The 60948-nt window shown below is 43.8% G+C and overlaps 3 protein-coding genes across 3 annotated transcripts; all 3 read left to right on the top strand.

The window, feature by feature from the left end:
• Positions 1-3590: 3590 nt before the first annotated feature.
• LOC127296890 (uncharacterized) lies at positions 3591-5971 on the top strand. The gene is made up of 2 exons (XM_051327118.1): positions 3591-4818; positions 5619-5971. Exons 1-2 carry the CDS (start codon positions 3591-3593, stop codon positions 5681-5683), a joined length of 1293 nt encoding a protein of 430 aa, XP_051183078.1. The 3' UTR covers positions 5684-5971.
• A 28669-nt stretch (positions 5972-34640) lies between these two features.
• LOC139829975 (uncharacterized) lies at positions 34641-37327 on the top strand. Its single transcript, XM_071819441.1, has 2 exons — positions 34641-35834; positions 36949-37327. The coding sequence occupies exons 1-2, from the start codon at positions 34697-34699 to the stop codon at positions 36975-36977; spliced, it is 1167 nt and encodes a 388-aa protein (XP_071675542.1). The 5' UTR covers positions 34641-34696; the 3' UTR covers positions 36978-37327.
• Positions 37328-40337: 3010 nt separating this feature from the next.
• LOC127349197 (uncharacterized) lies at positions 40338-43358 on the top strand. Its single transcript, XM_051374972.2, has 2 exons — positions 40338-41479; positions 42875-43358. Exons 1-2 carry the CDS (start codon positions 40342-40344, stop codon positions 42901-42903), a joined length of 1167 nt encoding a protein of 388 aa, XP_051230932.2. The 5' UTR covers positions 40338-40341; the 3' UTR covers positions 42904-43358.
• The last annotated feature ends 17590 nt before the right edge of the window (positions 43359-60948 follow it).

The following is a 60948-nucleotide window of genomic DNA, read 5'->3' as shown; positions in this document are numbered from 1 at the left end:
TCGTGGATGCGAGTCATCAATGCCTCTGTCGCCGCCTTTTCTTCCTCGGTAGCCTCTGCATCCCAGGAGCGGCGGCGGTAGATTTTCTCGGCACCGTCAAAAGGGGGAATATTGTCTTCAGCACATCCATGGTTCTCTTCACGGATGTATAGCCACTTCTTGCGCCATCCTTGAACTGAGTCAGGGAATTTGACGTCGAAATACTCGACATCGGGGCGAACGCAGATACCAACACCGCCTACATTATAGGCGATATTGGGAGAGCCATTGCGGCGACAAAAGAAAATGCGCTTCCGTAGCGCCCAGTTAGGCTGGACGCCAAGGAAGGCCTCGCAGAGGGTGATGAAAATGGAAATGTGGAGGATAGAATTGGGCGTGAGGTGGTGAAGTTGCAGACCATAAACGAAAAGCAATCCTCGAAGGAAAGGATGAATGGGGGAAGAAAGGTCGCGGATGAGATGGTCGATAAAACTTACCCGATACCCCATTGGAGGGGTTGGGTAGCTTTCTTCACTAGGGAAGCACAGCGCCTTGGGCTTCTTGTTGATCCCCAGTTATTTCAAGAGGTTGATGTCCTGGGTGGAGATCTTGGACCTCTCCCACTCCGCGCTTCCCAGATCTACGGCAGCCATCGACGATTCCGGCGTGCTGTGTTTGGTCAACCTACGCGGTGGCATTAACAATGGCGCAGGAATGCAGCTTGGAGAAGATGAGCTCAGGGAGTTGTGGGGCGCAGTAGGAAGTTTTGCAGAGGAGAGCAGGAGAACGGCGCGAGCGAAAGTGCTCGAGGAAGAAGAAGGGGATCTTATATAGAGGTGCGGCGAAGCGGCAGACCGTTGGATGGAAAAAGTGTGCGGCAGATGATAACCACGTGGAATAGGGGTAAAAAAGTATTTTAACCTTGGAGAAGTTACAGTACATGCGCCAGGAAAAGCGGAGGACGTGTGTCCCCCACTTGCACGACGTGTCAAGATAATGGATAATTTGGGCCCGCAAGGCAGCGGGAGAAGACTTCTCGCGATTTTCGGACTTGCAATCATGGCTATCGTCGGCAATAACGTCACTTTAGCGGGAGAAAAATTCGACTCAACAGCTTCATAAAAAGGCGACATGGAAAAATATTGGAGAGCCTTTGATCAAATACAAGTTTTTGATCAAATGCTCGGGGGCTACTTTGAAAAAATGAAAAGATCAAGAAAGACAAAATAGAAATGGCGTGAGCCTATGATCAAATACAAATATTTGCTCATAGCCTCGGGGGCTACTCCCATCGGGAGCGCTGTTCGCGCACCCGAGAAATTTGAAAACTTCGGGAGAGAAAGAAAATATAGCAGCATAAGGCGTGGAGCCTACACCCAAGCACAAGTCCTTGGCCGTAGCCTCGGGGGCAACTCCCATCGGGAACGCTGTCCGCGTGCCCGATGAAATTATAAAAAAGAAAGAAAGGAAAAAAAGAAGAAAGATAGAAGAGCAAAAGAGTATATTTCGAGTTATAGCTAACTCTACATATACTCCCATCGGGAGAGCAATATAAAGTCATCCATTGACTCAATAAAATGTGCCATTCCAACAGCCGAATAAGCACTCGACAATATATTCTCAGAACGCCAAAGTTGCGATCAATTTCTGAATGCCGCAAATTTGCGAAGGTAAGACCCCAGATCCGTTCTGTGCGGCGTGGCGCCGTCTCTGACGTTGGTTTGCTACTTTTATCCGTATCAACAGATACGAAGAAAAATCCTAACGGACGCGTTAGGTACCCGATAAATATGACTGGGACTCGACAGAATGGTAAGACCTTAAGCGGCACCTGTCGAAGTTTACACCAGTATCCCGAGATCATGTCCAGGGACGTGATCTTGAAGTAGGTTTTTGCGGATTGCCACTAGAGCAGTTAACTAGTACCTGATCCTTCAGATGAACTAACCCCAATTACCATTATCCCTGTACAATATAGAGATTCATAAGAAAAAATATAGAGAAGTTTTCAGTTGTCGAGTAAAAATAAACAGTGGAGATTTTCCCTGACTCTACGATTCAAGTAAAATCTCGGGGGCTACTGACATAGGCATCCCCATTGGGCCTGCCTAAGATAGTACCCTGGGTTTACTGAAGGCCCACGACCCGAAGAATATGAAGATTCGGAAGCCCAAGTTGATATTAAGGAAAGTTAGAATTGTAATAGAGGTGGTGTTTGTAATCTTGCGGGATGAGTTGTAAACCTTCCCGGACTCTGTAACTTGTACAACACGAATCCCTCGGCTCCACCTCCTATATAAGGGGGAGTCGAGGGACAAAGAAAGCATCGAATCATTGTCTCTCAAACCCTAATTTTCATAATCGTCGAGTACTTTTCGGCTGAAACCTTCGAGATCTACTTGCCCTCTACTTCCAACTAAACCCTAGTCTACAATCCGTAGGCATTGACAAGTTAATCCCTTGTCAGCAAGGCAAAGGAGACTGGCAGCACCAGCTCTGATGTTTTCTGCATCAGAAGGATTATGCAGACCTGCTCACTAATTCATAAAGACAACAGCAAAACTGATTAGTTCATTAGGAGATTTAATGAGTTTGTTCTCAAAACAAGCTCTATTTCTCAGTTTCCAAATGGCCCAGCATATAGCAGCTAGCCCAGCAATCTGCAAATTTCTACTGGCTGAAACTAGACGAGCAAACCACCAAAAAATTAGGTAAAACGCCCAGGTTGTCAGATGCCCCATTTGCCATGGCAATTGTGCTGCACAGTCAAAGAAAAGATGTGATATGGTTTCATCTTTGTGACAACACTGACAAGAAGCACTTCCAGCCCAGTTTCTCTTTAGCAAATTGTCTTTTGTTCCAATTGCATTGTGTCATATAAGCCACAACCATATGTTTATTTTCAGAGATATATTGCTTTTCCACAGGTGTCTGAAAGATTTGTCAGTCCCATTCCTGCAAAGATGGTTGTACATGGATTTAACAGAGAAAATATCATTCTTTGTCCATGAAAGGTCTGCATTTTTCTTGTGACATCAAAGTTTGCCTTCACTATACCCAACAGCCCATGCACTTGAACAATCAAATCAGGTGATAAGTACCTTCTAAAGGAGAAATTTCAGCCAAAAACAGTAGCACCAGCTACACTAACATTTTGCTCATTGCAGATATCAAAAATATCAGGGAAAGTATCTTTTAAAGGGTTAAGACCACACCAATCATCATACCAGAAACTTGTCAATTTTCCATCCCCTACCTGCATCCTCCTGCCACTTAGATAAAGATTTTTAACCTTCTGTATATATCTTCATAAGGGAGACCAGGTTTCTTCCTTAAATAAAAAAAATGTCAGTATCTTTCAAATATTTTGTATTCATGAAATGCTGCCAAGGGCCTATAGCAGATTCAATTTTCTATTTAGCACAATCATTTTTACAGTCGTATTTTTCTACTCCCTAGCATCAAATTATCCTCGATCTCATATGCAAGAGGCAATAGCCCAGCCCAGTCCATTCTCCCATCAAATTCTCGCAGCGTCTCTCTTCCTAAAAAAAAAAGGGGGAAACACATCTCACCCTAAAAAAAGGGAAAAGCATCGAGAAAAAGGGTAAATGAAAATAAAAACTCCACAAGCGGCGGCGCCCTGCTCGACTTCCACCGCCGAATGCGCCCAAATCCCTCCACCAAAATCCCCAAAATCCCCCATGGCGATGAGGCCTCCTCCGCCGCTGGTCGACGACCTCATGCGCGAGATCTTCCAGCGCTTGCCGCCGCACGACCCCAGGGACCTCGTCCGCGCCGCCGCCGTCTGCAGGAGCTGGCGCGGCATCATCTCCGACGCCGACTTCGCCCGCGAGTACCGCGAGCTCCATGGGGCGCCGCCCATGCTGGGCTTCCTCTACGAGGAACTCCACTACCGGAGAAGACCGTACTGGGTCTCCCACTTCGTCTCCACCGCGACCTTCCGCCCGCCGGCGTGTCAGGATCGCCCCTACTGGCACGTACTCGACTCCCGGCACGGCCTCGTCCTCTTCTACACACCTCGAATGAAAGCGGACTTCGTTGTCTGCGACCTCGTCACCGGCAACCAGTGGGAAATTCACGCCAGCCCCAAGTGCGGCGACATCATGTGGTGGGAGTGGGATGAAGAGGACACGAAACTAGAGCGCATACGCTGTAATGCCGCGGTGTTCTGCGCCAAGGATCGATGCGATCACCTCGACTGCCATGGCGGCCCTTTCCGCATCGCCTTGGTGGGCTCCGTCATAGATGGGAATACAGCCCGCGCCGCCGTCTACTCATCAGAGACTCGCGAGTGGAGCGACATGATCGAGGTTCAGACCCTGTATTTCATCGTAGGCCCCTGGTCGGGGCACAGTGCTCTTGTGGGAAATAAGGTCTATGTCCCCTGTGTGGAGAGTGACAGTATCGTCGAATACAACATGGATGAGCAAAAACTATCTGTGATTGATGCCCCGGACACAAACCATGGTGAATACATTCACCTCATGGGAGTGGAGAACAACATGCTGCTATTTGCGTCTGTGGTGACGCCTAGACTCTACCTATCGTCAATGGAGATTGGTCCCAGTGGAGCTGTGGGATGGGCGCGACAGAGGACCATCGAGCTCGAACCGTTGCTCCCTCGTGATGTCCTCTCGGACAACTACATGTCGGTAGTTGGTTTTGCTGAAGGTATTAATGTCATCTTCCTGAGTACAGCAAGACATGGGTTGTACACAATTGATCTCAATTCAGGCGAACACAAGAAGGTGCACGAGAGGATTTATGATTATCATTTGGAAAAGGTCATGCCCTACATGAGCTTCTACACTGGAGGTACAAATTTGCCCCGTATTGTTTTTCAAACATGTAATGGAATCATGAACACTGAACACGCCATTGAGTACTATTAAAGCTCCCAATATGTCGATGAGTAGATATTTGTATGCATGTCTGCTTGTTTTTTTGGTTTTCTGTTTGATCGTAGAGATGTAGGAACCCATCCCTTTTACTGTTCTATTATTCGGATATTGAGTTTTGCCGCAGTTCGGGTTGACTGTAGGGAACTATGAGTAGTCCATGATTTTTTCCTGCCATGTTTCCTTAGGTGGATTATGTAATGATTTTTTCCGTGTGGAAACCGTTCTTAGGCAGATTAAGTAGGCAGCTGATCAAAGAACTTCATGGTAAATGTTGGTGCTGTGTCTTTATTTGGCTGCTCTAGTATATATCCTGCACTGATTAGGCCATACAGGTTGGTTAACCTAGTCAAAGCTTTGCTGATTAGGCCCTCACATTACCTAGTGCAGTTTGCAAAACAATTAAATGATCAGAGCTTTGATCTGAGCCAAGCGGGTATAGAGCACCAAAACCTTCTTGTGGTGTTTTGGATAGGATAACCTAGTCCCAGTCATGCACTAGATACTTGCCTCCAAACTTGCCCAAATGAAAGAGATGATTTCAGTGTTGTGTACTTCCAGCATTCTAGTTCCAGATTGAATCATGTTCTGTTGTGGATACTTCCTTTTATTGTTTGGTTCATTCAGACAGCTAGAAACGAATGATTTTGAGGGGAAGAGTATGCTACTCTCCTGCCCATCCTATCATCTTACGAAGTTTTTTATCTTATGGTGCAGCATGGGGGCGGTTGCCGACCTCACACCAAGCTTCGCGCGCAGTTGTTGGTGCTACTACGATATAATCAAATGGCGTCAAGACGATGGATCTGTTTACTTCTGCTGCCCAGGAAGAATTTGAAGCGAACTGTGGTGTCTTCTGTTGCTGCTTGTGGTGAACAGACTGGCTAAGGTGTATGAGCTTTGTTCTACCTGTGCTTGTGCAAGAACTTGAGTTTGTTCGTCTAGGTTGGGTGCAACTCAAACTTTCTTTTGGCGGAAATTCTGAAGATTGATGTTTTTGTGGCACGAATTGGTGCACATTGCTTATTCTATATCCTTTTGCTGATATAGTGGTTGCTCTTGTCTTGAAACTGCACTCTTCTGGAGTTTATAATGTACAATGTTCCTAGTCACAATAGGGTTCTCACTAGGGGCAATGTTGCAAGGCACATAGCACAATTTTGGTGCTGAACCCGAGTCTGTTGTTCTCTGAATGCCCTGCGGCCAAGATGTGGTGGCCTGAACTATCTGAATTAATTCATATAGATTTGGCAACGGATTATAAACATCATTGTTTTTTTTTTGAAATAATAATACTTATATTAAGCAAGCAAGCCGCCTCATTAAAAACCTTCCAGTCCCCTTCGGTACCCTGGTAAGGAAAAGAGTGCGTCTGAAACTTGCTGCTTTGAGTTCAAATATTCGGTACAATTTCTAGAATAGTTACATCACGAATAACATCAGCTCTAATAAAATCAGGAGGCCTATCTTCCCACAATAAACTAGTACTAGTTTCATATCCATGTTTTGCTAGATTATGAGCCACCATATTTGCTTCCCGATGACAATGTTGAAATATCACCAGATCCATCCTACTAGCAATTTGAAAGCAATCAGCTAGCACTGCCGTATAAGGACTGAACAGATCAGTATCTCCATTGCATGCTTGAATTAACTCCAAAGAATCCGATTCAACATACGCCGAGTCACACCCAATCCGCTCAAGAAATTGTAGACCTCTTAACAGCGCCATAGCTTCAGCCGAGGCTGAACACATCAGATTATTCAATAAACAGATTTCTCCAGCTATAGCCTCACCCTTATCATTCCGCAAGACAATGCCAGCAGATCCAGATCCATCAACATGATAAGAAGCATCCACATTTAATTTCCGATGGCCCCTTGGCGGTTTTGACCATTTCACCTCTTTTTCCACTGTATTGTGTTTAACTGAACTAAAATTTGATGTCAAGGCGTTAATAGCAAAAGCTGAACTTTTCGGAGGGCTCACATTCTCACCTTTCACAATTTCCCTGCGTTGCCACCAGATGTACCAACACCCTACAGCCACCAGTTCATTAATTTTAACATTCTCCATCAGAGGTACCGCAGAATTTGGAGAGCAAAGAATATATTCCAAGACAACTGAGCCCGATCTATCAATCACTATTGCATTCTCAATCTTAGGCAGTAACCCAAGTTCTTGCCAAACCTGCCGAGCTCTAGTACATCCGAACAAAAGATGTCTAATATCCTCCGGTCCTAGCAAACAAACTGGACATTGTGGTTGCACTTTGATATGCCTTGACGCCAAAATCGCCATTCCTGGTACTACTCCATGTAAGGCTTTCCAAATAAATATTTTCACCTTGCTCGGAACCTCCAAGGACCAAAGTTTTTCCCAAACTGGGTTCTCCTGAGAAGAACCTTGACCATCTCTTCTCCTCACACTTGATCCAAATTGGTACTCCCACTCAATATAATAAGTTGATTTGACTGAGAATATATAACTCTTTGTATGATGCCATGAAGGAGATATGCCCTAGAGGCAATAATAAAGTGGTTATTATTTATATCTTTATGTTTATGATAAATGTTTATATATCATGCTATAATTGTATTAACCGAAACATTAGTACATGTGTGATATGTAGACAACAAGAAGTCCCTAGTATGCCTCTTAAACTAGCTTGTTGATTAATGGATGATTAGTTTCATAATCATGAACATTGGATGTTATTAATAACAAGGTTATATCATTATATGAATGATGTAATGGACACACCCAATTAAGCGTAGCATAAGATCTCGTCATTAAGTTATTTGCTATAAGCTTTCGATACATAGTTACCTAGTCCTTATGACCATGAGATCATATAAATCACTTATACCGGAAAGGTACTTTGATCACACCAAACGCCACTGCGTAAATGGGTGGTTATAAATGTGGGATTAAGTATCCGGAAAGTATGAGTTGAGGCATATGGATCAACAGTGGGATTTGTCCATCCCGATGACGGATAGATATACTCTGGGCCCTCTCGGTGGAATGTCGTCTAATGTCTTGCAAGCATATGAATGAGTTCATAAGAGACCACATACCACGGTACGAGTAAAGAGTACTTGTCAGGAAACGAGATTGAACAAGGTATAGAGTGATACCGAAGATCAAACCTCGGACAAGTAAAATATCGCGAGACAAAGGGAATTGGTATAGTATGTGAATGGTTCATTCGATCACTAAAGTCATCGTTGAATATGTGGGAGTCATTATGGATCTCCAGATCCCGCTATTGGTTATTGGTCAGAGTGAGTACTCAACCATGTCCGCATAGTTCACGAACCGTAGGGTGACACACTTAAAGTTGGATGTTGAAATGGTAGTACTTGAATATGGAATGGAGTTCGAATATTTGTTCGGAGTCCCGGATGAGATCCCGGACATCACGAGGAGTTCCGGAATGGTCCGGAGAATAAGATTCATATATGGGAAGTCATTTTATGTGAATTAAAATGATCCGGAAGGTTCTACGGAAGGTTCTAGAAGGTTCTAGAAAAGTCCGGAAGAAATACTCCACCCACCTTGGCCGGCCAATCTAAGGGAGGAGGAGTCCCAAGTGGACTCCCCACCATGGTGGCTGGCCACCCCACCAAGGAAAGGGGGGAGTCCCACTCCCCCTAGGTTTGGACACTTGGAAGGTTTTGGTTGGGGTCTTATTCGGACTCTTTGACCTAAGCCTTGGGGCTTCCACCTATATAAAGAGGGGGAGAGAGGGGCTGGCCGGCCACTCAAGCCACCACCATGGCCGCACCCCTCAAGGGTGCCCTAGCCGGCGCCCCTCTCCCCAAACCCTAGCGGTCTCTCTCTCCTCCACCATATCCCGCACGCTTAAGCGAAGCTCCGCCGGATTTCTCCACCACCACCGACACCACGCCGTCGTGCTGTCGGATTCAAGAGGAGCTACTACTTCCGCTGCCCGCTGGAACGGGGAGGTGGACGTCGTCTTCATCAACAACCGAACGTGTGACCGAGTACGGAGGTGCTGCCCGTTCGTGGCGCCGGAAGCGATCGTGATCAAGATCTTCTACGCGCTTTTGCAAGCGGCAAGTGAACGTCTACCGCAGCAACAAGAGCCTCATCTTGTAGGCTTTGGAATCTCTTCAAGGGTGAGACTCGATACCCCCTCGTTGCTACCGTCTTCTAGATTGCATCTTGGCTTGGATTGCGTGTTCGCGGTAGGAAAATTTTTGTTTTCTATGCAACGTTATCCTACAAAGGGTATCGTAGCCGTGTCTATGCATAGATGGTTGCACGAGTAGAACACAATGGTTTTGTGGGCGTTGATGCTCTTGTTATCTTTAGTTTGAGTACTTTGCATCTTTGTGGCATAGTGGGATGAAGCGGCTCGGACTAACTTTACATGACCGCGTTCATGAGACTTGTTCCTCGTTTGACATGCAACTTGTATTGCATAAGAGGCTTTGCGGGTGTCTGTCTCTCCTACTATAGTGAAGATTCAATTTACTCTTCTATTGACAACATTAGTATCACCGTTGTGGTTCATGTTCGTAGGTAGATTAGATCTCTCTCGAAAACCCTAAACCACGTAAAATATGCAAACCAAATTAGAGACGTCTAACTTGTTTTTGCAGGGTTTGGTGATGTGATATGGCCATAATGTGATGATGAATATGTATGAGATGATCATTATTGTATTGTGGCAACCGGCAGAGCATTATGGTTGTCTTTAATTTTCATGTTGAGTAGTATTTCAAAGTAGTTGTAATAGTTGCTACATGAGGTGAACAACCATGAAGCCGGCGCCATGAACCTTGACGCTACGCCGACGATGATGGAGATCATGCCCGTTGATGATGGAGATCATGTCCGTGCTTTAGAGATGAAGATCGAAGGCGCAAAGACAAAAGGGCCATATCATATCACATATGAACTGCATGTGATGTTAATCCTTTTATGCATCTTATTTTGCTTAGAACGCGACGGTAGCATTATAAGATGATCCCTCACATTAATATCAAGATAATAAAGTGTTCTCCCCTCGTATGCACCGTTGTAACGGTCGTCGTTTCAAGCATCTCGTGATGATCGGATGTGATAGATTCAACGATTCACATACAACGGGTGTAAGCCATGTTGCACACGCGGAATACTTGGGTTTGCTTGACGAGCCTAGCATGTACAGACATGGCCTCGGGACAACGGAAACCGAAAGGTTGAACACGAGTCATATGGATGATATGATCAACATGTTGATGTTCACCATTGAAGCTACATCATCTCACGTGATGATCGGTTTTTGGTGTAGTGAATTTGGATCGTGTACCACTTAACAACTATGAGGGATGTTGTATTAAGTGGGAGTTCATTAGTAATTAGATTAAAACATGAACTAATTATCATAAACATAGTCTGAGTAGTATTTTGAATTATTTTTGTAGTATTGGCATCCGTTTTCTACCATGCGCTAGTCTTGTAATTGAGATAGAAATACTGTTAAAATCTGACAAGAAACTTTACGGATTGGTACCGTATTGTTAAAGAATCAAGAATTGATTAAGTCCTATTGTAAACTTTTAGTAAACCTCACATTGTTGATTCAAAGAGCTATGGTTTCAATTAGTACCTAAAGTTATCTTGTCTCCGTGAAACTTGAAGTTCAAATCTGTTTGAAAAGTAAGGAGCTGAAAATTTAGTTTTCAGAAATAATCAAGGTATGAGATATATGTGATATCTAAGACCTTATTGCAAGATGATAGAATAAAGTTTGGTGAGACTACATAAACTCATAAGTTTTATGGGAATGTACGAAGGTTGAAGACGCAAGGCGTCACAATCCTCCAACTATTGGGGCACTAACGATATTCGCATATCCATGAAGTGACCATCCTTAAATATGCACCGTTACTAAGACTCGTCGTTTGAAGCATCACGTGATGATCGGGTGTGATAGATTCTACGTGTGCATAAAACGGGTGCAAGCTAGATTTGCACATGCAAATACCAAGGTTAAAACTTTACGAGCCTAGCATGTACGTACATGGTCTCGGAAAGTCGTCATGATATGATGGATAAAATTATGAGTGAAATTGTTCATCATATTACAAAGTTACTAATAATGAAATCTGGAACACTTGTCATATGATGATCAACTTCAAAGTAAGAACCTCAAGGTTATTGGTATTTGACCAACAAACCTAGAAGTTAATGATGTTGAAGTGTTTTTCTGAATAATGAGGAAAGCTAAAAGAGAAACTACAAAAGATATTTTGGCAAAAAGAAAAGAGAAGACTAGAAAGTCTAGCTCATGTGTAAATAAATGATATACATGTTATGGTTGTATTCCTAGTTAACTCACACTATGAAATTCTTGGTATTAGTACTATATTGGTTGGTATGAAGTGTCATACAAAACAACGCAATACAAGAATACAATGGCCTAAGTGATCGACAAGGAATATGATAGGAATGCACGTCAGAACAAAAATAAAGTGTTATTATGTTCGTCATTGGCATTCTATCTAGCCCTTAGAATTTATAATAAAGAGCTTAATAAATTGTTATTTTGCTCTGGTCAAATAAAAACAATGAGTTGTTTAAATTATGACATTACTCCATGTACGATGGATAAGTTATTATAAATCTTAATGGTGAAACACACATACATAACACTGACGCTAAAATGCCATAAGGCAAATGATTTGAATTCCACTTATTTGTGGAACCGCCATTTAGGTCATGTTAGAAAGGAACGCATGAAGGAACTCCATGCAAATGGATTTTGGAGTCATTTGATTTTTGAATCATTTGGCGCTTGCAAATCTTTTCTAAAGAGAATGATTAAAATACCGTTCATAGGCCAAAAGTTGAACGGGCAACTAACTTAGTGAAAAATACATGATGATGTATGTGGTTCACTGGGCATAGTTGTGTGCGGGAGATTCTTCTACTTCATGAAAACTTTCAAACAATGAATTGAGTATATATGTGGATATATTCAATAAGGAAAAGTTTGAAACATTTTGAATGGATTCAAATAAATTTCAGCATGAAGTGGAAATCATCGTAATAGAAAAGTCAAGTATCTATGATTGGATCATGGTGGAAATATTTGAATTACGAGTTTTAGCGAACATCTAAGAGAGTTATGAAATTGTTCTACAACTCACGTTTCTTGGAGTATCATAGTGATGATGAAGTATCCGAGAGATGTATCCAAACCTTGTTGGATTAATGATGAGATAAAATATTATGACGCCATTATATTTTTGTGGATTATGCTTTAGTGACTACCGCTTTTACACTTAATAGAGCATCATCATGATCCGTTGAAATGACACCATACGAGTTATGGTATGGGTATGAATCCTAATAGTCTTTTCTTAAAATTTTGGTATGCATAGCATAAGTAAATAAGTTTACAACCAAAATCGGATGAATGTCTTTGTTGGTGATCCCATAGAATTGATTGGGAATTCTTCCCACTATGTAGACAAAGACAAAAGTGTTTGTCAATGTTTCTTATTTCCAAGAAATTGTTTCTAGTGAAGTTTTTGAGTGGGAGGACAATATAATTTGATAAGGTTTATGAACCTGAGCATAATGATCAGAGTAGCGCAGCATCGGAATTTGTTTCTAAGCGGCCACGACGATCATGGCTCCCATGACTACAAAGTGTTTTAGCCATGGAAATCGAAGTACATATTGAACCTTGTAGGTATGGTTTACTTTGTGATCAAATAAATGATTTGTGGACAAAGGATTGATTATGAACAATGATAAACCAACTACAAACAAAGAAGCTATGATGGGCCCCGACTCGTTAAAATGGCTATACGCCATGAAATCCAAGATAGATGAATACTTTATGAAAGTAAATGGATCTATGAAATTGATAGACTTGGATGAAATATCCTTGAAGAAAGCTTGACTTGTCGAAAAATTGTTTACGACAAAGTTCAAAGAGTTGAATACGATAAGATTAGATCTTCCGTAGCAATGCTTATAGTCTATGTGGATTATTCTAGTAATCACTACATATTTCTTTTATGAGATATGCTAGTAGGATGGCAAAATACACTACTTAACGAGTATGTATACAAGATACAACCAAGAGTTTTGCTGGTCCGTGGAATACTTTGGATAGCTATACAAGCTTCAATTGGATGAAGTAAGTATCACGGAGTTGGAATCTTCACCAGATGAAATAGTCAAAGAGTTTTTGATTTCATCATAGATGATGAAGAGGCTTGCTTTTGCAAGAAATTAAGTGGGAGCGCTAAGACACATTTATAATACTTTATGTAGGTGACATATAGTTGGTTATAAATGATGTAATTATATACTTGATTAAAAGGTTTCATTGAGAATTAACTTCAATGAAAGGATATGGATCGAAACAAATTTAGTGTCAAGATCTATGAAGATAGATTGAAACACATAAATAAGTTTAAGTCAAAGTACATATGATGGATATTGAAGTAGTTCAATATAGAAATATTAAGAAAATGTTCTTGCCATGTGAAGGTTTAACAAGACTTGAGTGTATCTGACACTCAATGAGTAAAAACACATGAGTGATTATAGATCACGAATAATATGTACACAATCAGATATCATGTGCTATAAAGTGTTATGAGCATATACCAGAATGATTCATATGATGATCATTGGACGACAAGAAGAATATCCTTGAGTACTTTAGAAGAACTAAGGATATATATATATATTTTTATATGAAGAAATGACAAACAAATCGCTGTAAGGTGTTACACCGATATTGGTTTTGTCACATATAAAATATAATCTCAAATTAGACGAAGTGTTGTTTAAAAGGTAGCACAATGAGCTAGAAGTTGTCTATGCTAGATTTAGAAGAGTTCTAAATATTGTGACGGATTCTACAAAAGAAGGCAGAGTATGTCATTGTTTTGACAATGACAAAGGATGTTAAGTCAAGAGGTTCTTTGAGAACTTGGTGTAGTTTCGACAGTCGAACTTTGAAGCTATATTGTGTGTGACAATATAAGTGACATATTTCAGACAATGGAATTAAGGTTCCACCAGAAGATCAAACATATATAATGCCAACTCATTTGGAAATGAGTGATGCGTTGAGACGCAAATGAATTACAAAATACATACGTTTCGAGCGTGTCGATCCGATGACTAAAAACCTCTCCCGTGAGCAATACATGATAAAGCACCGAGAAGGCCAAGGTGTTATATCTTTACAAATGTAAACTAGATTATTGACTCTAGTGCAAGTGGGAGACTGAAGGAGATATGCCCTAGAGGCAATAATAAAGTGGTTATTATTTATATCTTTATGTTTATGATAAATGTTTATATATCATGCTATAATTGTATTAACCGAAACATTAGTACATGTGTGATATGTAGACAACAAGAAGTCCCTAGTATGCCTCTTAAACTAGCTTGTTGATTAATGGATGATTAGTTTCATAATCATGAACATTGGATGTTATTAATAACAAGGTTATATCATTATATGAATGATGTAATGGACACACCCAATTAAGCGTAGCATAAGATCTCGTCATTAAGTTATTTGCTATAAGCTTTCGATACATAGTTACCTAGTCCTTATGACCATGAGATCATATAAATCACTTATACCGGAAAGGTACTTTGATCACACCAAACGCCATCGCGTAAATGGGTGGTTATAAAGGTGGGATTAAGTATCCTAAAGTATGAGTTGAGGCATATGGATCAACAAAGGATTTGTCCATCCCGATGACGGATAGATATACTCCTGGGCCCTCTCGGTGGAATGTCGTCTAATGTCTTGCAAGCATATGAATGAGTTCATAAGAGACCACATACCACGGTACGAGTAAAGAGTACTTGTCATGAAACGAGGTTGAACAAGGTATAGAGTGATACCGAAGATCAAACCTCGGACAAGTAAAATATCGCGAGACAAAGGGAATTGGTATAGTATGTGAATGGTTCATTCGATCACTAAAGTCATCGTTGAATATGTGGGAGTCATTATGGATCTCCGCATCCCGCTATTGGTTATTGGTCGAGTGAGTACTCAACCATGTCCGCATAGTTCACGAACCGTAGGGTGACACACTTAAAGTTGGATGTTGAAATGGTAGTACTTGAATATGGAATGGAGTTCGAATATTTGTTCGGAGTCCCGGATGAGATCCCGGACATCACGAGGAGTTCCGGAATGGTCCGGAGAATAAGATTCATATATGGGAAGTCATTTTATGTGAATTAAAATGATCCGGAAGGTTCTACGGAAGGTTCTAGAAGGTTCTAGAAAAGTCCGGAAGAAATAAGGATGGAAGGTGGAGTCCCAAAGGGACTCCACCCACCTTGGCCGGCCAATCTAAGGGAGGAGGAGTCCCAAGTGGACTCCCCACCATGGTGGCCGGCCACCCCACCAAGGAAAGGGGGGAGTCCCACTCCCCCTAGGTTTGGACACTTGGAAGGTTTTGGTTGGGGTCTTATTCGGACTCTTTGACCTAAGCCTTGGGGCTTCCACCTATATAAAGAGGGGGAGAGAGGGGCTGGCCGGCCACTCAAGCCACCACCATGGCCACACCCCTCAAGGGTGCCCTAGCCGGCGCCCCTCTCCCCAAACCCTAGCGGTCTCTCTCTCCTCCACCATATCCCGCACGCTTAAGCGAAGCTCCGCCGGATTTCTCCACCACCACCGACACCACGCCGTCGTGCTGTCGGATTCAAGAGGAGCTACTACTTCCGCTGCCCGCTGGAACGGGAAGGTGGACGTCGTCTTCATCAACAACCGAACGTGTGACCGAGTACGGAGGTGCTGCCCGTTCGTGGCGCCGGAAGCGATCGTGATCAAGATCTTCTACGCGCTTTTGCAAGCGGCAAGTGAACGTCTACCGCAGCAACAAGAGCCTCATCTTGTAGGCTTTGGAATCTCTTCAAGGGTGAGACTCGATACCCCCTCGTTGCTACCGTCTTCTAGATTGCATCTTGGCTTGGATTGCGTGTTCGCGGTAGGAAAATTTTTGTTTTCTATGCAACGTTATCCTACATGCCAGGCAACAAAATCCTCCTCAAGCTGAGTACTCAAGGGTATCCTCAGAATACGTTCGGCATCCACTTGTAGAAAGAGCATACGAATCAGATCTTCATCCCAAAAGTTTGTGTTTGGATCAATGAGCTGATCCACTGTTTTATACAAAATTTGGCCTCTTCTAGTGATCACCTTCCTTGTCGGGCTTGTTGGGATCCAATGATCCTCCCAAATGTTAACTTTCTCACCAGAACCGATTCTCCACACATGTCCTCTTTTGAAAGTTTTCAAACCTGCCAAAATACTTTGCCAGGTATATGAAGAACCTTTCTTTGGCCCGGCATTAAGTACAGAACAATGAGGGTAATATTTTGCCTTCAAAATTTTCGCACATAGAGTTTCTGGTTTTGAAATTAGACGCCAACTCTGTTTTGCTAACATGGCCATATTAAAAGTGTGAAGATCTCGGAATCCCATACCTCCCTTTTTCTTTGGTATGCACATTCTCCACCATGCAAACCAGTGCATCCTCCGTTGATCATCTGTATCTCCCCACCAGAAACTAGCCATTGCATCATTCATCTCCTTACATAGCTGTTTTGGTATTTTGAATACAGCCATAGCAAACACTGGAATAGCTTGAATTATTGCTTTAATAAGAATCTCATTTCCCCCCATAGATAGGAACCTCTCTTTCCAGCCTTGTAATCTTGCTATTATCCTTTCCAACAGATAACCAAAACTATCAGTACGGTCTAGACCCACCATAGCCGGCAAGCCTAAATATTTATCTGATACAACTTCAGTCATTATATTAAGCTCCTCACAAACCTGGGCTTTTACCTCAACTTCAACATTAGAGCTGAAGAAAATACTACATTTAGCCTCGCTCACCAATTGTCCGAACTTGCACAGTATTGATCCAAAACTCGTCTCAATGAGGTTGCATTCTCCAAATTAGCCTTCATCAGTATTAGGGAATCATCAGCAAATAGTAAATGGGAAACTGACGGTGCATTTCTGCACACCCGAACACCTTCAATGTCACGAACCTCCTCTTCATGAGCCAGAGCAGTAGATAATCCTTCTGCACAGATAAGGAATAAATAAGGTGAAAGAGGATCCCCCTGACGGAGTTCCCTAGTAGGTATAAACCCCTCTGTTTCTTGGTCATTATATCTGACTTTATATTTTACTGATTGTACGCATGTCATCAGCAGCTCAACAAAGTCCCTTTCAAAACCCAATTTCATCAACATACGTTACAGGAAAACCCATTCAACACGGTCATATGCCTTATGCATGTCTAACTTCACCGCACACAAACCTTCCTTTCCTTTCTTCTTATTCTTTATCTTATGCAAGCATTCATAAGCTAACAAAATATTATCAATAATCAAACGGCCAGGAACAAAGGCACTTTGAACTTCAGAAATAATCTCATCCAGGATGAATTTTAAACGGAAAGCCAGCATCTTAGAAATTACCTTATACAATACATTGCATAAACTTATAGGTCTGAATTGGGTAATGTTGTCAGGGGCTTCGATCTTTGGGATTAACACAATGATAGTGTCATTCCATCCTTCTGGTATATTCTTGTTATTTATAGCATTCAAAACCTCCTCTGTCAGACTAGTTCCGATTATATGCCAGCATTTTTTAAAAAATAGTGCATGGAGACCATCAGCCCCTGGAGCTTTCATGTCTCCAATCGAGAACAAGGCTTTCTTCACTTCATCTCCAGTAAATGGCTTCATCAGGTCTGTATTCATCGCCGTTGAGACCCTAGGTGTTACTTTTTCCAAAAGGTCCGGGTCTGGTTCATCCACCTCAGTTGTAAACAACCCTGCAAAGTAGTCTGATATTAAAGGATTCAGCTGTTCCGTCCCTTCCAAGATATTTCCATGATTATCTCTCAGCTTTTTTATTCTGTTTCTGTTCCTTCTAGTAGTAGCAAAATTATGAAAGAAATTTGTGTTTTTATCACCAAATTGTAGCCAGTTTACTCTACTTCTTTGGGCCCAGTGAATCTCCTCTTGCTCAAGCAATTTTTCTATTTCCCTTGCAAGATCCTTTTCTTTCTGTATATTTTCTTCAGTTAACTCACTACGGGTCTGTTCTTCTAAATCCTTCTGTAGGGCTTTGATCTTCCTTATTGGTTTCTTCAGAATAGTTCTATCCCATTGATGGAGACTATTATGCACCATTGATAGTCTGCTTGCCAAATCATGATGATTTTGTTGTTCCGAATTATCCCAAGCATCTTGGACTATTGCATGGAAATTTTTCTCCTTGAGCCAACGTGCTTCAAAACGCAGTACCGCCGGCATCCTGACATCACGAATTGGATTATCCCCAAACTTAAGTAAGACTGGTCGGTGATCCGATCTACTGTAGTCAAGGTTTTCAACAGTAACATCTGAATTTTTTTCTCTCCAAGCATCACATGCGATTGCTCGATCAAGACGTTCTCTAATCCCACCCCTGTGCCAAGTAAATTTGTCCCCACTGTACCCCAAATCAGTCAAACCACAATCAGCCAGAGCCTCTTGAAATGCAAGTAAAAACTGATTGGGTCTCGGTCTTCCTCCCTCCTTTTCGAAAGAGTAAAGCACTTCATTCAAATCTCCCATAACTAGCCAAGGCATAGTAGTAACCTGCTTTAATTCTCTGAGACGGAGCCAGGACAAATGCTTATCCTCCCATCTCGGTTCTCCGTAGAAGCCAGTAAACCTCCATATGTTCTCCTGTCCTACACCAATAAACACATCAATGTAATTTTCCATTTTGTGCCTTAAAGAAATAACAATCTCCTTCTTCCACAGTAACAAGAGACCCCCTTTGCGCCCATCACTTCTCACCACCTCCTTGTGTTTCATGTCTAGCCTCCTTCTTAAGCATTCAGCCGGCCATTCATCCAAATGTGTTTCCATTAAAAAAATAACATCAGCCTCGTGGCGCTTCTGGATATTCACAAGCGCCGTCACAGCCGTGACCTTCTGCAGGCCACGACTGTTAAAACTTAATAGTTTCATTGCTCCCGGACAGCTCCCTCACTGGAAGCCGCCGATAAATTGTGTGTTTCATTATCCGTGTCCTTTTTTGTTCTTTTGGGATGCTGAAATTTTCCAGGCGTACCCATTGTTGCCTCCTTCCCATTGGGCCCCGGCTCCATCTGGTTTACTATCCCAGCCACTCTTGATGCATTCCCATCTCCTGTACCAGCATTTGTATGATCCCCAAACGTCAGTCTTTTTCGTGCATTGATTCTTGCTCTAAGTTCCTCATCCTCCTCCATATCATCAGTCATCAACGGGTCTTGAAACTTTACATCATTATAGGCAGATCTTCCCCTACCTCTACCCATGGTGGAGCACGACCAGAGAAAGATCCACGGCCACCACCCCAACCTCTTCCTCTCCCTCTCCCTGCATCAGCCAAGATAAAATCTCCCCACTCTAATTTTGATTCCTCATGTTCACCTGTACCACATTCTTGATGCCAATGGCCCAACAAACCACAAGCACCACAGCACACAGGCAATTTTTCATATTTCAGTTGGTACCAATCTCTTTTCTTGTCCTTTGTAATTGAGACAAATCGGACCAGCTTATTATCCACCTTTATTTTGGCTCTAACTCGCGCAAACTCACCAATAAACCCCGCTGGGAGCTTCACTTGTACCTCTGTGATTTCACCAATAGGCCTACACATACCCCTAATAATCGGATCCTTCAGATAGTTGTCTGGCAACTGCATCACCCTAACCCAAACTGCGACTTTATCCAGGACAATTGATCTAGGGTTTTGGAACCCATCATATTCCTCCATGATCAAAGCATAATTATTTCGGAATAGCCAGGGCCCCATATTCATCGCTTTGTCCCAATCACCCAAACAACTGAATTGGACGGTAAAAAGGTTTTCATCTATCTTTCTCCATGCTACATCCTTAGCCGGGTTCCATGCTGATCGCATGTCAGCATATAGAGCGCTAGGGCTAAACCCTCGTGACGTGTGTACCTTAGCAATCGCCAGCCACTTCGCCTTGGCTCCAAGATCAGGCGCTTCCTCCTCCCAGACAAATCCATCTGCTTCCTCTTCATGCAGATTTAATCTGCCAAGTAATTCCTCAACTTTCTCTTTTCCTCCCTCCTTTGAGTTACTCGACTCCCCCTTCTCTTCCATCAGAGACGGCGATTAGGTTAAGCCGGTGGAACTATGTAGAGGGGGACGTAGACTCGGAGACACACTCGCGGCGGGGGAGCCTGATACGTCCAATTTGCATCACTATTTTATATCATAATTTGCTGTTATTCATTGATATATTTCATATTGGGACACAATACTTATGTTATTTCATCTATTTTGCATGTTTCATCATTATTGGAGGATCAAGCACCGGAGCCAGGATTCTGCTGGAAAAAGCACCGTCAGAACGCAATATTTCGAAAGATCAACTGTGGAAGGAAATTATACCAAAAATCCTATTTTTCAAGATGACGAAGGAAGCCAGAAGGAGGAGCCAGGAGGACCCAGGGTGGGCCCACACCCTAGGGCGGCGCGGCCCATGGCCTGGCCGCGCCGCCATGTGGTGTGGGGGGCCCACAGCCCCTTTCGCCTCCTTTTCTTCGCGAAATCCTTCGTCCCGAAAACCTAAGCCACAGGGGGTACCTCGCGAAGAGTTACAGCCGCCTCTGCGGGGCGGAGAACACCAGAGAGAAAAGAGCTCTCCGGCGGGCAGGAATCCGCCGGGGAAATTCCCTCCGGGAGGGGGAAATCGACGCCATCGTCACCGTCATCGAGCTGGACATCATCTCCATCACCATCATCATCATCTCCACCATCATCACCGCCGTCTCCACCGCTGGACATCGTCACCGCCGTAGCAATTTGGGTTTGATCTTGATTGTTTGATAGGGGAAACTCCCCCGGTATCGATCTCTACTTGTTGTTGATGCTATTGAGTGAAACCATTGAACCAAGTTTATGTTCAGATTGTTATTCATCATCATATCACCTCTGATCATGTTCCATATGATGTCTCGTGAGTAGTTCGTTTAGTTCTTGAGGACATGGGTGGAGTCTAAATGTTAGTAGTGAACTATGGTTGAGTAATATTCAATGGTATGATATTTAAGTTGTGGTGTTATTCTTCTAGTGGTGTCATGTGAACGTCGACTACATGACACTTCATCATTTATGGGCCTAGGGGAATGCATCTTGTATTCGTTTGCTAATTGCGGGGTTGCCGGAGTGACAGAAACCTAAACCCCCGTTGGTATATCGATGCAGGAGGGATCGCAGGATCTCAGAGTTTAAGGCTGTGGTTAGATTTATTCTTAATTACTTTCTTGTAGTTGCGGATGCTTGCAAGGGGTATAATCACAAGTATGTATTAGTCCTAGGAAGGGCGGTGCATTAGCATAGGTTCACCCACACAACACTTATCATAACAATGAAGATTATTTAGCCGTATGTAGCGAAAGCACTAGACTAAATCCCGTGTGTCCTCGAGAACGTTTGGTCATTATAAGTAAACAAACCGGCTTGTCCTTTGTGCTAAAAAGGATTGGGCCACTCGCTGCAATTGTTACTCTCGCACTTTACTTACTCGTATTTTATTCAACTGTTACATCAAAACCCCCTGAATACTTGTCTGTGAGCATTTACAGTGAATCCTTCATCGAAACTGCTTGTCAACACCTTCTGCTCCTCATTGGGATCGACATTCTTACTTATCGAAGATACTACGATACACCCCCTATACTTGTGGGTCATCAAGACTATTTTTAAGGCGCCCGTTCTTGTGGAGTGAAGCGCTATTGGTAAGTGGAATTGGTAAGGAAAACCTTTACTGTTGTGCTGATTTTATTTCTACCTGCTGCTATAAGTCATTATGGAGAGATCTTCTCTTCAATTTTTATTTGGGAAATCTACTACTACTGCAACAGTAGTGGATGAGGCGCCAGGTGAGGAAGTGATACCATATAAAATACCTATGAAAATTATTGAACGTGTTATGGATAACCGCTATGAAGGGGATGGAACTGTCCATCCTGGTGATCATTTACTGTTTTTGCATGAATTATGCGGGTTATTCAAATGTGCAGGTATTGCTATGGATGAAGTGAGGAAGAAACTATTCTCTTTATCGCTGTCTGGTAAAGCGGCGCATTGGTATAAATTACTGGATAATGGGGATTCTCTTGAATGGAATGATATTGTGCCCCGGTTTTATTCTAAGTTCTATCCTCCAAGTGAAATTCACAAGGATCAGAATCGTATATATAATTTTTGGCCTCATGATGGAGAGAGTATTGCCCAAGCTTGGGGGAGATTGAAGTCTTTAATGCTCAAATGCCCCATTCATGAGCTTCCTGGTAATGTTATTATTGATAATTTCTATGCAAGACTTTCTTTTCAAGACAAGACCTTGCTGGATACTTCTTGTTCTGGATCATTTACGCGCAACAAAGAAGAGTTTAAAAGGGACCTTCTTGATCGGATCCAAGAAAATACTGAAGGTTGGGAGAACGACAAGGATAGAGAATCAGGTATAATTTATGATTATAAATGCATTGAAGCTTTTATGGATACTGATAAATTTCGTAATATGAGTGCTACATATGGTCTTGATTCTCAAGTTGCTGCAAATCTTTATAAAGCTTTTGCCTCTCATTATGAATTGCCAAAGAAGAATTTTGATAAGTATCATGAACCTTATAAAGATAAAATTGATTCATCTATTAATAAATGCGTTGTAGTTGAAACTGCTGATCATGTTATTCCTGAAGCTTATATTGAAAAAACTCCTTTCCCTGCTAAAATGAAGGAGTACTCTGTTATAAATAGTGCGGTTCATAAAAGTGAAAAGAAACCTGTAGAACCTGAAGAACAAATAAAAGTTGAACCTGCTGTTGCAATAATTAAAGATCTTGTGACTGAAAATGTGGAGGATGGTCATATTATTTTCTCGTGAAGATGCTTCTAATATTGTTTCACATCCTAATAAACCCAAACAAGCTAGTGTTCCTATGCTATCTGTTAGAATTGGTGATCATTGCTATTATGGATTATGTGATATTGGTGCAAGTGTTAGTGCTATTCCTTATGAGCTTTACACGGAGATTATGCACGAAATTGATTCTTGTGAACTTGAAGATATTGATGTGGTTATTCAGCTGGCTAATAGAGAAACTATTTCTCCAATTGGTATTGTTCGAGATGTGGAAGTATTATGCGGTAAGATTAAATATCCTGCTGACTTTTTGGTACTTGGTTCTGCTGCTAGTGATTATTGTCCTATTATTTTTGGTAGACCTTTTCTAAATACTTGTGGAGCTATTATAGATTGCAAGAAAGAGAAAATTTTGACTAAATTTGCTGGTGAATCTTATGAGTTTAACTTCTCTAAATTTACTAAAACTCCTTATAAAGCTGATTTGCCTAGTAATGATTTTAAAATGGAGCAATGTGCATCTATTTTTCTTGTTCCTAATAATCCTTTGCAGCAACATTTGGAGGATAGCGAGAGTGAAGTTTTTAGGAAAGAAAGAGATGAGCTTGAGGAAATTTTTCTTCGCCAACCTATTCTCAAGCATGATTTACCGGTGGAAGATTTGGGTACAACACCGCCACCAAAGGAAGATCCTGTTTTTGATTTAAAGCCTTTGCCTGATAATCTTAAATATGCTCATATTGATGATAAGAAAATATATCCTGTTATTATTAGTTCTAAGCTTTCAGAGATTGAGGAAGAAAGGTTATTGGAAATATTGAAGAAGCACCGAGGAGCTATTGGCTACACTCTTGATGATTTGAAAGGGATTTCTCCTTCTATTTGCCAACATGCTATTAATATGGAAGATGATGCAAAGCCTGTTGTTGAACATCAGCGTCGTCTAATTCCGAAGATGAAGGAAGTGGTAAGGAATGAGGTATTAAGACTTCTTGAAGCTGGTATTATATATCCTATTGCTGATAGTAGATGGGTTAGTCCTGTGCATTGCGTTCCCAAGAAAGGAGGAATGACTGTTGTGCCTAATGATAATGATGAGTTCATCCCTCAAAGAGTAGTTGTAGGGTATAGAATGTGCATTGATTTTCGAAAAGTTAATAAAGTTACTAAGAAAGATCATTACCCTTTACCATTTATTGATCAAATGCTAGAAAGATTGTCTAAAAATACTCATTTTTGCTTTCTTGATGGTTATTCTGGGTTTTCACAAATTGCTGTTAAAGCTAAAGATCAAGAGAAAACCACTTTCACTTGTCCCTATGGAACTTATGCTTATAGACGTATGCCTTTTGGTTTATGTAATGCTCCTGCTACTTTTCAAAGATGCATGTCTGCTATTTTTCATGGTTTTTGTGAGAGTATTGTAGAGGTATTCATGGATGATTTCTCCGTCTATGGGAATTCTTTTGATAGTTGCTTGCGAAACCTTGATAAAGTTTTGCAGAGATGTGAAGAAACTAACCTTGTTCTTAATTGGGAGAAATGCCACTTTATGGTTAATGAAGGAATTGTATTGGGACATAAAATTTCTGAGAGAGGTATTGAAGTTGATAGAGCTAAAGTTGAAGCAATTGAGAAGATGCCCTATCCAAGGGATGTTAAAGGTATTCGTAGTGTTCTTGGTCATGCTGGGTTTTATAGGAGATTTATTAAAGATTTCTCCAAGATTTCAAAACCTCTTACTAATCTTCTTCAAAAAGACGTACCTTTTGTTTTTGATGATGATTGTAAGGAAGCTTTTGAAACTCTTAAGAAAGCCTTAACAACTGCTCCTATAGTTGAACCTCCTGATTGGAACTTACCCTTTGAAATTATGTGTGATGCTAGTGATTTTGCTGTAGGCACTATTCTTGGACAGCGAGTAGATAAAAAACTGAATGTTATTCATTATGCTAGTAAAACTCTTGATGCTGCTCAAAGAAATTATGCTACAACTGAAAAAGAATTATTAGCTGTAGTCTTTGCTTGCGATAAATTTAGATCTTATATTGTTGATTCAAAAGTTACTATTCATACTGATCATGCTGCAATTAGATACCTTATGACAAAGAAAGATGCTAAGCCGAGACTTATTAGATGGGTACTTCTGTTGCAAGAATTTGATTTACATATTGTAGATAGGAAAGGTGCTGATAATCCTGTTCTTTGATAATTTGTCTAGGTTGGAAAATATTGCTTATGATCCTGTTCTCGTTAATGATAGTTTTCCAAATGAACAATTGGCTGTAATAAAGGTGAGCTCGCGAGACAGGTCCTTGGTATGCTGATTATGCTAACTTTATTGTTTCCAAGTACTTGCCTCCAACCTTTTCAGCTCAGCAAAGGAGGAAATTCTTTTATGACTTGAGGCATTATTTCTGGGATGACCCACACTTATATAAAGAAGGAGTGGATGGTATTATGCGAAGATGTGTTCCCGAATATGAACAACAAGAGATATTGAGTAAATGTCATGGTAGTGCTTATGGAGGACATCACGCTGGAGAAAGAACCGCGCAAAAGGTTCTACAATCAGGTTTTTATTGGCCAACTCTCTTCAAGGATGCGAGAAAGTTTATTTTATCTTGTGATGAATGCCAAAGGGTTGGTAATATCTCCAGACGTAATGAAATGCCTATGAATTATACTCTTGTTATTGAACCGTTTGATTGTTGGGGATTTGACTTCATGGGACCTTTTCCGTCTTCGGAAGGTAACACTCATATACTTGTTGCTGTTGATTATGTTACTAAATGGGTGGAAGCCATACCTACAAAAAGTGCTGATGGTGAGACCTCTTTGAGAATGCTTTTAGATATTATTTTTCCTAGATTTGGAGTACCTAGATATATTATGACTGATGGAGGTTCTCATTTTATTCATGGAGGTTTTAGAAAAACTCTTGCTAAGTATGGTATTAATCATAGAATTGCTTCCGCTTATCATCCTCAAACTAGTGGTCAAGTAGAATTATCAAATAGAGAGATTAAATCTATTTTGGGAAAGACTGTTAATAAAACTAGAAAGAATTGGGCTAGTAAATTGAAGGATGCACTATGGGCTTATAGAACTGCTTATAAAAATCCCATGGGAATGTCACCTTATAAAATGGTTTATGGGAAAGCTTGTCATTTACCTTTAGAACTAGAGCACAAAGCTTATTGGGCTGTTAGAGAATTAAATAAAGATCCTAAACTTGCCGGTGATAAGAGGTTGTTGCAATTAAGTTCTCTAGATGAATGGAGAAGTGAAGCTTATGAAAAATGCTAAACTCTTTAAAGAGAAAGTTAAAAAATGGCATGATAGAAGGATTATCAAAAGAGAATTTAATATTGGGGATAAAGTCCTATTGTATCGGTCTCGTCTCAGATTCTTTGCAGGGAAATTACTCTCGAAATGGGAAGGACCGTATGTTGTTGAGGAGGTGTATCATTCAGGAGCAATCAAGATTAGCTCTCTCCAAGGCAATGCTACGCAAGTGGTGAATGGACAAAGACTCAAACATTATATCTCGGGTGATTCTTATAATGTTGATGTTGATATTATTCAAGTGGAAACACCGGAGGCTTTCATAAAAGGGCAAATTGACAGTCCGCCAGAACTCGACTTTGAATAGGTAACAAGATCGTAATGAAAAGTACGCAATTTACTTTCCGAACAATATTTTTGCTGTTTTTGGAAAATATGAAAAATTACGAGTTCGAAACGGAGTGGAAAGGACGCACGAGGGGGCGCCACCATAGGCCGGCGCGGCCTGACCTGGGCCCGCGCCGCCCTGTGGTTTGGCCGCCTCGTCGCCCCTTTCCGACTCTAGTTCGATCTGGTACTTTCCTTTTGTCGTGAAAATTTTTGCTATATAATCCCCCGGACCCCTGGAGGTCCGTATATCGTGTTTTCGACGCGTTTTGTTTCGAGTTGTTTCTGACAGGATTTGTTTCGGATCTAAAGCCATCATGTCTTCGTCGGAAACTCCGAAGGACAGCTCCAGCAAGGATGTTGGCAACTTGTACATGGAAGAGCTGAGGATGCACCCCAAGGAGTTGCTGCTCGTTGAAGGAGAACTGCAAGTCAAGGATGTCCAGGGTCCTAAAGGAGAAGGAAGCTTGGGAGACAGGATGGAGAAGCTAGAACAGGAGGTTTTCAAATACAAGAAGATGGCTGAGCGTGAGGTGGATATCTTCCACAGGATTGTGTCCGAACTCATTGCTGAACATGAGAAGGAAACTGGAAAGCTTTGGAGCGACATCCTCTCACTTCACGACACCACCAACAAGCTCCAAGCACAACTCTATGACGTTCAGAATCAGAACTGTGAGTATGAAAACAGGTTTAAATACATAAGCCGTGCTGCTAGTTTCAGGATTCCCGAGACCAAGATGTCGTTTCTTGATGGAGAGCCTCTTCCTTGGAAGTCTGATGACGGGAGTTCATCACCACCATCTCCACAGGAGTAATTCATCATCGGTATTGGCATCCCCTTGGTTTGTTCCAAGCTTGGGGGAGTGCCGCGGTATCACATCATCACTACCTTTTACTTTTTATTGTCAAGTAGTGTCATATCATGAGTAGGGAAGTTATCATATAAGATGGGTTGCAGTTGGAAGTATCTCTCCTTTAGTTGGTTATCTATGTATCCCTTGGTGTGAGTTATCGTTATGGAATATTAATGAGAAGTCTTATCATTTACATATTGCACATCTTATTCTAGTTTGCAATCTCTATCATATGATTTACCTTGTTGTTAGTATTGGTATCACTTTGGGAGCATTGAATAAATCTATTTGGTTTTGGCAAACTTAGCATTGGTCAATAGCAACAACACTTTGAGGTTTAAGTAGAAAAGAGAAATACATGTAGATGTTTCACTGTCTTTCTTTCTTGTTAGCTCATAGCTTATTATTTCTGAAGTTAAAATTGTTTGTGCTTACAAGGAAGATGCATGATTGTTTCTATTACATGTATATTTGTTTGTTTCCCTCGACTCTTATGCTTGCTAATTAACCTTGCTAGCCAAAGACCTGTACTGAGAGGGAATACTTCTCGTGCATCCAAACCTTAATTCAAACCTATGTCATTTGTGTCCACCATACCTACCTACTGCATGGTATTTTCGGCCATTCCAAGTAAATACTTCATGTGCTACCTTTAAACAATTCAAAACTTAGTATCTCTTATTTGTGTCAATGTTTCATAGCTCATGAGGAAGTATGTGGTGTTTTATCTTTCAATCTTGTTGGGCAACTTTCACCAATGGACTAGTGGCTTCATCCGCTTATCCAATAATTTTGCAAAAAGAGCTGGCAATGGGATTCCCAGTCCCAAATTAATTAAACTAAATAGACACTCCTTCATGGTATGAGATTGTTGGCAGGCACCCGAGGATTCGGTTAGCCATGGTTTGTGAAAGAAAGGTTGGAAGGAGTGCCACACAAAATGAAAATAATATGGGAGCCGCTCTTAGGAGGTTGTCTGGCAAGGGGGTTAGAGTACCCGCTACCAGTCGTTGACAACAACAAACACCTCTCAAAATGTTACTTTTATTCTCTTTATATGATTGCAAAACTGAAAAAGCTCTAGCACATGATTTAATCCCTGCTTCCCTCTGCGAAGGGCCTGTCTTTTACTTTATGTTGAGTCAGTAAACCTATTCCCCTCCATCTCAAGCAAGCATTTGAGTAGTTGTGATCAAACCATTATATTGTGATTTGCTTCATCATGTCTTTTATTCTTCCTTGTTTAGTACAAGTTTTATCTGAATGAATATAGCTTTGCAAGTTATCAATGATCATGAAAAGACCATTATGATTGAGTATGCAAGTTGTACCTTATAAACTTTAACATGAGAGCGCTGCTCAATGAGATAAATATAATCTGTTAATTGTTCTCTGACCAAGAACGAAGTTTGCCATCACCAATTATGATTTCTTATGCACCTTTACTTGTGATTACCTTATACTTGTTTCAAGTTGAGTTGTATGAGGAAGTTGTTTACTATAATGTCTTGTGTGAATGAATATGATGCTTCTTGTCCGTATTTTATTTATCGACTCTTCACTCCATAAACATGTGGTCCTGTCTATCGAGTTCAGTTTCGCTTGGGGACAAGCGAAGTCCAAGCTTGGGGGGAGTTGATACGTCCAATTTGCATCACTATTTTATATCATAATTTGTTGTTATTCATTGATATATTTCATATTGGGACACAATACTTATGTTATTTCATCTGTTTTGCATGTTTCATCATTATTGGAGGATCAAGCACCGGAGCCAGGATTCTGCTGGAAAAACCACCGTCAGAACGCAATATTTCGGAAGATCAACTGTGGAAGGAAATTATACCAAAAATCCTATTTTTCAAGATGACGAAGGAAGCCAGAAGGAGGAGCCAGGAGGACCCAGGGTGGGCCCACACCCTAGGGCGGCACGGCCCATGGCCTGGCCGCGCCGCCATGTGGTGTGGGGGGCCCACTGCCCCTTTCGCCTCCTTTTCTTCGCGAAATCCTTCGTCCCGAAAACCTAAGCCACAGGGGGTACCTCGCGAAGAGTTACAGCCGCCTCTGCGGGGCGGAGAACACCAGAGAGAAAAGAGCTCTCCGGCGGGCAGGAATCCGCCGGGGAAATTCCCTCCGGGAGGGGGAAATCGACGCCATCGTCACCGTCATCGAGCTGGACATCATCTCCATCACCATCATCATCATCTCCACCATCATCACCGCCGTCTCCACCGCTGGACACCGTCACCACCGTAGCAATTTGGGTTTGATCTTGATTGTTTGATAGGGGAAACTCCCCCGGTATCGATCTCTACTTGTTGTTGATGCTATTGAGTGAAACCATTGAACCAAGTTTATGTTCAGATTGTTATTCATCATCATATCACCTCTGATCATGTTCCATATGATGTCTCGTGAGTAGTTCGTTTAGTTCTTGAGGACATGGGTGGAGTCTAAATGTTAGTAGTGAACTATGGTTGAGTAATATTCAATGGTATGATATTTAAGTTGTGGTGTTATTCTTCTAGTGGTGTCATGTGAACGTCGACTACATGACACTTCACCATTTATGGGCCTAGGGGAATGCATCTTGTATTCGTTTGCTAATTGCGGGGTTGCCGGAGTGACAGAAACCTAAACCCCCGTTGGTATATCGATGCAGGAGGGATCACAGGATCTCAGAGTTTAAGGCTGTGGTTAGATTTATTCTTAATTACTTTCTTGTAGTTGCGGATGCTTGCAAGGGGTATAATCACAAGTATGTATTAGTCCTAGGAAGGGCGGTGCATTAGCATAGGTTCACCCACACAACACTTATCATAACAATGAAGATTATTTAGCCGTATGTAGCGAAAGCACTAGACTAAATCCCGTGTGTCCTCGAGAACGTTTGGTCATTATAAGTAAACAAACCGGCTTGTCCTTTGTGCTAAAAAGGATTGGGCCACTCGCTGCAATTGTTACTCTCGCACTTTACTTACTCGTATTTTATTCAACTGTTACATCAAAACCCCCTGAATACTTGTCTGTGAGCATTTACAGTGAATCCTTCATCGAAACTGCTTGTCAACACCTTCTGCTCCTCGTTGGGATCGACATTCTTACTTATCGAAGATACTACGATACACCCCCTATACTTGTGGGTCATCAGAGCCCGCAGCAGGGAAGACTCACGACGGGAAATCCCGCGGCAAGAGAAACTCTCGGCAGGATGAGCCGCCGGAGGACAGAAACCCTAGATATTACTAGTCCAGCAACATTACATAGCAACTACTTAGGCCAGGAAGGTGTTTTTATAAACATCATTGTTAATAATATGCTTTGTGCAGCTGTTCCTTGGAATTCGCTGGATATAACGTGCCTTCACTTTACCCACAAAAGAAAAACGTAGCTTCACTTTGGTAAAACTTTGGGTTGCCGCGGGGTCAAAGCATTTTAATTTTGTAATGAAGGGAGAGTAATCCCCTTGGAACCCTTTTTTTTCGTTTTTCTCTTTGTTACTTTTTTTTGGTCTTGTCTTGTCAAGACTCTTCTACTTAATTAATGAATGGAGGCAAATCTTTTGCCTCCCACGTTCAAAAAAGAAAACCTGTATTGGAATGCACGTCTAGTGGCAAGAACTGCATCAGGAGGTGAAGGTCGCTGTGCCAGGGAAAAAAGGATGGCCGCTCTGGACGAACACATCGTGCCGCTGCACCTGAAGATGAAGGAGAAAATGCAACTTTGGTTTCGTAGTCGCTAGATGAACAAGAAAATTGTGCACACCCAGGCTCTGAGGAGTTGACTAAGAAACAACAGTTTGTTGTTTGATTTAGAGCATCTCCAGCCGCGTCCCCAAACGGCGCCGGATCGAGCGTTTGGGACGTGTTTTGTTCGTGCCGCGTTTACCGCCCTCAATTTTTTTTTAACATTAAAATACATTTTTTTTTGTTTTTTTGCATTTTTATTTCAATAGGGAGAAGAAACATTCCATAAACTAATACATAATTGGGAACATGGTTTCCACAAACTAATACATAGTTTGAACCATGGTTGACACAAATTTAAAACATTGCAAAATTACGAAACCTAACTAGTGTTGGCATCGCAGATTTCGTGTGTTCGGTGCCAAGAAAGAACACTCTCAGACACACCTAGTCACCCAAACTGGAAATCCAGATGTTAACGGTACCCCTGTTGGTTCTTTCGAGGAAGAACAACCAGAAACCTCCGTGCCTATTTTCGCTGCGAAGAAACGACACTCAGTCGTCGTCCTCCTCGGCGCTGTCGCCGTGGTAGTGCCGGCGGCAGCGCGTCTCGTCGAACACCTTGACGCTCATATCCCGCTCGCCGATGTGGAGAACGTGAGCACGAAGCTGGCTTCGAGGTGGTGGTAGCGCGCGAACTTCTCCCAGCCGATGTGGAGGTACATCTTGCCGCGCGCGTTGAAGATCACGTCCACAATCCACCTGCAGCAGCCGCAGGCAGCCTCCCGCAGATGCAGCGAGCCCGGCTCGTCGCCGGTGACGAAGTCAGCGAACTTGTCCGGCAACCTCTGGATGCCGAAAGGGTCGCCCTTGAGGACGACGACGAACTCAAACATCACTTGCCGCTCCTCCTAATGCATGTCCGATGATGAAGACGACGACGTCGCAGGCGACGACGAGTGTGCAGCTCTGCCGCGGCCACGACCACGACCGCGACCTCAGCCTCCGCCTCTACCAGACATGGCGTCGACTCTTGATGAGATGGTGGCGGCTAGGGTTGATGGGATTCGTAGCATAGAAAACAAAAAAATTTATACCGCAAGAACGAAAACCAAGCCAAGATGCAATCTAGAAGATGGTAGCAATGAGAGGATCACGAGACTAACCATTGAAGATTTCCAAAGCCTACGAGATTAGATCTCGTTGTTGCAGAAGATGATCACTTGCCGCTTTCAAAAGCGCGTAGAAGATCTTGACGGTGCCACAGTCGGGCAGCACCTCCGTACTCGGTCACACGTTCGGTGTTGATGAAGACGTCCTTCTCCCCGTTCCAGCGGGCAGCGGAAGTAGTAGATCCTCCTCGGAATCCCGGCAGCACGACGGCGTGGTGACGGTGGTGGTGGAGATCTCCGGCAGGGCTTCGCCAAAGTGTATGCGGGAGAGGTGGAGGAGGAGAGGCGGCTAGGGTTTGGGGAGAGGGGGATCTGGGCGCCGGCCAAGGTGTTGGCTTGAAGTGGCCGACCCCCTCCCCTTGCTCCTCATTATATAGGTGGAACCCCCCAAGAGTTTGACTCAAAGTCTTCGAATAAGACCCCAGCTCAAAACTTGCCATAAGGACAAAACCTACCCAAGGTGGGACTCCTACTCAAGGTGGGACTCCCACCCCTTCCTTGTGGGGGGTGGCCGGCCACCTATGGTGGAGTCCACCTGGGACTTCTCCACCCCTTGGTTGGCCGGCCATGCTAGGTGGAGTCCCTCCGGGACTCCACCTTCCATGGTGATTTCTTCCGGACTTTTCTAGAACCTTCTAGAACCTTCCATAAATGCACCGGATCATTTTCAAACTTAGAAAATGACTTCCTATATATGAATCTTATTATCCGGACCATTCCGGAACTCCTCGTGATGTCCTGGATCCCATCCGAGACTCCGAACAAAACTTCGAACTCCATTCCATATTCCATATCTACTTAAACGACATCAAACCTTAAGTGTGTCACCCTACGGTTCGTGAACTATGCAGACATGGTTGAGACTTCTCTCCGACCAATAACCAATAGTGGGATCTGGAGATTCATAATGGCTCCCACATATTCAACGATGACTTAGTGATCGATTGAACCATTTACATACGATACCGATTCCTTTTGTCACGCGATATTTTACTTGTCCGAGGTTTGATCATCGGTATCTCTATACCTTGTTCAACCTCGTCTCCGACAAGTACTCTTTACTCGTACCGTGGTATGTCATCTCTTATGAACCATTCATATACTTGCAAGCTAATTAGATCACATTCCACCGAGAGGGCCCAGAGTATATTTATCCGTCATCGGGATGTACAATATCCCACTCTTGATCCATATGCCTCAACTCATACTTTCCGAATACTTAATCCCACCTTTATAACCACCCATTTACGCAGTGGCGTTTGATGTAATCAAAGTACCCTTCCGGCATAAGTGATTTACATGATCTCATGGTCGAAGGACTAGGTAACTATGTATCGAAAGCTTATAGCAAATGAACTTAATGACGTGATCTTATGCTACGCTTAAATGGGTGTGTCCATTACATCATTCATCAATGACATAACCTTGTTATTAATAACATCCAATGTTCATGATCATGAAACGATGATCATCTATTAATCAACAAGCTAGTTATACAAGAGGCTTACTAGGGACTCCTTGTTGTTCATATAACACATATGTATCAATGTTTCGGTTAATACAATTATAGCATGATATGCAAACATTTATCATAAACATAAAGATATATAATAACCACTTTATTATTGCCTCTTGGGCATATCTCCAACAAGGGTTGGGGTGAGAGGCGCTAGGGTTTGTGTGTGAGGGACGACGAGAGAGCGACCCTTTTTATAGGCCGGAGGGAGGCAGGGGAGCGGTGGCGCTCATTAACGCCGGCACGCAGAGCTAGGCGCGATGAGACGCTTCGTTGCGCTTCTGCGGGAACTGCACAATCCGTGAGCGCCAGTAACTTCCGTCGCGAGGTAGGCGATGGTTAGTTTAAACTTGAATGTGCCGCTGACGTGTCGGTCCCGCCACTCCTCGCGTCGCTTTTCGTTTTGTCTGACGTGCCCGGACCGTCCCCTGTGGGGCGGGGACGGACTCGAGGCGCCGGACACCGTATCGGACCGCGCCGGACAAAAATAGGCTTTGGGGCACGCGACTGTGAGCTTTTTTTTGTCCGCCGCGGTCAAAATCCCTTTGGAGGACGCTTTGGAGGACGCCGGCTGGAGATGCTCTTACATTTCGTACATTTTGTTAAGATCTTTTTTCTTGACTGGAGCAAGAATTTGCAGAAATCCATTGATTATCCTGGATTTAAAACTAGTTTCGCTTACCATTTTCTACCATTTCTGGCTTCGTCGTTTTTTAACCATTTCTTGCTTTCGACTACAACTGGAGTATTTCCAGTTCTAGTTTACAACCCACCAGGCAGCAGCCCAGCTCAGCCCATTCCCATTCCCAGCTCAGCCCAGGCTCAAAAACCCAACTCCACGCCGCAGCTCCAGGCTCCACTTCACTCCCAAATCCCTCGACCAAAATCCCCAATCCCCATGGCGATGAGGCCGGCGCCGCTGGTCGACGACCTGATGCGCGAGATCTTCCTGCGCCTGCCGCCGGACGACCCCAGGGGCCTCATCCGCGCCGCCGCCGCCTGCAGGATCTGGCGCGGCATCCTCTCCGACCCGGCCTTCGCCAGTGAGTACCGCGCGCTCCATGGAGCGCCACCCATGCTGGGATTCCTCTACGACGAACGGTATACCGACGACTGGCCATTCCATGGGGACTACTGGGTCTCCCACTTCGTCTCCACCGCGTCCTTCCGCTCGCCGGCGTGTGAGGACCGCCAGCACTGGCGCGTTCTCGATTCCCGGCACGGCCTCGTCCTCTTCTATACCCCCACACTCGACGCGCAGTTCCTTGTCTGCGACCTCGTCGCCGGCGACCAGTGGGAAATTCACGCCGACCCCAAGTGCTATAGCATCATGTGGTGGGAGCACGACGAGGCAAAGCACAAGTACGCCAGCATACACTGTAATGCCGCGGTACTCTGCGCCAATGACCCATGTGACCACCTCCACTGCCATGGCGGCCCTTTCCGCGTGGCTTTGGTGGGCTCCGTCGAGGATGGTTCAGTAGCCCACGCCACCGTCTACTCATCAGAGACTGGTGAGTGGAGCGACATCAGCTCCGTTCAGAACCCAAATTACATCAATGGCAGGGGGCACAGTGCTGTTGTGGGAAATAAGGTCTATGTCCCCTGTTTGGAGAGTGACAGTGTTGTGGAGTACAATATGGGGGAGCAACAACTATCTGAGATTGATGCCCCGTTTGAGGACCAGGACCAGAACCAGCCCTACATTGAACTCATGGGGGTGGAGGACGGCATGCTGCTGTTTGCGTCCGTGGTGGATGCTAGACTCTACCTATGGTCAATGGAGGCTGGTCCCAGCGGAACTGCAGGATGGGCGCGACGCTGGGTCATCGAGCTTGAACCGTTGCTCCCTCCTGATGCCGTCTCGGACAAGCCGGACGACGTCTTGCCAGTTGGTTTTGCTGAAGGTGTTAGTGTCATCTTCCTGGGGACAAGGAATGGGATGTACACAATTGATCTCAATTCAGGCAAATGCGAGAAGGTGCACCAGATATGTTTCGAAAAGGTCATGCCCTACATGAGCTTCTACACCGGAGGTACAAACTAGGCTCGTAATCTCTTCTTCAAACATGTAGATGAACCCATGAACACTAAAACACACCATTGACTCTTATTTCAGTTCCCACTATCTCCATGAGTAGATAGATATTTGTATGCAGATCTACTCGTCTTTTCCGGTTTTCTGTTTGATTGTAGAACCCATCCTTTGTATTGTTATATTATTCAGATGTTTATGCTGCATATCTGGTTGACAGTAGGCAAACTATGAGTAGTCTTGTGATTTTCCAGCCATGTTGTCTTTGGTCTTGTGTTGATACTAGCCAGAGGAAAAAATTATGTACTAGCTGTTTGGAATTGTTCTTAGGCGGCATAAGTAGGCAGCTGTCCAGAGAAGTTGAATATCCTTAGAATATCAGTCTTGTGGTTATTATACCAATTATATACAAAATGAAACATGGTTTATTCTCTTGTGTTCTAAATATATGTTCTTTCAGATTAGGGATTGAGTATTCTTTTGCAAAATATTTGCATATTATTTCAATATGTCGTCATTGACCCAGATGTGGCAATCACATATAGCAGTATATTGCCCCTCCCATTTACAATTTTCTTTTCTATCTAATTTCATGCTTTAAATGTCATCCAAATTGTTAGCAGATGAGCGAGAAGGCAACTATCTCTTGCAAGTTCTTTATTTCGTTGGTGCTGTATGTTCCGTTGGCTGCTCTAGTATATATGTTGCGCTGATTAGGCCTTATGAGTTGGTTAACCTAGTCAAAACTTTGCCTCTCACGCCCTAACATTTCGTAGAGAAATTTGCAAAACAATTAAGTGATTAGAGCTTTGCTGTGAGTCAAGAGGTCTCAGGCACCCAAACCTCCTTATGGTGTATTGGAATATTGGATAGGATAATCTTGTCCCACGTCTGCACTAGACACTTGCCCAGGAGCCTGCCCAAATGAAAGAGATGATTCCATTGTGTTGACCTCTAATATTGTATATAACAGATCGAATCATGTTGTGCTGTGGGTACTTCTTGCTATTGCTTGGCTGATTGGGACAGCTAAAATGAAATGATTTTGCGGGGCAAAGTTTGCTCCTCCCCTACTCGTCATATAATCTGATGAAGGTTTGTCTCTTATGGTGCAGCATGGGGGCAGTTGCTGACCTTGGAGTAAGCTTCATTCACAGTTGTTGGTGCTAAGAGGATGGATCTGTTTACTTTTGCTGCCTAGGAAGAATTTGAAGCAAACTTTGGTGTCTCTGTTGCTGGTTGTGGTGGACAGTCCGTTTACGCTGAATGCGCTTTTGTTCTATTAACTTGAGTTTGTTCATCTGCGTTTGGTGCACAAAGCAGTCATTCAGAAGAAATGTTGATCTACTTGTGGTGGACAGTGTGGTTAAGGTGGAGGCGCTTTTGTTCTACTTTTTCTTGTGCCAGAACTTCAGTTCGTTAGGCTGAATTTTGTGCAACTCGAAACTGTCTGTCAGGGAGAAATTTTGATGACGGGTTGATGGTTTTGTGGCATGAATTGGTGCAAATTGCTCATGTTCTATACGTTTGAAGAGAGTGGATGCTGTCATCTTTAAAACACACTTTTCGGGATTTACAACGTAAAGTTTCTCTATGCAGTAATACATTTAGTGGCAATCTAAAATCCCCACCAAATTTCATGTGTTTCTGTGGCTCCTTAATCACAATATGCATTTGAATATGCTTTTTTGGTGTGTTTCTAACTTCTTATTTGATTGCCCTGTGACCAAGCTGTGGTGCCTGTACTTTCTGAGTTTGTTCAGATTGAGGTGGGGACATGTTGAATATGTTGCTGTACGCTGGCTTAGCAATAACAAGAACGCTACTGTTGATATATTCATTTTGGTAAAACAACCTGGATTGAAATGTCAAAAAGAAAGGCAACTGAAGCTGAAGATGGAGGAGAAAATGCAACTCAGATGGTCGAGTGCCTGGATGCTTCTTTGTCTGACGGCTGCTATAGAGAGGGGTTTGAAGTGGAACCAATTGGTAATTATATGCTTCTAATCGCCATTTCAGAATCAGTTCGACTCTTATCGTTCTGTTTCGTAGTTGCCATACCTAAGAGCATGTCTAACAAACCCCTTAAAAGGGCCAAACCCATATAATAACCGTCGAAATACGGGTTGGGCTCTACCCTACCGTCTAGCAGGCCCCATAAAAATGGCCCCCGCGTCGATTTTTCCCGGTTTCGATTACGGGGCGGGTCTTCGCCCCCTACTTGTGCGGGGTGGGAGCGGGAATAGAGGGCCAAACCAGTATCCTCCCCTCCACTGCGCGCGAAGGGTTTCAGCAAAACCCAACCGCCGCCACCGCCGCCCGATCTCCTCCGCCCCACCCTTCCTGGCAACGACACGGCCGGATCCCACTGCCATGGATCCTCCGCAAGGGCCGCCGATCGTCGGCGGTGCACCTCCTTCGGCCGCGGTGGTTGATGTCCCCGTCGGAGGTCCGCCAAACGCCGGCGACGTGTCGGCAATGATCTCCGCCACCATCCCGTCGAAGAGGAAGAGGCTTCCGAAGCAATTCTTTGAAGCCCCTGCGGCGGCCGCAGCTCCGCCGGCCGCAGCCCCGCCGGCTGCCAAGAAGGGGTGCAGGATGAAGACGAAGGCGGCCGGGCCGAGGGGTGCCCCGCAATCCAAGGTGAAGACAAAGGCAGTCAGCCGCATCAGCCTCGCGCCTCCACCGTCTTCCAAGGCCACGGCCCCTCCTCCCTCCGTTCCGTCCGCGGCGACGCCCGCGCCGCCGCCACCCTCCATGGACGTAGACAAGGTGTTCGATGTTGAGTCCACAACATCGTACATGGACATGCTCAACGAATCCGCGGTGGACTTGGACGCCGGCATCGATGCGTTCGATGGGGAGAGCAACGTCGAAGAGATTGATGACGAGGAGGAGGATGAGGATGACGAGGAGGTGGTTGAGGTTGATCCGGCTGCCGCCGGTTCTTCCTCGACGCCGAAGCCACACATGGCGAACTACAGCGAGATCGAAGACGCGATCTTGGTCCGTGCTTGGAGTAAGGTGGGGATGGATGAGTGCACCGGAGTGGATCCAATGTCTTCAACATCTTCCTAAGTGGAAGTTGAGGGACATCGAACCAAAGTGCAAGAAGGAGGCCCTGCTCACCATGGATGATGAAGCGTAAGACATGATTGCGAGAAACGCCGGCAAGCCCGAGGGCAACAAGAAAGCCAAGGATATGGTGAAGGTAGAAGGAGAAGCATCTAGCTTCCGGGAGAAGTTGGATCAACTCATGAAGTCTAAAGAGGCATTGACGATGAAGACATTGGAGACCAAGCTCCTCATCACCGAGAAGAAGAAGGAGGTGAAGCTTGCCAAGGTGGAAGCAAGGCGGGAAGATGCCAAGGTGAAGCCCGAGCTGGACTTGAGGATGATCACACTCAAAGAATCCAAGGCCATGAAGGAGCTCTTGGCCGTGGAGAGGGAAATCATGATGATGCGCACCGACGGCATGGACGAGGATCAGCTGGCGTGGTGGAAGGAGACCAAGGCGGACATCATGGCGAGGAAGAAGGTTGCGCGTGAAGCTCATGCTGCAAGTGCTCTTGGTTCGTCGACTCCTCGAGGTGAGTCTCCGGCGAGTGGTGGCGTCGGTGGCGATGGACTCGTTGATGGTTGATCACATTTGGGAAGTTGCCGCTGGCGATGGACTCGTTGATGGTTGATCACATTTGGGAACTTTCGTGGCTTGAACATTGGCTATGATCGCGTTGTGATATTAAAAACTATGAATTAGGCATCACATATTTTGGATGTGCTATATTTGATCTGAAATTGTTGTGCAAATTGTTGTGCAAATTGTTGTCTAAAACCCTGTTTTGAGGGGTCGGCAACTCGTTCGAGCTATCTGTTTTACGGGGTGGGGAGGGTTCTGCTAGCTCGGACGAGTTTTCGGCCGATGAAAAATGAATACAGGGTCCTCTAGTCGCGTTTTAAGGGGCAGAAAATACGGGTTAGACATGCTCGGGTCTGTTTGGATTTCCTTCAAAGCTAGCCTAACCAATATATTGGTCATGCCCACGATATTTGCTGCCGTTTGGATTGCTACCAACTTTGGCTCGCCCGACCAAACCTGGGCGTACTTGTGTGTTATTTCCGCCAGCGACGTGGGCGAACTGCTGGCGCAGAAAACCTGCGCCAAAAAGTTGGCAGCCAATATTTTGGTTCGGCTAGGTGGGGCTCAATCCAAACGCACCCTAAGGCACTGAACGGTCAAAGCTTAATGGAGTCTTTAGCGTTCGTGGCCCAACCCGCGGGCTGCCTGCCTCTTCCTTCGTACCGCCCCAAGCCAGCCCGTTCTATTCTCATGGCCCATAGGTTGGGAGTATCGATATACACAGGTCGATTACTCAAAAAAAAAAAAATCACTCGTGAGTCGTGAGCTACACGCCGCGGCGGCGCTCCTCCTCGGCTCCCACCGCTGGACGCCAACTCGCCCCCAAATCCATCTACCAAAACTCCAACTCCAGCGACGCCTCCTTGCGATGAGCCTGCCGCCTCCGCCGGAGCCCTGCCCCGGCTCGCCGGCGGCGCTCGCAGACGACGCGATGCGCGAGATCTTCCTGCGCGTCCCGGCGGACGACCCCAAGAGCCTCGTCCGCGCCGCCGCCGTCTGCACGACCTGGCAAAGCATCCTCTCCGACGTCGTCTTCACCCGCCAGTACCGCGCGTTCCACGGGGCGCCGCCCATGCTCGGCTTCCTCCACAACACACTCCAGATGAACAGACGCTACGAGGAGTACGTTGTGTCCGACTTCGTGTCCACCGCGTCCTTCCGCACACCGGCGTGCCACGAGCGCCAGCATTGGCGCGCCCTCGACTCCCGACACGGACTCGTCCTCTTCCACACCCCTAGTAAAACTAAAAGGGACGGGGACTTCGCTATCTGCGACCTCCTCACATACGACCAGTGGAGAATCAAGGTCAACGATGAGTGCTCCGACATCTTCTGGCATGACCGGGACAACGAGGGCGTACTGTGGAACGCTGCGGTGCTCTGCGGCAAGGACCGGTGTGACCACCTCTACTGCCATGGCGGCCCTTTCCTCGTGGCCCTCGTGTTCTGCGACAAGGGACAGACCACAACCTTTGCCTCTGTCTACTCATCGGAGACTCATAAGTGGAGCGACATGATCTCCGTCGAGGAACCGAATGCCATCAAGAAGTCGGGCCACATTACTGTTGTGGGAGATAAGGTTTATTTCCAGTGTGAGCGTAGCGAAAGTATTGTGGAGTACAACATCGGTGAGCAAGAACTATCGGTGATTCATCTGCCGATTGAAGATGAGGACCTGCCGGACGTTGAACTCATGGGGGTGCATGACGGAATGCTGCTGTTTGGGACTATTGTGTGGCCTAGACTCTACCTCCGGTCAATGGAGGCTGGCCCCAACGGAGCTAAGGGATGGGCACGCCACAGGGTCATCGAGCTCAGACCACTGCTCCCTCCTCGTGCCCTATTTTTAATGTCGGTGGTCGGTTTTGCGGAAGGTGTTGGTGCCATCTTCCTAAGTACACAGGATGGCGTGTACACAATTGAGCTCAGTTCGGGCCAAAGCAAGAGCGTACACAGTAAGCCAATCTTCGGAAAAGTCATGCCCTACATGAGCTTCTACACTAGAGGTACTATACTAACCAGCCTCGTACTAATTTTTGTAATATGCATATGAAGTCTTCAAGACTAAACGTGAAGTCATGAAGTTTGACTATGTTGATGAGTATGTAGAGTTCTTATTTTCATTTCTCTGCATAACTAGATAGACAATTGTATGTAGAGTTTCAAGTAGTTGTGTGGAATCTGCCTTATGTGGATTAACCAAGCAGTTTACCAATGAACTCCATCGTGAGTGTGTAGTTGGTCCTGTATGTTTCGCTGGCTGCTCTAGGATATCTGCTTCGCTAGTCAGTCCTTATTGGTTGCTTCACCTAGTGTGAACTTTGCTGATCAGGCCCTAGCATTGCCAGAGCAGTTTGCGAACCAGGTAATCAGAGATTTGTTGTGAGCCAAGAGGCCTTGGGCACCAAACCCCTCTTGCTTAACTAGGTAATTTAATCCCTTGCAGGCCACTAAGTACTTTGCCACGGGAAGTAGTTCCAGATCAACTAATGTTTTGATGAAGCTGCTTCCAGCTTTTACTTGTTTGATTTGGATTGCTAGAAATGAAATGTTTGATTTGGATTTCTAAGTTGACTTGTATTGGCATTAACACATACGAGTATGTTCGAGAATAATTTAGTTTCTTTTTGTTTGGAGCAAAGAAGTTAAGAGAAATTGATGGGTTATCGTGAGTATTCAAATTTCTAGTTTACCAATCATCATATTTTACCATGTCTACTATATTTGTTTCTACCATTTCTAGGTTTTTTTGCATCTTTTACCAGTTCTATTTTCTTTAGGGGGATCTTTTACCAGTTCTGGTTTGCACAAAGTAATCTTTCACCTCTTCTGCTTGATTCTGTTGAGACGTTTATGTAACACATGAAGTCATGAACACTAAACACACAATTGACTATGTTGATAGGTATGTAGAGTTTTTCTTTTCATTTCTCTGCCTAACTAGATAGCCATTATATATATAGTTCCCTGTAGTTGTGTGATGATGTATGTTTTGCCGGCTGCTTATGTGTTGCAAATTAGCCCTCACAGGTAGGAATTAGGGCAATAGTTAGAGCTTTATTGATCAGGCCCTACCATTGTCAAGGGAAGTTGGCAAAGTAGTAAGGGATCAGAGCTTTGGTGTGAGCCAAGAGGTATCGTGTATCCAAACCTCCTTGTGGTGTTTTTGGTAGAGTAAGAATAACCTACTCCCATGCAGGCCACTAAACACTTACCCAAGGGAAAGGGATGATTTCGTTGCTGTGTCTCCAATACTGTAGTAGTTTCAGACCGAGATCATGTTCTCAACTTTTCATGTGGATGGTTCCTATTATTGCTTAGTTGATTTGGGCATCTACAATTGAAATATTATCTCCTACTTATCAGATCATCTTATGAAGCATTGTCTTGTTATGGTGCAGCATGGGGGCGGTTGTCGACCTCGGAGTAAGCTTCACACGCAGGCGTTAGTGCTAAAACAATATAATCAAATGGTGTCAAGATGATGGATCTGATTACTTTTACTTCCCATATAGAATGTGAAGTGAATTTCGGTGTCTTCTGTTGCTGCTTGTGTTGGACAGTTTGGTTAGGGTGGATGTGCTATTGTTCTACTTATCTTTGTGCCAAAACTTGAGTCTGTTCATCTCACCGTGTGCAACTCAAACTTACAGTCAGCAGAAATTTTAATGATCAGTTGATGGTTTGGTGGAATGAATTGGTGCAAATGTCTGGGGTTACAGTGTACCATCTCTGTGTGCATTATGCTTACACTATTATGAGGTGTTTCCAGCTTATGAACATGCCGCAAAATGCTGGCGCAACCATAACAAGAATACCGTTGACAATATGCTTTTTTAAGCAGCTGTTTCGTGGAACTCAAACTGTCTTTCGGGACCGGTTGATGGTTTTGTGACACAATGCAAATCGCTTCTATATCCTCTGCTGATAGAGTGGATGCTCTTGTTTGGAAACTGCATTTTTCTGAGGTTTACCATATACAATGTTCATAATAGCATAGGCTTCACTTTCAAGGAAACAGAGCATGATTTAGGTATCAAGTGTGAGTCGTCCCACTTCTTCTTTGAATGCCATGTGGCCAAGTTGTGGTGGCCCGAACTTTTCTGAAATACTTCACATTGATTTTGCAAAAGAGTATGAACATGTTGCTAAACGCTGGCTCAGCAATAACAAGAATACTACTGTTGTTATGGTGCAGCATGGGGGCAGTTGTTGACCTTGGAGTAAGCTTCATTCGCAGTAGTTGGTTCTAAGAATGATGGGATCTCTTTACTTTTTTTTTTTTTGCAGGTAAAATAACCGTCCTATTTTTTGCGGGTAGATCTCCTTACTTTTGACGCCCAGGAAGAATTTGAAGTAAACTTTGGTGTCTTCCTTTGCTGGTTGTGGTGGTAGTAGGATTATGTTGATTCCGCTTTTGTTCTATTAACTTGAGTTTGTTCGTCTGAGTTGGGTGCAACTCAAAACTGTCATTCTGGAGAAACGTTTATTTACATGAGGCCGTGAGTCTTGTGAGTTGTGAAGGCGGATGCACACTTTTTGTAATTGTGTTTGCGCTAGAACTCCAGTTCGTCCGTCTGAATTTTGTGCAAGTGAAACTGTCTGTCGGGAGAAATTACGATGATCGGTTGATGCTTTGCTGGCATTGATTGGTGAAAATTGCTCATGTTCAATACATTTGCCGATAAAAGTGGATGTTGTCCTCTTTAAACACAATCTTCTGGGATTTAAAACGTAAAAAAAAAATTCTCTATACAGTAATACATTTTGTGACAGTCTATAATCCTCACCAAGTTTCACGTGTTTCGGTGGCTCCTAGTCACAATTTGCTAGGGTTGCAAGGAAGAGCCCGATAAACCCGCATATAGGTATTCTAAAAGTCAATCTAGTACTCCCTCCGTCCGTTAATAGATGTACAATGGTTCGTCTAAATTTGGATGTATCTATGTCTAAAAAATGTCTAAATACATTTAAATTTAGACAAATTTTTAACATCTAAAAATGGACAGAGGTAGTACAATTTTATGTGAGATTATTATATGTTTGATTTTTGATATACCTATACTGGGGCTTGCGGGATGTCCGCTTTCAACCTTTCACAATAGGCATGTGAATGTTCTTTTTGTGTGTTTCTAACTTGTTACTTGAATGCCCTGTGGCCAACCTGCGGTGCCTGAACATTCTGAGTTTGTTTAGATTGAGGTGAGAACAGATTGAATGTGTTGTTGTACGCTGGCTCAGCAATAACAAGAACATTACTGTTAACTTTGATCATAATACCTGGACTGGAATGACAAATAGAAGGCAGTCCTGAATGTAACTGAAGCTGAAGAATGCAGCTTGGATATGTTATAGAAGGCGGCGGAAAAGCCACAAACCCCATCTAGATTTCCGTCCTCCTCGCCGGTGATACCGCTGGTCCGCTCCGCCTCCGGTGGCCCTAGGGCCTTGGAGGTGTGGCGGACCACGGTCCCTTGCCGGCGGGGAGTTTCCGTTTTTAATTTAGTTTGCTTTTCACTCTCTTTTTTTTGGGATGGTGAGGCGGCAGTGGCTACATCCTGAAGTCAGAATAAGGTCCTCCCCGCCCTATCCTCACTCTGGTAGTGCATCTAGCGCTGACTGAGGGCGCGTGAAGTTGTGTGCCATCGGATCTCGGTCGGTTTTCGTGTTTGGTGGTGTGGTTTCATGTCAGTCTCTTCCGATCTACGGTTGTTATCATTGGCGGTGGTTGCTGCTCTGGTGCGCTGGTCCTTTGGGACCGTAGCACGACGACTTCTCGTTTGTCTACTACAACAAGCTCTACTACGATAAGCTTTGCCTGACTCCAGCGATGGAGGGGCGTGGACAGCGGCGCGCCTTCGGCTCGTGCTAGTGTCTGTAGTTGTCGCTAGGTGATCCAAGTACCAAATTGTAATTTTCTTTACTCTTTGGGCTAGTTGTACTATTGTTGATGATTATTAATAGATCGATGGATTTCTTGCAAAAAAAGAACTTAGATATGTTATGTTTATTTTAGTAGTGACAAAGGTATGATACTACTAGCTCAACTGATATTTGACTCGCTCGATCTCACAGGGTTTACCAAATAACAACAAAAATAAAAGGAAGAATTTGGGAAAATAAAATCATATATTTTAGTAGAAAACAGAAACAAAATTATAAACCGTGCGCACAGAAAGGACCGTAAGGGCATCTCCAACGCGGCGACCCATCCCGCGCCCGCGCGTCCGGATGGGTCCAACCGGACAAAAATACGGCCCAGCGGGCGGACCCATCCCAAAAATGGATGGCCGCGGCGTCCGGGACGACCCAAAGCCGGCCCAAAGCTGGGCCGAGTTTGCGTGGCCGCGGACGCCGATCACTGGCCGCTCGCGTCCTCCCCTTGTCCGCCCCTGGCCCGCCTGTCTGCCTCCCAAAACACACCCACTTCACTCCACTTCCAAAACCTAGAGATGGACGACGAAGCTCCTGCCGCCGCCACCGCCACCATCGGAGACGAGGCCCAGCTCGCGGCCGTTGCCGCTCCTCCCGTGGAGGCGGCTCCTGAACTGGACGCTCCGGTGGTCGTGGAGCCTAGGCCAGTGACGAAGAAGGCGAAGCCTGAGCTCACCGCGGAGCAGAGGGCGACCGAGAGCAAGAAGCGGGGCGACCGGCGCAGGGCGCACGAGCAACAGAAGAAGGATGCCGCTGCCGCGGAGGAGCGGTAGCGGGCGGCGGAGCAGCTCCTTCATCTCAAAACGCAGACGAAGGCGAATGCCATGAAAGAGCATGCCATGCTCTTTTACGGCCACTGATAACCCACAAGTATAGGGGATCGCAACAGTCTTCGAGGGAAGTAAAACCCAAATTTATTGATTCGACACAAGGGGAGGTAAAGAATACTTATAAGCCTTAACAACTGAGTTGTCAATTCAGCTGCACCTGGAAAAGCACTGGTAACAGGGGTGATGTGAAAGTAGCAGTGATATGAGAGCAATAGTTTCAGTAACACAGCAGCAGTAATAGTAATATGAGAGCAATGGCACCAGAAAATAGTTGATACTACTTCCAATGTCATGTAGAACGAGTATATGATGATGAGAGATGGACCGGGGTTCCCAGCTATCTACACTAGTGGTAACTCTCCAATAACAAGTCTTGGGTGAACAAATTACAGTTGGGCAATTGATAGGATTGAAATAGCATTAAGACAGAACATCAAGATCATTAATCATGTAGGCATGTTTCCCATATATAGTCATACGTGCTCGCAATGAGAAACTTGTACAACATCTTTTGTCCTACCAGCCGGTGGCAGCCGGGCCTCTAGGGAATCTACTGGAAATTAAGGTACTCCTTTTAATAGAGCACCGGAGCAAAGCATTAACACTCCGTGAAAACATGTGATCCTCATATCTAAGCCTTCCCCTCCAGTTGTCCCAATTTCTGTCACTTTGGGGCCTTTGGTTCCGGACATAGACATGTGCATACAACTTGTAGATACAATCTAAGCAATAAGCATAGAGCTTAAATCTAAGATCATGCCACTCGGGCCCTAGTGACAAGCATTAAACACAACAAGATTGCAGCAACAATAACTTCACAAACTTTATAGATAGACTAATCATAACGTAACAATCCATCGGATCCCAACAAACACAACACCGATTACATCAGATGAATCTCGATCATGTAAGGCAGCTCATGAGATCATTGTATTGAAGTACATGGGAGGGAGAGTACCAACTAGCTACAGCTAGAACCCGTAGTCCATGGTGGAACTACTCACGGAGCATGATGGAGGCGGTGGCATCGATGGAGATGGCTTCCGGGGGCACTTCCCCGTCCCGGCAGGGTGCCGGAACAGAGACTTCTGTCCCCCGAATTGGAGTTTCGCGATGGTGGCGGCGCCCCTGGAGTCTTTCTGGAGTTTCGTCAATTGGTATCGATGTTTTAGGTCAGGACGGCTTAAATAGGCGAAGAGTCGGAGTCGGAGGGGCCACGGGGCCACCTCACACTAGGGCGGCGCGCCCCCCTCCTGGGCCGCGCCGACCACACGTGTGGGGCCCCCAGGGCACCCCTCTGGTCCCCCTTTGACTTTCTGGAAGGTTCCGGGAAAAATAAGGTGCTGGGTCTTCGTTTCGTCGAATTTCGATAATATTGCCCGAACAGCCTTTCTGGAACCAAAAACAACAGAAAACAGCAACTGGCCCTTCGGCATCTCGTTAATAGGTTAGTTCCGGAAAATGTATAAAAACATTATAAAGTGCAAGCAAAACATGTAAGTATCGTCATAAAACAAGCATGGAACATCAGAAATTATAGGTACGTTGGAGACGTATCAGCATCCCCAAGCTTAGTTCCTGCTCGCCCTCGAGTAGGTAAACGATAAAAAGAGTAATTTCTGTAGTGACATGCTACTTACATAACCTTGATCATACTATTATAAAGCATATGAGATGAATGAAGTGACTCAAGGCAATGATCTATAGTTGCTAACAAATAGATAACATATAGCAAAAACTTTTCATGAATAGTACTTTCAAGACAAGCAAGTCTTGCATAAGAGTTAACTCATAAAGCAAGAAATTCAAAGTAAAGGCATTGAAGCAACACATAGGAAGATTTAAGTTTCAGCAGTTGCTTTCAACTTTCAACATACATATCTCATGGATAATTGTCAACACAAAGTAATATGATGAATGCAAATATGCAAGTATGTAAGAATCAATGCACAGTTGACACAAGTGTTTGCTTCTAAGATGGAAGGAAGTAGGTAAACTGACTCAACATAAAGTAAAAGAATGGCCCTTCGCAGAGGGAAGCAGGGATTAAATCATGTGCTAGAGCTTTTCAAGTTTTGAAATCATATAGAGAGCATAAAAGTAAAGTTTTGAGAGGTGTTTGTTGTTGTCAACGAATGGTAATGGGTACTCTAACTACCTCGTCAACCAGACTTTCAAGAGCGGCTCCCATGAAGGACTTTATCTCTACCAGCAAGGTAGATCATCCCTCTTCTCTTTTGTTTACACATGTATTTTAGTTTTATTTATGGTTGACACTCCTCCCAACCTTTTGCTTTCACAAGCCATGGCTAACCGAATCCTCGGGTGCCTTCCAACATTCACATACCATGAAGGAGTGTCTATTTGCAAAATTAAGTTGCTTACTGATGAATCAGAGCAAAACATGTGAAGAGAATTATTAATGAAAGTTGATTAATTGGGGGCTGGGAACCCCATTGCCAGCTCTTTTTGCAAAATTATTGGATAAGCGGATAAAGCCACTAGTCCATTGGTGAAAGTCTGTCCGAAGTAAATGACAAGATCGAAAGATAAAACACCACATACTTCCTCATGAGCTATAAAACATTGACACAAATAAGAGATAATAGCTTTTGAATTGTTTAAAGGTAGCACATGAAGTATTTGCTTGGAATGGCAGAAAATACCACATAGTAGGTAGGTATGGTGGACACAAATGGCATAGGTTTTGGCTCAAGGTTTTGGATGCACGAGAAGCATTTCCTCTCAGTACAAGGATTTGGGCTAGCAAGGTTGTTTGAAGCAAACACAAGTATGAACCGGTACAGCAAAACTTACATAAGAACATATTGCAAGCATTATAAAACTCTACACTGTCTTCCTTGTTGCTCAAACACTTTTACCAGAAAATATCTAGACCTTAGAGAGACCAATCATACAAATCAATTTCAACAAGCTCTACGGTAGTTCTCCACTAATAGGTTTAAACTACATGATGCAAGAGCTTAATCATGATCTAATGAGAGCTCAAAACAATTGCCAAGTATCAAATTATTCAAGACATTATGAGGCATTTTCTTTTTCCAACCAAATAGCAATAAGTGTTGCGGTTTTCAACTTTTATCATTGAACATTAAAAGTAAAACGAAGAACACAAGTGTTCATATGAAAAAGCGGAGCGTGTCTCTCTCTCACACAAGGATTGCTAGGATCCGAATTTATTCAAACACAAACAAAAATAAAAACACACAGACGCTCCAAGCAAAGCACATATGATGTGACCGAATAAAAATATAGTTTCAATAGAAGAAACCTGATAAGTTGATGAAAAAGGGGATGCCTTGGGCATCCCCAAGCTTAGACGCTTGAGTCTTCTCGAAATATGCAGGGATGAACCACGGGGGCATCCCCAAGCTTAAGCTTTTCACTCATCTTGATCACATATCATCCTCCTCTCTTGACCCTTGAAAACTTCCTTCACACCAAACTTCTCATAAACTTCATTAGAGGGGTTAGTACTCAAAAAAAAAACTTGAATCCACCTTGGTCATGTAGTGACACATTGCAAGAACTCAATAAAACATTAGCTACAGCTCTCCATGTCTAGAAAGCCTTGCTTAAAGTCCACAAGAGACAATGCAAAAAACAGAGACAGAATCTGCCAAAACAGAACAGCCAGTAAAGACGAATTTTAAACAGGTACTTCCGTTGCTCAAATCAGAAAACTCAAAACTAATGAAAATTGCGAACATATCTGAGGAACACGCACGTAAATTGGCAGATTTTTCTGAGTTACCTACCGAGAATCCTGCCCATATTCGTGACAGATAGAAATCTGTTTCTGCGCAGAAATCCAAATCTAGTATCAACCTTCGATTAGAGACTTCACTTGGCACAACATTGCAATAAAATAAAGATAAGGAGAGGTTGCTACAGTAGTAACAACTTCCAAGACACAACAAAATAGTAGCAAAATAAAGACATGGGTTATCTCCCAAGAAGTTCTTTGTTTATAGCCATTAAGATGGGCTCAGCAGTTTTAATGATGCACTCGTAAGGAATAAGAGTTGAAGCAAAAGAGAGCATAAAGAAGCAAATTCAAAATACATTTAAGTCTAACCCTCTTCCTATGCATAGGAATCTTGTACACAAATAAATTCATGAAGAACAAAGTGACAAGCATAAGAAGATAAAACAAGAGTAACTTCAAAATTTTCAGCATATAGAGAGGTGTTTTAGTACCATGCAAATTTCTACAACCATATTTTCCTCTCTCATAATAATTTTCAGTAGCTTCATGGATAAACTCAACAATATAACTATCACATAAAGCATGCTTTTCATGATCCATAAACACATAATTTTTATCAATCTCAAAAATAGTGCGATTAAAACTTTCAAACACACTTTTATCAATAATATAACAAGATGGTTGATCAATCTCAAGAGATATGGGACTCATAGATAATGTCAAGAACTCTCCAATCCCATTTTCATTAGTAGTACAATTAATAGTATCAAGTAACATAGGACCATCATCTAGAGATTTATCATAAACATTTGCTACGCAAAATTCTTTAGTACCATGCATTTCGACATCAGGCACAAACAAAGCATTATCATAAGATTTATCAAAATAGCATGGATTATCATAAATAACAGTAGCATAATTATTCTCACAAGTTTTACTCATAGGGAATATTTCAAGAGAATCCACAGGAACATAACATTCAACCTCTTTCGGTAAGCATGGAGGAAAATCAAATAGTGTAAGAGATAAAGAGTTACTCTCATTAGAAGGTTGGCATGGGTAGCTAATCCATTCTTCCTCCTTTTGTTCATCACTCTCCTCTTCTTTTTCATCCAATGAGCTTTCAGGTTCATCAATTTCCTCCTCTTTTTCATCCAATGAGCTTTCAGGTTCATCAATTTCTTCTTCCACAGGTCCCTGCAAATTGTGAGTGCATTCTTGTGCATTAATGAGTCTCTCTTTATAATCAATGATATAAGGATTATCAGTGTAACTTTCATTGCAAAAATTAAGGATAGAAGAGACATAATCTTTAAGGTCCTTACAAACAACACAAGTTTCATAATTTTTAACCATGAAGGATTCTATCTCAGAGGCTCCCATAAATATGACAAATTGTTCTACCTCTTCAAACCCAAAATGAATATAGCTATTCCGATTATAGTTCTTAATTAAAAATTCCTCACTAAAGCCACATTGAAATTTAAGATGTTTAGTGTCCTGTTGAGAGCAACAGTTTATATCATGGCGTTTAAGCAAGATTTTAGCAATTGTATTCAATTTTTCTATCACAGCACTCATCACTTTTCCCGCTCTTGATTCTCTATAATTATTATAATATTCTATAAGCTCCAAGTAGGTTGTAGGTTCTCCCATAATAGCAGTTTTTTAATTTTTAGGTTTTTCAAATTTTTATGGATTTTTGGGTATATGAGAAAAGTAAAACAAAACAAAAACAAACTAGACAAAAGTAAACTAAGCAAAGTAATACTAGACAGAAATAAACTAAGCACAAATAAACTAGACAAAAGTAAACTAAGCAAAACGAAATAAAATAAAACATAGAGAGAGGTAGAGTGTACTCCCCAGGTGAACTTAAGAGTAGAGCTATGCCTCCCCGGCAACGGCGCCAGAAAATAGTCTTGATAACCCACAAGTATAGGGGATCGCAACAGTCTTCGAGGGAAGTAAAACCCAAATTTATTGATTCGACACAAGGGGAGGTAAATAATACTTATAAGCCTTAACAACTGAGTTGTCAATTCAGCTGCACCTGGAAAAGCACTGGTAACAGGGGTGATGTGAAAGTAGCAGTGATATGAGAGCAATAGTAACAGTAACACAGCAGCAGTAATAGTAATATGAGAGCAATGGCACCAGAAAATAGTTGATACTACTTCCAATGTCATGTAGAACGAGTATATGATGATGAGAGATGGACCGGGGTTCCTAGCTATCTACACTAGTGGTAACTCTCCAATAACAAGTGTTGGGGGAATAAATTACAGTTGGGCAATTGATAGGATTGAAATAGCATTAAGACAGAACATCAAGATCATTAATCATGTAGGCATGTTTCCCATATATAGTCATACCACTACAAGAAAAGTTCTGATAGACAACGTCTCAAAATCGTCCGCTAAGGGGTATTTTTCGTCGCCTATGGGCCTAACCCGACGATATGGGTTCTGTTGTGGAAACTGCGTCAGGCAAAGTCCTACGACGATTTTTTCGATCCGTCGCGCTTGGGCGCCCTTCCGCCACGGAAAATCGGACCGTTGCCCAAGTGTTTCCGGGAGCCCGTTGACTGCTGACGTCATGCAACCGACACGTGCGTACGCTCGTTAATCGGCGATTAACGGCGTTAACCGGCTGAAACCCCGTGGTAGATTGTAGGCCCACACGAGGCCTGCCACGTCTTAAGCGGGCCGGCCCATTAAGTTTACGGGTCGGGCCAGCTGACTTAGTTTGACCGGTCAACTATATAGCTGGGCTGGTCCATTAGTTACGTGGGCCTGGCCTAACCTCTAAAGTTGACTGGTCAAAACTTTAATGGGCCGGCCCACTAAGCATGTGGGCCGGGCCGAATGCACTCGTTTGACCGGTCAACAGGCAAAAGGGCCGGCCCACAAGACATGTGGGACCCACTTTCCTGGTATCGGGCCGGCCCATTTACAAAGTGGGGTCCACATTAAGGCAACTGGGCTGGCCCAGGAAGTTATTGGGCCAGCCCAATTAGCATGTGGGTCCCACTTTCCTGCTATCGGGCCGGCCCATTTAGTACGTGGGGTCCACATTTGATCAAATGGGCTGGCCCAACAAGCCAGTGGGCCGGGCCAAAAGCACCGGTGGGTCCCACTTTCCTGTTAAAGGGCCAGCCCATTTAGTATGTGGGGTCCACCATATAGCAAGTGGGCCGGCCCAACAAGATAGTGGGCCGGGCCAAAAACACAGGTGGGTCCCACTTTCCTGTTAAAGGGCTGGCCCATTTAGTATGTGGGGTCCACCATATAGCAAGTGGGCCGGCCCAAGAAGATAGTGGGCCGAGCCAAAACACTGGTGGGTCCCACTTTCCTGTTAAAGGGCCGGCCCATTTAGTATGTGGGGTCCACCGTATAGCAAGTGGGCTGGCCCAACATGCTAGTGGGCCGGGCCAAAACACAGGTGGGTCCCACTTTCCTGTTAAGGGTCCGGCCCATTTAGTATGTGGGGTCCACCATATAGCAAGTGGGTCGGCCCACCACGCTAGTGGGCCGGGCAAAAACACAGGTGGGTCCCACTTTCGTCTTAAAGGGCCGGCCCGTTTAGTATGTGGGGACCACCACAAAAGCAATTGGGCTGGCCCAACTAGTTAGTGGGCCGGCCCAGTAGTGGGTGGGGTCCACCTTAAAGCAAGTGGGCCGGCCCAATAAAAGTGTGGGGTCCACAGTAAATCAAGTGGGCTGGCCAAATAAGTAAGTGGGCCAGCCCGTTTAGTTGCTGTTTATATGCCGGCGTAAAAGGCGCTTTAGGATTTTGCGGGCCGGCACGTATGTGATTTCGCTTAATTGGGCCGTCTAAGGGATAGGAATTCGTGATTTAGATACTGAGAATATTTACGCAAAGATTGATTTCTGTCGGATAGCCTCACTTACCACAAGCACGAAAGAAAAAATGCGCGAAAGAACTATAAAAACTAACTAAATATTACATCAGCTGCAAGGCTTTGAAAAAATATTACAGAACCCAGAGAAATTGAATGGTAATTAAACCTAGCAATACAATGAAGCGATCCGGCAATCTTTTAAGTTGTCCATGCAGCACCTATATCTGAAACAAAGACATTACAAGTTAAGATAGCAACAATGGAAACGCAAAGACACTGCAATATTGTTTGCCAAAGAATTTGGAACTCATCATTTCGTCGTTATAACAAGATCATTGTAATGCGCACAATAAGCAAACAAAGAGTGCATGCCGCATACCAACAGCCAATATAACAGAGCATGTTAGAATGAAACAACAGACTTACTACTGTCGAGTCCCATGCAAACCAACATGTTCAGGAGTACAAAATTGGCATGAACAACATAGTAGCAGGCTATAAATTTTGTAACAACGATCGAGCAAGATGAAGTTATGATGGCTACATCTACAGAGCAGGGAATGTAAACCAAAAATAGAAGTTACGATGGCAAAAGCTAAAGAGGAGGGAATGTGAACCAACATGTGCCAAGTGCAATTACTTCATTTTGGCCGTGAACTAAATAATACTCCTGAACTTATAGTGAAGGGGATGCAAATCAAGATGTTTCGGGATATAAACTTGTAATGAGCAACACATAGAGGATAGTTAATGCTGTAGCTTAGGATGGACCAGATACGTAATATAGTGGGATCACCCGTGAACTTGTATAAGAGGGAATGCAAACCAATATGTTCAGCTTTCCATATTTGAGCGTCATGCCAAGTCGAGAAACAAGTCAATAATGCAGCTTTTGAAGAACAAGATGGCACGCAAAATTATTATCTAGTAGTATGACAAGTTTATTTGTACTACAAAGTGCTAGATAGCGAGTGATAGCATGCCAAACTAAGTCCTTACTTTGTTAGCTTACAATGAACTAGATACAAAACAATGGCATCACCTGTAGTACGGGAATGCAAGCCAACATGTTCATGGAGTAAAAAATTGGCACAAACAACATAGTAGCAGGCCATAATTTTTGTAACAACGACCGAGCAAGATAAAGTTATGATGGCTAGATCTACAGAGCAGGAATGTAAACCAAATATAGAAGTTACGATGCCAAAAGCTATAGAGCAGGGAATGCGAACCAACATGTGCAATTACTTAAAATTGGCCATGAACTAAATAATAGCAGGATGTTACTATAATACCTATAATTTTTGTAACAACGACTGAGCAAGATAGAAGTTATGATGGCTACATCTACAGAGCAGGGAATGCAAACCAAAATGTTCAATCGCTTAAAGTTAGCAATGAAGTAGAAAATAGCAACGTGTTACGGTCATAGCTAGGAATGAACTAAAAGAGCTTCGGACAAACAAGCATCCGAACCCGAACATGGCGCTAAAACAAGGGACTTACATTAGGAGAAGCACTCTGTGGGAGTCACAGCAGATCTTCCTGGGGTTGATAGATCCGGTGATGAAGTACGCTACATGTGCTACTTGGGGTTGGAGAGACGGCCATTACACTTCATGATTACTCATCTCATCTGCAAAAACGTAACGGCGCATCGTTAGCACAAACAGGTTCCCCCAAGATTAAACAAGAACTTGCAGGCAAGCAATAGAAAAGCGACAGTAGAAGAGTTTAGATCATGCAAGGCGCCGGTGAAGCAGATCCGGTTCATGCACAAATGTGTCGGTGAGCAAGATACGATGCGGTGGACGACGGATCCGGCGAAGCGGCTCCGGTGGGGTGGACGATACCGCAGCTGAAGCGACTGCGGTAGACTGCTGGATGAGCATATGGTTTCGAGGTTCGGCGGGGATGATCCGGTCCGGTTGATGACAGCGTCGATGAAGCGGCTCCGGCAGGCAGCCGGATGACGAGGATCGCGAGGGCTCGGGTAGGCCAGGGAAGTCCGGCGGGGATGTTCCGGTGCGGTGGTCGTGGAGGTGGGAGAGAGGGACTTGGGAAGTTCCGGTGGGTGGTCCGAAGGAAATGTATTTTTTTGGGAGGGTTTCCGGGCTAGGGAGGTGGTGATCCAAAATGACGGGCAGACCCCCACCAACCGACTTTGCTGCCATCTCCACAGGGGTAGAATGGGAATTTGGAAGCGTGTGAAATTTTTGTATTTTGTGGGCGGGAAGTTTTGCCGCTATGAGATTTTGAATTTGGCCACCGTCCAAGTATAATGATAAAAAATTGTGAGACCGTACTAGTACCTCTGTTCAAGGCCGAGTGCAAAATCAAATCATCATCACGTTGAAAATTTGTTACCAACTTACCATGATCATGATCTACCTCTGAAAATGGGCACATCCACTAAAACTTGCAAAGTATAATGATACAAATTTGTGAGACCGTACTAGTACTTATGTTCAAGGTCGAGTGCAACATCAAATCATCATTACATTGAAAATTGTGTTACCATGATCATGATATTTCTCTGAATTTGGCGCATCCGCTAAATCTCGCAAAGGATAATGATAAAAAAATGTGAGATTGTACTAGTTCTTATGTTCAAGGCCGAGTACAAGATCAAATCATCATCACGTTGAAATTTGTTACAATGATCATGACATATCTCTAAAATTGATGCATCCGCTAAATCTTGCACGTGGCGCATCTCGGTGCGGAGCAACAGGTCGGTGCTATCAAGGTTGAGGCGTCGGTAGCGTCATCGGGCTCTCCTCTCTTGATAGATCTTCTACATGGCGCGGCGCACCACCCGCCAATAAGCAGTCACATGTGAGACCGAGGTGGAGACATCCCCGGCATCCTCGAGGCGCGGCCGCCCTTCTACGAGCCAGCGTCGACTCAAGGTATGAATCCATGTGGTGCCTTAGATTTATTGTTCTTCTCTTATGATTATTTTGAGCCGAACATGTGTGCTCTTTCTCTGAATATATTGCTTGAAAAGCTTACCAAGTTACTTAAATTCACTTCGTTCTTAATCTTGCGAGCTAATATTGTTATTTTAATGAACGGTGGTGCGCGCAAGCAGAATTATTTGTGGGTGTGTTGAGCTGTTAGGCATAAGTCGAAATCCTCATCTAAACGAGGCCTCCCCTTAACACATAAAAAAGGTGTTCAATCTCGCCCACAATACCCTCTTCTTTCCTCTCCCTTTATTGGAACTTGTTTTGCAGACAAGGAAAGTGGCACGTGTAATGTGAGTAAAACCCTCTTAGCCAAAATCATCTACGAGCAAGATTTTCTATATTGTAGATGCCCCAATTGACTCTCATCCCCAAAGTAGTTTTTTTATGTCAGTATAGACTTCTTTACTGGATGTATACTATCGTACATGGCATGCATTTGCCTAATGAGCAGCATTGTATTGCTATTCTAGCCAACCTGATTGATATGTCAAGCTTCATGCACGAGATGCCATGTTTAATTTACTCCCTCGCTCTGATCCATATTTCTTGATGTGAAATGAATGTGAATCGGAGGGAGTACTTTTCTTAGATAGTACTATATCATTTCAAAAAAAAGTACTACTACATCACAAATGCATCAAAAGAGTACTACATCACAAGACCACCACGGTTGTACTAGTAGAGTTTAATGCTGAACTTCCAAAGGGATTAAGATTACACATATGAACTTTAAACATGACCAGGAGCATGAGGGCCAGCAGCAGGGGCGTTGACATGGAGCAAGCTAGGCAAGACGTAATTCTGGAGGAAGAGGCCATATGATGCGTGCTTGGCCTTGGTTGCAGGGCGGTGTTTCCCCCTATGTACTTAGGCCTACACCCATCGCATGTTGGATCAGGCTGTGGATGTCCTTCTAGAGAAATTTGCCACATAATGGGCAAAATAGCTCCCCGCGCATGCGTAAACGAATTTCACCACCCTTCAGCCGCTTGAGAACATAGCGGCTTTTCCGGTCCCTGCGCACCTTGTTGTTGTCCATGTCATCAGAATACTCCTATGAATTATTAAGTACTACATAATCAGGTTTTTTATGATAGATCGAATAAATACTCCACTAACATAATCAAACCTTAGAAACCCTAAAATTAAATATGTAGAACAAGTAAATGGCAGAAGAAATCGTAATAAATCATGAGAAACCCGATGAACAACCATGAACATAAGCCACAACAATTGCAAGTCCACTAAGTATGAACACATAAATTGATTATATGACTACATGGCAGATTAGTCGAAATTAAACTAGAATCTGATCTTACGAATCGTAGAATCAATTACATCTACAAGAACAAGGTAGGATATCAAATCAATCAAGAACCAGGCTCGTGCAAACCATGTGAACAGCAATATGACACAAAGAGGGTTGGGACAGTTTCGGTAAAGAGAAGTACCTCCTCGTCATCACCCTCAACATCCTCCTGGAACTGAACGTTTGGGCCGAAATTGTCGAAGGGTTCGAGGTTCGCGTCCAGCATCGGGCCTAGGAAGACCTCGCCGTGGTGGCCTGCAACGCCGTGCACATCTTCGGCGGGATAAACAACATTGGTATCCACCTTCTGCTCGACGGCCAGGACGCCCGTTTCGACCGAGGTCGAAGAACCAGACAAGCAGAGGAGACGAGCGGCATGGGTGCCCGGTGAAGCCTCACCCGTCGTGACGGCCAGGACGCCCATTTCGACCGAGGTCGAAGAATCCGACAAGCAGAGGAGACGAGCGGCCTGGGTGCCCGGTGAAGCCTCACCCACCGCGACGGCCACTACCGTAGAGGCATCCTCTGCGTGGGCGGTCGCCTATTGCTCCGCCTCGTATGCAATACCTATCTTCATGCTGCTGCGGTTGGAAACGGGAAAGTCGATGCCTCAGAGGTGCGGTGAGTGGATGGGGGTTGTCACCGTGGGGGGGAGGCAAGTTGGGGGAGTGGAGAGGACGAGCTCGCGAGAGATGATGAGGCCGATTATGTTATAGCCTCTGACTCTCTGTATCCAGTAGTGGACGCGTGAAGTCATGCATGTACTCGACTTTCCACTTTCTGGGAGACGTGTACGAAACTTTTTTTTGGGACCATTTAACTTCATATGGGACTCATGTATACCAATACTTCCAAACGTCATAAGTAATTCAAAATCATTCAGAATAATATGAGACCTTAACATTTTATTTTTTGTGTCAGATATTGTCTATGAAAAATAACATCCTTCAAAAAATAAATCCCCTATGCCAATCCGATCATGCCCGTCTACTCCAACTAGCTTCCTCGAGTAATTTGTCACCTTACATTCTTAAAATGAACCAAAATTTGGCACAGGGGTGCATCATCACATGGAAAATGATGTTACCATTCTGTCTTCCCATTTTTTTTGAATTTTTCAAAATTGTCATGCCCTAACGGAAAAAATGTACTCCTTCTAAGAAGCATGTATCAGAATGGCATTACCAAAACCTAGGGGTGGGGTGGGGGGAGGGGGGCACATGGTGGTGTGATGATACATCACATTTGGACCACACAACACCATTTGGACCAACCAAAAAAAAAACCACCCTACACAAACCCTGGTCAAAACTAGTTTAACCAATATTACAAAAGTTGTACGGAGTACATAATTCAGAAACCGTCAGAAATATACGAAGCATTCAGGAGTCCCCAAAGTCAGTGACTTTGAGTCACTTACAACTGTGGTCCACATATCAGTCACCCAAAGTCATGGCAAAGTCAGCTTGGCAAAGTCACCGACAGACAAAGCAAGCAGTGAACAGACAACTCCGTAGCACTGAAAAGACATCTCACATAAAAGGCTAGTACTACCTTTTCTTCCCGGATAAGCAAAAATAGCTGATCGGCATCGACGAAATGCACCAGGTCCGCAATGTACTCCAGCTATATAAGTGAAGCATGCCTACCACTGAAGAGGAAATTCAAGATTCCACCAGATCCCCATATCACTCTTTTGCATAAAACACGGACATATCTTTTGCACAATTCACCACTTGTTGGTCTAATCTATCGCAGCTTCCATCGCTTGGTCATCCAATTAACGATTTAACGGATTAGAAAAATAAGCGGTGGAATTAGAAGTACTAGTAGCGAAATGTGCAAAATATACCGTCCTTCCCGAGGGGTTTGTCCGTAAGAGGGCCGGATGACAATGTCCCGGTGCATCCGTAAACGAGAGGGGTAGTTTCTAATACATGTAAGAAATTATTTTACAAAAAGGTACATATTAAGTAGTACAACTATTAGTACAAAGATTACTATTTCGAGGGAAAATGCCATGTCGTGCGACCTCTAATCAATGAGTAGAAGTTGTAGGTGCGCATAACATGCATTGCTGAAAGCTGGTTCCGCTGGAATTTGAGCTCAGCCGGGCGGATTCTGCGAAGTTCGCCCGACGTCACTCATGTATCCCACCAAACTGCTCACTTCTTTCAATGTCTCTTCTCTTTCACTGCAGCTCTCCAATATCAGGTGCATCAACTTATCTTGTGCCTTCTGCCTCTCGAGAAGGGCAAGGATGGCGATGTCAAGACATATTCAAGGTTCAACTTTTGGAGCTGTACTTTATCCTGAAGAAGGATTTTGTACTCTATATCAGACTTGTCTCTTTCGAGGCACACAATCTTGAGTATGCTGCTGGCTTTCTCCGCTGATGCAATGTTCCTCTCTTTCTGCTTAATCAGCTCGTTCTTCAACATATCGCGCTCATTGCGAAGGCTGCAAATGAGCTCCACAAGAGTTTTCGAATTCTTCTTCTTGGCAGCCAAATCGTCTCGGAGGCGATCACACTCTAAGCTGAGCTCCTCGTTTTTTTCCATCAAGATGGCGACAGTGGTGTCGATAGTCAGCGCCGCTTCCTTCAGGGCGAAATCATCGGTAGCAAGTAAGCGCAAAGGAAGAAGAAGAAGAAGAAGATAACTACACAGTGCTTGGTGCTACCTCATTTCGCCGGGGTAGGGCCGGGTTGAAATCATCGGACGACGATGATTCCTTGGTCGTGGAAGTTGGTGCAGTACGGGCGTCGTTGGAACTTCCAACCCTTTAAGATGTATAACCATAGAGACTCTTAAAGAGCTTGAGCCCGGGCAAGAA

The sequence above is a fragment of the Lolium perenne genome, chromosome 4 (assembly GCF_019359855.2).
Source record: "Lolium perenne isolate Kyuss_39 chromosome 4, Kyuss_2.0, whole genome shotgun sequence".
Lineage (NCBI taxonomy): Eukaryota > Viridiplantae > Streptophyta > Magnoliopsida > Poales > Poaceae > Lolium > Lolium perenne.
The sequence above is the reverse complement of the archived record's forward strand: the minus strand, read 5'-3'. Positions and strand labels throughout refer to the sequence as shown.

Coding starts and splice junctions, on each gene's coding strand:
- LOC127349197 (XM_051374972.2), top strand. CDS start 40,342: ATGAGCCTGCCGCCTCCGCCGGAGCCCTGCCCCGGCTCGCCGGCGGCG. Junction 41,480..42,874: donor CATGAGCTTCTACACTAGAG/GTACTATACTAA, acceptor GTTATGGTGCAG/CATGGGGGCGGTTGTCGACC.
- LOC127296890 (XM_051327118.1), top strand. CDS start 3,591: ATGAAAATAAAAACTCCACAAGCGGCGGCGCCCTGCTCGACTTCCACC. Junction 4,819..5,618: donor CATGAGCTTCTACACTGGAG/GTACAAATTTGC, acceptor CTTATGGTGCAG/CATGGGGGCGGTTGCCGACC.
- LOC139829975 (XM_071819441.1), top strand. CDS start 34,697: ATGGCGATGAGGCCGGCGCCGCTGGTCGACGACCTGATGCGCGAGATC. Junction 35,835..36,948: donor CATGAGCTTCTACACCGGAG/GTACAAACTAGG, acceptor CTTATGGTGCAG/CATGGGGGCAGTTGCTGACC.